The sequence below is a fragment of the Oncorhynchus masou genome, chromosome 6 (assembly GCF_036934945.1).
Source record: "Oncorhynchus masou masou isolate Uvic2021 chromosome 6, UVic_Omas_1.1, whole genome shotgun sequence".
NCBI classification, from domain to species: Eukaryota; Metazoa; Chordata; class Actinopteri; order Salmoniformes; family Salmonidae; genus Oncorhynchus; species Oncorhynchus masou.
In genome coordinates, this window is record NC_088217.1 from 18,506,181 (window position 1) to 18,567,128 (window position 60,948).

The window sequence follows — 60,948 nt, forward strand, 5'->3', positions numbered from 1 at the left end:
CTAATATGGTGACAACAATGTAGACTGTGTGCATGTAGACTGTGTGCATTGGTTTAGCTTGGTCACATACAGCTGATGTGTTGTGCATTAAAGTCCACAAGCAAAGGGAAGAGGTGAGAGGAGGAGAGCCATAGATGTGAGAAGGAACACAACATGGCTGCTATGAAAGTGAACTGTGTTTACAGTTGATCACAGTATTTACAGTGATCAGGGGTGGATTCATTCCACCGATTCTGTTGAAAAACTTTTCTTAAACGGAAGCAAAGAGAACAAAACAGGGATAGACATACCTGAATTTTTCCAATAGAAACTCTTGTTTGCAACGGTATTGAATGTCACTAACTCAGTTGCCGGAGAGGACGGAAACCACTCAGGGATTTTACCATGAGGCCAATGTTTAAAACTGAGGATGGATCAACAACATTGTAGTTACTCTACAGGGAATACAGACCAACTACAGACCAGCTAGAGACCAGCTAGAGACCAGCTACAGACCAGTTACAGATGAGCTAGGCACCAGCTACAGACCAGCTACAGACCAGCTACAGACTAGCTATAGACCAACTAGAGACCAGCTACAGACCAGCTAGAGATGAGCTTGGAACCAGCTACAGACTAGCTACAGCGCACTCAAATCTAATCAAAGTTTATTGGTCAACTACATAGTTTACCAGGTGTTATAGCGGTGCAGCGAAATGCTTATGTTACTAGCTCCTATGTCAAGAATCCAATATATATTTTAAAATGCAGTGTGTATAAACAGTGTAACAGTATTTAAATACACAGTGTGACACCGGAGGTGACCAGTGGTTCAATGTCTCTATAACATGGGACATCAGCAATGGCTGTGTGTGTGTGTGTGTGTGTGTGTGTGTGTGTGTGTGTGTGTGTGTGTGTGTGTGTGTGTGTGTGTGTGTGTGTGTGTGTGTGTGTGTGTGTGTGTGTGTGTGTGTGTGTGTGTGTAGGTGTGTGCGTGCGCGTGTGTGTGTGTGTGTGTGTGTGGTGTGTGTGTGTGTGTGTGTGTGTGTGTGTGTGTGTGTGTGTGTGTGTGTGTGTGTGTGTGTGTGTGTGTGTGTGTGTGTGTGTGTGTGTGTGTGTGTGTCACAGGTCACTAATAGGTATTCTCTGTGTCTTCTTCCACACAGTACATCGCTGTTCATCATTTCCATCACTATAAACACAGTGGATGTCACTTAGCATATCAGCCGGGAGATAAGTACAGCTAACTTCCCAGTAAATCACAACTCCATTTGCCTTCTTTTCTCTTCCCAGAATGCATTAGCTGTCCTTTGGAGCTCAACAAAGCAGACAACATGAGCACACAGGTTGGAGGGAAACAGAGGGACAGTCGATAATTCCAGCCCCCCTGGGGATCTTGAGAAAGTCAAGCAAAACAGACTGAGCTTGGACTAATAAGAAACTCATGGAGCCTATGAGCACGTGCGTGGTCAAACACGCTCAATCGGCTTCTTTCTCTCTGCTTCTCTTTTTTCCACACATATGTATAGGAGCACTTAAATAAGCACACATGTACAGTATAATCATACACAATATACACACACCTACTGTACACATGTGACTGTTATGTAAGACACATTTAGTCACTTCGTTATATCGAATGTCCGTCATTCGCTAAGGGTATGAGACAGACATTAATGACCCATAAACCATAGCATAACATTGAAATCCCCCCACCTTCCGCTCTTTAAATTGTATGCCATCATATACACAGATTATTGTGACACACACACACACACACACACACACACACACACACACACACACACACACACTCACTCACAGCGTATGAGTATGAGTACATGTAGTTCACTCCTCATTGTCATTCAGCAGTGAAGAACAAGCCAATCAGAAGTAAGAAATGAGATGAAAGTAAGATTGACTTGTCAAGCGAGAGAGCGGAGCAGTATCTGCATACCGAATGAGGATATCAGCCTAGCTCCAAATGGAAAAGCTTGTTGCTGTGGTAACACACCTGCAGTGTCGGACTGGAAGAAAGTTCAGTGATGTAAGGGTTTGATGCTTCTGGCAGGGTGTGTGTGTGTGTGTTGGGGGGGTCTATGTGTGTATGCTTGTGTGTATACACCTGTCGCATGCTTGAGCTTCCTTATTCACTTCAGAATTCAGTTGTATCCCTCCATCCTGTGATATAGACAAGGAGCTAAGCATATTTCCCTCTATTGGTCTGCTAGATATACTGTATATAATGTGATAGACCCATAGACTGTAAAAAGAATGGACAGAGCCATCAATGACGCCACTCCATTGTTTCCAATATGAAGTCTCAGTGGCACATTTGATGATCAGGAAGTGTCGTTTTGGAAATATCGAATGCGCAGTTTGAGCTACTCTATGAAGTGACGTTGCAGGCTAGCTCAGTGCTGTCCTTTTCTTTACACAAGGATTGACCACGAAGATTGCTATTTTCCCTTTCACTATAATGGGATATCCTGCTTTCTGGAAAAAACAACCTGCAGTACCCCAGCCTTGAACTTCATGGCTTCAGGCTAGATGAAGAGAATGGGGCAGGCCCTGTACTTGATCACATCTCCTCTCCTCTTCTCTCCTCCTCTTTTCTCCACTCTCTCATTTATTTCAACTAGTCGTGCTTTACTTTTCCCTTAAGAAGGAGCTTGGCGGCGAGAGGCCACATATAGGCTGAGAAATGTTCTGCGCTCTGCCTGTAATGAAACATTTAGATGCATGGAGAGCAACGGCTGTGCATTAATATGAACTTCGGGGCTATAGGCTGGTTTCAACCACGGCAGTGTCTTGATGTCTTAGTGCAGGATCCCATGAACAGCAGCGGTAGTGGTAGTAATAAATCAAATCAATAATCATTTTAGCAGCAGCGTAGGTGTGAGGGGAGCAGCAGTTAGTCATTTAACAGCCTTATGGCCAGGGGACAGAAGCTGTTTAAGAGTAGGTTGGTGCCATCTGGCGGTCGGGAGCATGGAGAACAGTCCATTTCTCAGTGGGCTGGAGTCTTTGACAATTTTTATGGCATTTCTCAAACATGTCTGGCATGTACACTACATAACAAAAAGTATGTGGACACTTGCTCGTCGAACATCTCGTTCCAAAATCAAGGCCATTAATATGGAGTTAGTACCCCCTTTGTTGCTATAACAGCCTCCACGAGATGTTGGAACATTGCTGCGGAGACTTGCTTCCAATCAGCCACAAGAGCATTAGCGAGGTTGGGCACTGATGATGGGCGATTAGGCCTGGCTCGCATTCGGCATTCCAATACATTCCAAAGGTGTTTGATGGGATTGAGGTCAGAGCTCTGTGCAGGCCAGTCAAGTTCTTCCACACCAATCTCAACCAACCATTTCTGTATGGACCTCGATTTGAGCACAGGGGCCTTGTCATGCTGGAACAGGAAAGGCCCATCACCAAACTGTTGACACAAAGTTGGTAGCACAGTATTGTATAGAATGTTATTGTATACTGTAGTTTTAAGATTTCACTTCACTGGACCAAAGGGGCATAGCCCGAACCATGAAAAACAGCCCCAGACCATTATTCCTCCTCCACCAAACTTTACAGTTGGCACTATACATTGGGATAGGTAGCATTCTCCTGGCATCCGTCAAATCCAGATTTGTCCTCCGGACAATGGTGACGCGTGATTCATCACTCCAGAGAACGAGTTTCCACTGCTCCAGAATCCAATGCCGGCGAGCTTTACACCACTCCAGCCGACTCTTGGCATTGCACATGGTGATCTTAGGCTTGTGTGCGGCTACTCGTCCATGGAAACCCATTTCATGAAGCTCCTGATGAACAGTTATTGTGCAGACGTTGCTTCCAGAGGTAGTTTGGAACTCGATAGTTTGGAACTCGTTAGTGAGTGTTGAAACCGAGGTCAAACTTTTTTTACGCACTACGCGCTTCAGCACTCAGAGGTCCCATTCTGTTGTCTTGTGAGGCCTACCACTTCACGGCTAAGCTGTTGTTGCTCCAGGACGTTTCCACTTCACAATAACAACACTTACAGTTTACCGGGGCATCCTTGAACGGAGCCATGTTGGAAGTCACTGAGCTCTTCAGTAGGGCCATTCTACTGCCAATGTTTTTCTGTGGAGACTGCATGGCTGTGTGCTCAATTTTGTACACCTGACAGCCACTGGTGTGTCTGAAATAGTCAAATCCACAAATTTGAAGGGATGTCCACATACCTTTGTGTATGTCCTGGATGGCTGGGAGCTCACCCCTAGTGATGCGCTGGGCTGTCCGCACCACCCTCCGTAGGGCCTTCCAGTTGAGGGCGGTGCAGCTGCCATACCAGACGGTGATACAACTTGTCAGGATGCTCTCCAGCTATAAAAGTTCCTAATGATCTGAGTGGCCATGCCAAATCCTTTCAGCCTCTTGAGGGAGAAGAGGAGGCACTGCCGCAAATAGCTTCTTTTCATATTTAGATATGGAAATATGTCTTAACTGAAAACATTTTTTGATCAATGTATTTAAATACCGCCATACTGGTGTCACATTACTACAAAATGGAAATATATAATTCATTATACATGGCATTAGGGCATAGTATTTATTCATCTTCAGTGGGAAGACGCAGATTTGATGTCACGGGCTAGCTCGAGTCAAAAACATGCATGACACCTGTTCTTTTCATCATGCTCCATTAAAGTCTTGGTTTAAACTCAACACTAAGCCTGGTTGTTTTGCAACACGCATTGCAAGGAACTATTCAAATTCACCAACACACTGTATTTATATGCAGATGCGTACGTCTGTAAATTAAAGAGATTCCTCTTTGATATAACGCCAGACATTTGATTCTCCTATTTTCCAAATGCCAATCTGAATATATTTAAAAAATGAAATAAGAGAGAGAGATTTAGAGCTGTGGCTCCAGGCACAAGTCCTCTTCATTACAACGCTTTATACATTTTAGGCGACAGGGCTTCTTTTGCGAGTGTATTTTTACTGAGCTGTTTATTAAGGTCTGACATGGTGAGAAGAGGAGGAGGAGAGGGGAATAAGGCGTTTCTGCAATGGGGGGGGGGTTAAAGATTCTAAATCAAGGTTTAGCTGAAACCCCAAAGGTGTGTGTATCTATGAGACTTAACAATCAATGATAGACAGATATAAAAATGTGTTAGAGAGAGAGCGAGAGACAGAAAGAAGAGTCGGGGGGAGGAGACAGAGAGAAGGAGACAAAGAGAAGGAGAAATGGATAGATGAGTGGGGGTAAGAGGGAGAATGGAGAAGAGAGAAGCAGAGGGAGGAAGGGAGTGAGAATTGTTGTCTAAGCATAGTTTGCATAGTTTGCCATGACAGTGTTACCTGACTGACATTACAGATGTGATATCAAGTTTCAAGTCTCAAGTTTCAAGTTTTAATTTTGCATGCAGTGAAATTCATTTCTGAAATGCCTTTCTTGCAAGCTCAATCACTCGCAAAAGAGTCAATCCCATAACCATGCTATCACCTTCTAACGCACACACTCCCTTAAACATGCAAACACGCCCATGGCCATGCTAGCACTCTCTATCTATCTCACGTAGGACCCAGGTTCTCTCCAAGCTCTGTGTTGACTGTGAAAACGGCTCTATCACCTGTCTGATTACTTTGTTAATATCCCTGTTCGTGAGCATTTCTCCATTGTCAAGATAATACATACACCTGACAGGTGTGGCATATCAAGAAGCTGATTAAACAGCATGATAATTACACAGGTGCACCTTGTGCTGGGGACAATAAAAGGCCACTGTAAAATGTGCAGTTTTGTCACACAACACAATGCCACAGATGTCTCAAGTTTTGAGGTAGAGTGCAATTGGCATGCTGACTGCAGGAATATCAACCAGAGCTGTTGCCAGATAATTTTTTCATTTCTTCAATGTCATTTTAGAGAATTTAGCAGAACTTCCAACCGGCCTCAACCGCAGACCACGTGTAACCGCGCCACCACAGGACCTCCACATCCAGCTTCTTCACCTGAGGGATCGTCTGAGACCAGCCACCCGGACAGCTGATGAAACTGAGGAGTCTTCTGTCTGTAATAAAGCCCTTTGTGGGGAAAAACTCATTCTGATTGGCTGGGCCTGGCTACCCAGTGGGTGGGCCTATGACCTCTCAGGCCAACCCATGGCTTCGTCCCTGCACAGTCATGTGAAATCCATAGATTAGGGCCTTATGAACTGTAACTCAGTATATTCATTGAAATTGATGCATGCTGTGCTTATATTTTCGTTCAGTATACATAATTCCTGTCAAGCAATCCTTTTTTTAACATTGAAAAAATATTAAATTGTTTGGAACACTTTTGACTATTAGAGTAAATCTGGTAATCATTTTATGATGGAAGACAGCCAAAAGACGCAGATACATACACACACACACATACACACACACGCACACTAGCACGCTTGCTGGTGTCTACCTGGCTAGCCTTTTTTTCTTTCTACTTGAAACCTGTGGTGTCATCTACAATACATGTGAGTACTGGATACATAGATACATTCAAAACATAAGGCCCTTACTCTCTGTCCTCATAGTAACACCAGCAGCATTCCGGCTGATTTAGATGTGTATTCACACACGGAGGAATTTACACTTGTTTCCTATTTTCCCCTATGTGTGATGCTTTGCAAATTAAGCAGAGTGTTTGTGACAGCTTGTGCGACGGCAGCGAATGCATGCGGAGCTTTGGATGGCACATGTTCCCTGAGGAGGTCGGCCCTGGTTTGATATATTTCATAAACCTCAAATCCGACAAGCTGGCAGCAGAAGCTATAGCGCTGCTAACTTCTCCCCTCAGGGAAAGGAGCTGTGAAACAGTTTTTTGATCGATTTTGGTGAAATGTGTGTTTGTGTGTGTGTGTTTGTGTGTTTGCATGTTTGTGTGTGTGCCTGCATGCATGTGGATTCCACATAAAGCTATGTAATGAAATGACTTTATACCACATCTTGCCAACCTCAGATTATAGTCCAATCACCCCTGGACCTTTCTTCAGAAGTATTGATGTATTTTGATGTTGCCTTTTAGAGAAGTGTCTCTTTCAGATGTGCATAATTAAATTCATCTTTAATCTTTGCCAACAGGCTATCTGGTTCTTTAAGACCTGGTTATAGGCATAGAGTTTGCTGTGCTAACCCTACCTCCCTCTACCTCACCTGTCAATGGGGATGCGCATAGGGTTGCCTCTGCTATCAAATCAAATCAAATGTATGTATAAGCACTTTGTGACATTTGTTGATGTAAAAAGCATTTATACAAAAACCCAGCCTAAAGCCCCAAACACAAGCAATGCAGATGTAGAAGCACGGTGGCTAGGAAAAACTCCCTAGAAAGGCAGGAACCTATGAAGAAACCTAGAGAGGAACCAGGCTCTGAGGGATGGCCAGTCGTCTTCTGGCTCTGCTGTCTGCTGTCCAGGTTCCTGAGGGGAAACTTCAATTCCAAATAGAGATGAAAAGCATGGATTAGGTGGTGGTGCTGCTAACACAATCATGGTCTGAAGTGGTTTCATGAATAACCTGTCTTAAGTATGCACTAAAGGGGCAATCAGAAGTTGCTACATCCATTTTTTGATACCCATTGATTCTTCAAGATTTTATGCCTCAGGGGCTTAGTTCAACTGTCGTACCCCATGAGAACTCAAAACGTAAGCTTGTTTTACTTCAATGTTTGTAAACAAAGTAAATGCAAACAAACAGTGTACAGCCTCAAAACATGGTTAAACTATAATTTTGATATCATGGATGGTCAGTCATTTATTCCATAGCTCAGTCTATGAATTTGAGAGTGGTTATGTTTCTCCAGCCCTATTCCTCAGCTTTTTTTAACCAAATGGATAGGGAGAATACCTGCTGTGAATGTGAGAACCAACGACTAGAGAGATATAAACATAACCCAGCATCCCTGATATACCTCATCCTCCTCTAGTAAATTAAAGTGAGTTAAATTGAATTAAACACTTTCTGTCCAATCCAGATTTAGAACAAATTCTCTGACAGAGAACAAAATGGTCTCTTTAATGTTGGCGTACTCCTCAGAAGTCTAATCTCTCCCTCACATGGCCTGTTTGATGTCCAATTAGCCATAATGCAAGCTGCTTGATTATCCTAGTTAAAGCCATTTTCAAGATGCGGGAAACCTCAAAGCTACCTCCATTTACTCCTGAGGTGCTGACTTGCTGCACACTCAACAACTACTGTGATGATTATTATTTGACCATGCTGGTCATTTATGAACATTTGAACATCTTGGCCATGTTCTGTTATAATCTCCACCCAGCACAGCCAGAAGAGGACTGGCCACCCCTCATAGCCTGGTTCCTCTCTAGGTTTCTTCCTAGGTTTTGGCCTTTCTAGGGAGTTTTTCCTAGCCAACGTGCTTCAACACCTGCATTGCTTGCTGTTTGGGGTTTTAGGCTGGGTTTCTGTACAGCACTTTGAGGTATCAGCTGATGTATGAAAGGCTATATAAATACATTTGATTTGATTTGAAGTTTCCTGCCAAATTTTTTTTCAGATAACGCTGTAGAGAGATAAGTGGAGGGAGAAAGCCAAACTCTGCCAAACAATGAAAAAATAATTCAGGACTTAATACGACTTAACGTGATTTAAAATGACTTAAAGCAACTTAAAAATCTAGACTGGAAAAGTATGAGTTAAATGAGTTAATCCTGGTGGTCCCGTCTGTCTACATTAACCAACTCCTCTCTGTGTTAGCTTGTTGACACAAATATGCCTTGACAAAGATAGTTTGACGCTTTGGCTAAACTTCTACACAAGTGTGTCAAACCCCTTGGGATGGTTTTAGATGATACATTTCCCAAACTGTAGTCAGTGACATATATTTATTGAGAGATAACACATCATTTCTTTGTGAGACCTGGTTTCTATATATTTCGCTATTGAAATATCATCTTTTATACATACAACATGATGAAATAAACAATTCCACTGGTATACTATGAAACAAAATGTGGCAGATGAACACGAGGCATCTCCACTCAACGCAGCGCTGTGAAAGATCTGAAGTCAGACATGAATCTCTTCTCATCTCGCTGTGCTATATAGTGTGAGAGGCTTGTGCTGAGGTGGTGAGAACAAGCCCAAACATCTCTTTTTCTAACAAGCCCCTGTGGGACCGGTTGCAGTGCCAGGCTACAAGCAACCAACTGAAAAGTGAGAGCAGCCTGAGCTACTTCTGGCCTATAACAAGGCAAGCGTGAACATTCCAAGTCATAAAATAACGACCTAATATCACACTCCCGGGTGACAAGCTGTTGGATGGCACGCCACAAAGGCTACAAGGAGATGTCAGATTCAGTGATGGCACAATGCAGCAAAACTGTATTGTTGCATGGCCGGCCCGTGTTTCTGGGATCGTCTACAGTACCTGGCGGTTTAAGGGTATGTCAGGCAATTACTGCAGTGCTAGACAGAGCTTGTTATACTCTCCCATTCGCCAGTTGTTGATGTTTGTTCTTATCTGACTTGCATAGTTAAATAAAAAAATAATTTAAAAAATAGTTCATTTCATGCCATATCACAGTTAATAATCTCTCTGCAGACCCCAGGCATTAACTCTAGGATCTCTAACCTTATCTACATCCGGTCTTATCAGAGGTTTGTCCCCACACAACCTGTCTCTGAGGAGATAAGCCTCTCTTAGGCCTGTGTCCAGTTTTTTCTGTTGCCTTATGTAGCTGTATAAAGGAAACTAACCTAATCCTAGATGTCTATTGGGGCTGGTTTAAAGTGTTTTTCAAAAAAAACTTTTTTGTTGATTCTAGCAGCTGGTCTCTTGGAAACAGAATAAGCCTGGTCCTGGACTAAAAAAGCACGATCAATGGAAAATATCTTCATTTGTGTCCGGGAAACGGGCCCTAGGTGACTTGGACGATAGGGTTTAGAGAATGAGGGTCTTTAACTGTGACTGGTGCTCTCTGGATCATTGGTCCTCAAATGCATTTTGATACTGAACAAGTGTTAGCGCTTACTTTTTAAGACAACCCTCATAGCACCATATTCATTAATATGGGTCCTGCATGTATTAACCTCTTCCATATGGTCTGCCTTGTGTGTGTGTGTGTGTGTGTGTGTGTGTGTGTGTGTGTGTGTGTGTGTGTGTGTGTGTGCTATGTGTGTACACTTGCACATGTGTGTGTGTGTGTGTGTGTGTGTGTGTGTGTGTGTGTGCACGCTTGTCCTTTGCTATGTGGCAAGTGTACACTTGCACATGCCTCTGTGTGTGTGTGTGTGGTTGTGTACACACGTGTAGTACAACGTGTGTGTTGGAATGCACCTGGATTATGTTTTCAATAACGGGATTGTTTATGGTGTATGGTAAATTTGTGCATCAGATCTGCGTGTTTGTCCACATGCAGTGATGGACATTGAGATAGTCAGCCAGCCCTTACTGTTTGCATTGGGACAATCCCCCAGTCTCACCCTGACAACTGTTCTGAGATCTGCTCCTGGTGTCTGGTCACCACAAGCACGCCCACGTTTGCTATCAGAGCTCGTGTGGCTTCTGTTTCCTTTACGCCACAGAGCCTTTGGGTTAAAAGGCAGTAGAAAGTGTCAAAACAAATGTTTGTTTAAAAAGTGTCTGTTTAAATAGGAGCGTATCTTGACGAAAAGGGCCTGTATCTTGATAGTAGTCAGAAACATTCATTCTAAAGCCAAATTGACTACAAAGTGTAAATAATATAACTTTGGTTATTAAGGATCCGCCCCTTTATTTAAATTTCCGCCTGAAATACTCAAATCTAACTGCCTGTAGCTCAGGCCCTGAAGCAAGGTTGTGCATATTATTGGTACCATTTGAAAGGAAACAGTTTGAGGGTTGTGGAAATGTGAAAGGAATGTAAGAGAATGTAACACAATAGATCTGGTGAAAGATAATACAAAGACAAAAACAACCATTCTTTTGTATTTTTTTGGCCACTAGATGGGAGCAGTGTATGTGCAAAGTGTTTGACTGATCCAATGAACCTTTGAATTTCTGTTCAAAACGTTGTATCAAGACTGCCCAAATAGTCCTAATTTGTTTATTAATAACTTTTTATGTTCCAAATTGTGCACTTTCTGCAAAAAAAATAGCATGGTATTCTTTCACTGTAATGGACAGTGCAGTTAGATTAACAAGAATTTCAGCTTTCTGCCAATATCAGATATGTCTATGTCCTGGGAAATGTTATTGTTACTGACCAACCTCATGCTAATCGCATTAGCCTATGTTTGCTCAACCGTCCCGTGGAAGGGACACCGATCCCGAAGAAGTTTTAAGTAAGTGTCTTTAAAAAAAGAGATTTGCGAGATTTAGGAAATGTATCAATGATGTTGCTACATCATTGGACATTTGAGGGTTGTGTTTGGATTTCAATCATACCCACATGCCCACTAACATGGTTCAGCTGTCTGGTAACACCTAAAGGACCAAGCTGCACACTATATCAACCTACAGCCAGTCCATTTCCTTCCAGACAACAGAACTACCCAATTGAGTCATTAGCATGCAGCGCCTGGGAACTTGTTTGATTGATATGAGACAATGAATGACAAATAGCTACACAACGTTATCACCAGTTTTATGTTGAAAGAACCAAACTTGTTTTTTATGAATGGCTTGTAGTTTTTCTCCAACACAAACATCCTCACATTTGTGAGCTAACGTGAGCATCACAAACATAACTGTCATTCCAACTTTAACTCAGCTACAGTGAATGAAGAGGAACAAACAAGTCTATTTGCCAGGGTATGATGTAGTGAACACAACACACCCACAAACAAAACCCCCTTTGATGTAAATCACGTGTTTCTTTATGAAGAGGTGGAAAAACGATCTGAAATCAGTATGTTCAGCCCCCCCTTAAAAGGGGTTTAAAAATGTGATGTTTTAAAAGTCTAGCAAAACTGAAACAGAAACTGACTGTAATCTAATTGTTTTGTTCTCTATGTTGTGTTTCCATGGGGATCAATGATACTTGTTTGTTTTTCTTGACATACATGCTATACCATTTTGATGTACACGATGAGTTGTGGAACGAATCAATGTGAAAATCAACAAGTTGTAGTTAACTCATGGACTTGCTGTGAAGTAGATGCATGAATAAATGCAGAAATGTATGGAGTCTCAGTGGGTTCCATATTACCCAACAGACATTATAGATTCAGAATGATTTGAGAGAAATTAAGTACATGTGTTTGCAAAAACATTCTCACCTTCTTCACATTTTAATGGTTCTATATTTTTATTCACTTTTTTATTCTAGTGCTTCTTTTTTAAACCTGTTTGGGCTAGGCATCCCGCTAGCGGGACAACTTCCGGTGAAACTGGAGGGCGCGCAATTTTTTTAATAGGTAATAAACATTTGAGCCTTTTTTTACTAATTTAACCAGATACAGTACTGGATACTGAACAATATGATCCAAGATGACAATGAGGATGTTTATATGAATAGTCAGAGTAAGAAACATGTTACTGCTCTCGTCGGACGGCATGGACCAAAACGTAGCATGGTAAGTATTCATAATTCTTTATTACTCATAAACACTCAAACAAAATAACAAAGTGAAAAACGATCAGTTCTGTAAGGCAAATAAACTATACAGAAAACAACTACCCACAAAACAAAGGTGGGAAAAAGACTGCTTAACCTCTCTGGCCCACCCGACACGCTAGCGTCCCACCTTGCCAACAATAAATGCAAATGCGCTACGCCAAATGCTAATAGCACTCGTTAAAACTCAAACGTTCATTAAAACTCACATGCTGGGTACTCAATTCAAGCTAAACTCGTTGTGAATCTAGCCAACGAGTCAGATTTGTAAAATGCTTTTCGGCGAAAGCATGAGAAGCTATTATCTGATAGCAGGCAACACGCCGAAATACCAGAAGGGGACGTAAACAAAAGAATTAGCGTAGCCGGCGCTACACAAAACGCAGAAATCAAATATAAAACATTCATTACCTTTGACGAGCTTCTTTGTTGGCACTCCTATATGTCCCATAAACATCACAATTGGGTCTTTTTTTCGATTAAATCGGTCCTTGTATACCCAAAATGTCCATTTATGAAGACCGTCAGATCCAGGAAAAACACAGTTTTTAAACGCAACGTTATTTTTTAAAATTAAAAAAGTTGCCTATAAACTTTGACAAAACACTTCAAACCACTTCTGTAATCCAACTTTAGGTATTAGTAAACGTTAATAAACAATCAAATTGATCACGGAGCGATCTCTATTCAATAGGTACAAGTTTGGAAAACGTAGTCAACTTTTCCAGTTACATTTTTCACAGCTGTGGACCTGAAAACCGGATGTGGCTATTACTCAGATGACCAACGATTTAGTTGAATCGAAATCACAACACTGGCGACATCGTGTGGAAGCTGTAGGAACTGTAATCCCATCCTTAAGTATTTTTCCTTCCAATAGACAATACATAGACTGGCGGATTGATTTTTTCTCCGTCGATTTTGTGATCAGGTTTCCTTGCGATTTTGACCACGGAACTCGTTCTGTTATAGTCACAGACACCATTGAACCAGTTCTAGAAACTTCAGAGTGTTTTCTATGCACACATACTAATCATATGCATATACTATATTCCTGGCATGAGTAGCAGGACGTTGAAATGTTGCACGATTTTTAACAGAATGTTGAAAAAAGTAGCCCGATCTCTAAGAGGATTATTTAAGTATGATACCCAATCAGAGACAATCCCTCTGATTGGGAACCACACTCAGCGAAAAACAAAGAAATAGATAACATAGAAATAAAGAAACTAGAATGCCCACCCTAGTCACACCCTAGTCTAACCAAAATAGATAATAAATTCCTCTATGGCCAGGGCGTGACAGTACCCCTCCCCCAAAGGTGCGGACTCCGGCCACAGAACCTGACTCTAAAGGGGAGGGTCCGAGTGGGCATCTCTTCACGGCGGCGGCTCCGGTGCGGGACGTAGACCCCCCTCCGCCCGCAGATCCCTTCGCTTTGGTGGCGGCCCTGGTGCATGGACCTTCACTGGAGGAACCGGGCCGCAGCTCATCGCCGGAAGATCCAGACCACCGATCATCGCCGGAGGCTCTGGACTGGGGAATGTCGCCGCAGGCTCCGGACTGGGGACCGTCGCTAGAGGCTCCGGACTGGGGACCGTCGCTGGAGGCTCTGGACTGGGGACCGTCGCTGGAGGCTCTGGACTGGGGACCGTTGCTGGAACAGGTCTCGCCGGACTGAGGAGACATACTGGCAGCCTAGTGAGTTGAGCTGCCACAACACGTCCTGGCTGGAAACCCACTCTAGCCCGATGAGTGTAGAGAGCTGGCACCAGACGCACTGGGCTATGACGGCGCACTGGAGGCATAATGCGTAGAGCCAGTGCAGAACACACTGGACCGTGGAGGCACACCGGAGGTCTGGAGTGCAGAGCTAGCACAACTCGTCATGGCTGGATACCCCCCGTAGCCCGGCAAGTGCGGAGAGCTGGAACAGGCCGCACTGGGTTGTCCTGGCGAACTGGTAATACCGTGCGTAGAGCTGGCGCAGGATAACCTGGGCCGAAGAGACACACCGGAGGCCAGAAGCGCTGAGCCGGCACAATCCCTCCTGGCTGAATGCCCACTCTAGCACGGCAACTGCGGGGAGCTTGCAGAGAGTGCACCGGGCTGTGGCTGTGCACCGAAGGCATGGTGCACAGAACCGGATAACACGGTGCTTGACCAGTCATTCGCTCCCCACGGTAACCACAGGGAGTTGGCTCAGATCTGAACCCTGACCCTGCCAATCTCCCTGTGTGCCCCCCTAAAAAAAGTTTTTTGGAGCTGCCTCTTGTGCTTGCCTCGTTGAGCCAACTTCTCATAACGTCGCAGTTCCGCTTTAGCTGCCTCCATCTCCTCCTTCGGACAGCGATACTCTCCAGCCTGCGCCCAGGGTCCTTTCTAGTCTAAGATCTCCTCCCAGGTCCATTCCTCCTGACCACACTGCTTGGTCCTTTGGTGGTGGGTAGTTCTGTTACAGCTCTCGTCGGACGGCATGGACCAAAACGCAGCATGTTAAGTGTTCATAATTCTTTATTACTCATAAACACTCAAACAAAATAACAAAGTGAAAAACGAACAGTTCTGTAAGGCAAATAAACAACTTCCCACAAAACACAGGTGGGAAAAAAGGCTGCCTAAGTATGATTCCCAATCAGAGACAATGATAGACAGCTGCCTCTGATTGGGAACCACACTCAGCGAAAAACAAAGAAATAGAAAACATAGAAAGAAAGAAACTAGAATGCCCACCCTAGTCACACCCTAGCCTAACCAAAATAGAGAATAAAAGCCTCTCCATGGCCAGGGCGTGACACAACAATTCACATGACCATAGCTGTTTGATTGTTATCATGTGCACTGGTCAGAGGGTGCTCCCACACCCACAGTGGGTGCTCTGATCAGAGGGTGCTCTCCCATAACTACCCATAACTAACAGAACCAGCACACACACCCGATCACAGCATGAAACTTCCCATAACTACCAGGACCTGCACACACACACCGATCACAGCATGAAACTACCCATAACTACCAGCACCACAAAACCATAAACATAAAAAATGAAAAGCAAATAGTCCCATCCCCTCCCTTGCCCCTGATTTGAGGACCTCAAACATTTACACTGTACATTTGTGTATATAATTATTCCAACACTTATCAATTCCACCCTTCAGACAGACACAGATCAACCCATATTTCCCAAATGTCTGACCAAATGTCCCTAAAAATAAACATTTTACCTAACAGCACAATGATGTTTCCGACTGTGGTTCAACAAATGCCCCAGCAACACAGTATGCAGGTCAAACCGCACCCTGATATTATGGCAGGGTTAGTTCCATTTGCTTTGCCCCTAACAACCTGGTATTTGGTTTGTGTTGGGCGAGGGGTAAGCTGATCCTAGATCTGTGCTTACTGCCTACAAGCAATTTCTACCTGGCACTAGAGAGCCTATATGCTTTTCACAACAACCTAGCATTGTGCATTGGGACTTAAACTCATGATATTCTTTGTTGTTCATTTTACAGACACAAGCAAAGGACATTTCTGAATAGATCAGTGAATGACTACAAATGTATTATTGTTCATTTATTTCTGTGAAAGAGTGAGAGAGCGAATGAGCTTTAAAGTGAGAAAGTTAGATGGGTGAAGATGAGACAGGGACTTTTGTTTAGGGAACATTCTCAATCTTCTACAAAACATCAGTGTGCTCATTCTTTTAAACTGACAAGTCAGTAAAAAGAGCTTTCTCTCTATCCGACGTCTTGATTGAACTAGTTTAATTAGTTGAAATACTGTCTGAAAAGCATATTTCATTACAAGCCCTTTTATTCAACAAGAAAAAAGCATTTTTCCTTAGATGTAAATTATCCATTGCTTCTACTCAACCCTGCTATTTGCTTATCTCGGTAATGCCTTTTCTTTTTCACTCTGATGATTTTTTAGAATTCCAACTTCAGCGTTATCCACATAAAATGATACATTATTTTGCATTCTGTAAAACCTGTATGCTCAAGAAATGAACAGGAAATTAATAAAAATGGCCAATGTGACATTAATAAAAATGGCCAAATATGTGTACAAAAGCTATTTTCTCTGCGTAGTGTTGTCGGGGGTTGTCAGCATGAGCCGTGAATATAAGAGGATGGTCAGAGGTGGGTAGACACATTGGAGGCTTGTTCAGTGCCCATTGGTTTCAATTGGTATAAAATTCATAACAGGAGACATGTATGCGTGATGGCATCCCTGGGGTTCATATTTATATGCCAAAGTTGTTGAACAATCGGTTCATGGTTTGCACTTACAAATTACCCTATGCTGGAGAGGAGACCAGTTTATTACACTCTCTTTTCTTCCATTTGGTGCCTTATGAACACAACCCAGGCTTTTAGTACTTTAATATAGCCCCACAATGCTAACATTAGCATAGATTAACACAAAAAGACAGGCATAAATGTTGTAGACTACAGTAACTATCAAGTAACTGTAAAAAGCTAATGGAAATCTGTGTGCGGTTCATCTTTTCCACTACCTTTTATGCAGCCATCTGCCTTCTCCAATCATTGTCAAGCAATCTTAAGGTTTATCCACCTGCTGGATGTCATTGGGCCCTGGTACGTTAGAAAACCTTGGTGCGACAATAACTTCATAGACACACAGCTAATGGCATCATAAACATATGCACCTTTCATCCCAAGCGGCTTCGTGTTAAACATGACAAGGAATAAGCGTTAAGTTGTGGTTCCCTGTTTTGTAATTTGACATCATCCATCCGCCGTGAGACTTGATGAAGGGTGACTGAGTCCATGCCTCCTACTTTTGTTCTTCTGTGTAAATCAATCCTGAACATACACATGAAGTAGACGTATATTGAGGTACATGCGTACCTCAATGTCGATTGAAAATGTATTTATGTATGAATTCTGATCCACCTCGCACAATATTGACCCTGGGGGTTTCGACCAAGACAGATGGATCTATAGAACATATTCTATTTTTAAAGGTTATGATCTTACAGTTTTTCTCAATCGTGTACAAGCATTTTTTGGATTCTATGTTGAGATGTAGAGAAGGAAGTTGGGTTCCATCTCAAACATTGTGCCCTTCCAGTATAGAGCTTTGCTTTGTTGTGGATTGAGGCCTATCCAGTCATATAAGTTGAGTTCCTCCATTGTATTCACCTTTCCTTATTTCTATCGTGGATTGTGTTTCTGTGCGCCAATGGAAAGTCTACAAAACAATGAGAAAATCAGCCAATGTATTCAATACGTGGAATTGGATTGTGATGATACCGATGAATGAATCTTGCACACAATGTGCTTATTTTTTATTTTTTTAAATAAAAATCAGGAATAATATTTAATTTGATGGGTATGAAATTGTTTAGTTAAATGTGCATAAAAGGAGACTAATTGCTCATAAATATGCACCTCTACATAGTTGTACTTCCAATTTTGATTATCATGATTGAGTGACTGCAATGAAAATGTATTGATCTACTGAGATTTTTAAAAGACAGACTAACTTTCTGTTTTGTGTGCTTGGACTCAACAGAAAAATGTTGTGTTCATCTTTTTTTCAGGCAGTCGTGTTCTTTTCATGGATGTATTTTTACAGTGTAATTGTTGTGTATGTGTTTTGAGAAAGCAATGACATTTACTGTTTTGCAAAATAACAAAGAGTTCTGTGTCTTGTGGACTCTGTCTTGAAAATCGACAACATTGTTCAACAGCAATGTAAAATATGTAATGACTCTGAGATGCAGTGCATAAGAGGTTGGCTACTTCCCAACCCTCCTCTTGAATAGTGGGCAGACTTTTGTTCCATTCCTACCTTAACTCTCCAAATTCACTGAATAAATGTCCTGTTGAGCTGCTGATTGGAAGAACCAAGGGTGTTCAAGCAGGGCTGGGAAAAAAAGCCTGTACACCCTTTAGCTCTATCCTGGAGGAAAGTTGGCAAATTAGCAACTCATGTAGTAGGCTACATCTACCCGTGTTTCAATTCAAACAGACCTATGCATTTGACAAGACAAGAACATAGTATTTCTTCTAAATCACCAGCAACTATCGAGAACTTATCCCAAATGAGATGATGCTCTAGGAAATGATGATGTGTTCATGCTAGGCTCAATGCGATGACAGAGGAATAAACTGTCACCTGATTTTATAATGGCTCACATAGTACAACACTATCCCATAGTGGCCGTTATTTGTAATTACACACCAAATAGAATTGTCACCGGGTTGTAATAGTTACATAACTATCCAGCAGCAGTAGTGATGTAGGGGTGTCTATATGGAATGTGCCTGATCTGCCCTGCATTGCCTCTCTTTCCCACGCCACCCTCCAAGTGAGAGAGAGAGAGAGAGAGAGAGAGAGAGAGAGAGTTACTGATGATTGGTTCATGGTCAGTATGTAATAACACTGGTATGGCCTACGTTACAAAAACACAAACATCAATCTAAATGACAGTGACATATTCAACAATTTCTAACCAGGGAGGGGTGAATAGCATGTTACATTACATTTCAGATGAAGGCCAGTCTGTTCCTCTTTAGGCTGAGCGATAACTGTTATTACAACGAGGAGGATAAGATATACACCATATACAACCTTCCAGACTTTTGTGTTTGTCCATTTTTAACTGAGGTAGAAGGTGTGCTGCATCTAAATTGGGAGAACAATCAGGAATTCACAGACAGAAACACATATAGGCCTACACATATTCATAGACCTGTAAATATTCATAGACCTGTAAATATTCATAGACATAGCTAGAGGAAATACACTGAGTATACAAAACATTAGGAACACCTTCTCTTTCAATGACATAGACTGCCCAGGTGAATCTAGGTGAAAGTTTTGATCCCTCATTGATGTCCTGAAATCTTTCTGGGTGATCAGGACAGGGCAGCCCTTCTCTCAACCATTTCACTGTTCTGTTCTCCTCAGACAGAGAGAGCTGTCTGTATGCTGTGTTTGGATCCAGTGTGAGCTTACAGACATCACACTTTACTTATGCACACTTATGCACTCACATACAAGTGCACACACAAACTGTCAACAAACTGGTCTTGTGTCTAACATGAATCCTGATTGACACAAACCCTTAACATACTTGAGTGGCACTACACTGTTTATCTTCCAGTCCACCAGAGAGCAGCTTCAAACCTAAATCTCCTGGGTAATTCCAGCTCTCTCAGGTGGGAGGGGTTTGACCTCAAAGCTGAGGGTAGAGAAGCAAAACCTTCCTCTGTGACCACTGGCAGCAGCCCCAGAGACCATCCTCTGATCTGGAGTATTTCTTCAGGTCAAACACATCCAGCTCCTCTTCTGAAGTCAGCAAGACAAAGACCAGAGCTGACCACTGAGCAGGGGAAATGTTGGCTTCTGAAATACGTCCTGAACTCAGGTAGCTTTGGATCTCCTTCACTAGAGAATAGTCATTCAGCTCATTCAGACAGTGGAACACATTAATGCATCTCTCTGAGGGGGGCATTTCTCTGATCTTTTCCTTGATGTACTTGACTATCCTCTTATTGCTCAGTGAGAGGTTTCTTGTCTGTGTCAGAAGGCCTCAGAGGAGAGTCTGATTGGACTCTAGTGAGAGGTTTCTTGTCTGTGTCAGAAGGCCTCAGAGGACAGTCTGATTGGACTCCAGTGAGAGGCTTCTTGTCTGTGTCAGAAGGCCACAGAGGAGAGTCTGATTGGACTCCAGTGAAAGGCTTCTTGTCTGTGTCAGAAGGCCACAGAGGAGAGTCTGATTGGACTCTAGTGAGAGGTTTCTTGTCTGTGTCAGAAGGCCTCAGAGGAGAGTCTGATTGGACTCCAGTGAGAGGCTTCTTGTCTGTGTCAGAAGGCCTCAGAGGAGAGTCTGATTGGACTCCAGTGAGAGGCTTCTTGTCTGTGTCAGAAGGCCTCAGAGGAGAGTCTGATTGGACTCCAGTGAGAGGTTTCTTGTCTGTGTCAGAAGGCCTCAGAGGAGAGTCTGATTGGACTCCAGTGAGAGGCTTCTTGTCTGTGTCAGAAGGCCTCAGAGGAGAGTCTGATTGGACTCCAGTGAGAGGCTTCTTGTCTGTGTCAGAAGGCCTCAGAGGAGAGTCTGATTGGACTCCAGTGAGAGGCCCAGAAGGAAGAGGAGGAACAGCTCCAGATATCCATTCTTACTCTGTAAAGCCTTGTCCATTGCATTGATTGATTGATTGATTGAACTTATTTGACAATTTGTCAAATCTAGCTGGTGACGCCTCCAAATACAATATAAGAAAATCATCAAGGATAACACAAGAAAGGTTAACAACTTATTTCCATTGCAGTCCTTTTGAAGATGGAAAGGGTAAGAGGGAATACAACCAGGTGAGGCGGCGATGTAATGACAACAGACAATGACAGACAATTTTTGTTAGTTTCACAGCATCCAATAATTAATACAATTTCTGTTCCTAATAAACTATGAACATGTACATCTTCCTTGTCTCACATACCCTTAATATATAAACATATAAACAATCATATATTAGGGATTGATTGTTTATATATACAGTGCCTTGCGAAAGTATTCGCCCCCTTGAACTTTGCGACCTTTTGCCACATTTCAGGCTTCAAACATAAAGATATAAAACTGTATTTTTTTGTGAAGAATCAACAACAAGTGGGACAAAATCATGAAGTGGAACGACATTTATTGGATATTTCAAACTTTTTTAACAAATCAAAAACTGAGAAATTGGGCGTGCAAAATTATTCAGCCCCTTTACTTTCAGTGCAGAAAACTCTCTCCAGAAGTTCAGTGAGGATCTCTGAATGATCCAATGTTGACCTAAATGACTAATGATGATAAATACAATCCACCTGTGTGTAATCAAGTCTCCGTATAAATGCACCTGCACTGTGATAGTCTCAGAGGTCCGTTAAAAGCGCAGAGAGCATCATGAAGAACAAGGAACACACCAGGCAGGTCCGAGATACTGTTGTGAAGAAGTTTAAAGCCGGATTTGGATACAAAAAGATTTCCCAAGCTTTAAACATCCCAAGGAGCACTGTGCAAGCGATAATATTGAAATGGAAGGAGTATCAGACCACTGCAAATCTACCAAGACCTGGCCGTCCCTCTAAACTTTCAACTCATACAAGGAGAAGACTGATCAGAGATGCAGCCAAGAGGCCCATGATCACCCTGGATGAACTGCAGAGATCTACAGCTGAGGTGGGAGACTCTGTCCATAGGACAACAATCAGTCGTATATTGCACAAATCTGGCCTTTATGGAAGAGTGGCAAGAAGAAAGCCATTTCTTAAAGATATCCATAAAAAGTGTTGTTTAAAGTTTGCCACAAGCCACCTGGGAGACACACCAAACATGTGGAAGAAGGTGCTCTGGTCAGATGAAACCAAAATTGAACTTTTTGGCAACAATGCAAAACGTTATGTTTGCCGTAAAAGCAACACAGCTCATCACCCTGAACACACCATCCCCACTGTCAAACATGGTGGTGGCAGCATCATGGTTTGGGCCTGCTTTTCTTCAGTAGGGACAGGGAAGATGGTTAAAATTGATGGGAAGATGGATGGAGCCAAATACAGGACCATTCTGGAAAAAAACCTGATGGAGTCTGCAAAAGACCTGAGACTGGGACGGAGATTTGTCTTCCAACAAGACAATGATCCAAAACATAAAGCAAAATCTACAATGGAATGGTTCAAAAATAAACATATCCAGGTGTTAGAATGGCCAAGTCAAAGTCCAGACCTGAATCCAATCGAGAATCTGTGGAAAGAGCTGAAAACTGCTGTTCACAAATGCTCTCCATCCAACCTCACTGAGCTCGAGCTGTTTTGCAAGGAGGAATGGGAAAAAATTTCAGTCTCTCGATGTGCAAAACTGATAGAGACATACCCCAAGCGACTTACAGCTGTAATCGCAGCAAAAGGTGGCGCTACAAAGTATTAACTTAAGGGGGCTGAATAATTCTGAACGCCCAATTTTTCAGTTTTTGATTTGTTAAAAACGTTTGAAATATCCAATAAATGTTGTTACACTTCATGATTGTGTCCCACTTGTTGTTGATTCTTCACAAAAAAATACAGTTTTATATCTTTATGTTTGAAGCCTGAAATGTGGCAAAAGGTCGCAAAGTTCAAGGGGGCCGAATACTTTCGCAAGGCACTGTATATATATATATATATAAGGTTTAGGTCAGAAGTTTACATACGCCAAATATATTTCAACTCAGTTTTCACAATTCCTGACATTTAATCCTAGTAAAAATTGTCTTATGTCAGTTAGGATCACCACTTTATTTTAAGGATGTGAAAAATCAGAATAATAGTAAAGAGAATTATTTATTTTACAGTTTACTTACACTCAATTGGTAGCATTGCCTTTCAATTGTTTAACTTGGGTCAAATGTTTTGGGTAGCCTGCCACACGCTTCCCACAATAAGTTGGGTGAATTTTGTCCCATTCCTCCTGACAGAGCTGGTGCAACTGAGTCAGGTTTGTAGGCCTCCTTGTTCGCACATGCTTGTTCAGTTCTGCCCACAATTTTTTTTATAGGATTGAGTTCAGGGCTTTATGATGGTCACTCCAATACCTTGACTTTGTTTTCCATTAGCCATTTTGCCACAACTTTAGGAGTATGCTTGGGGTCATTGTAAATTTGGAAGACCCATTTGCAACAAAGCTTTAAATTCTTGACTAATGTCTTGAGATGTTGCTTCAATATATCTACATAATTTTCCACCCTCATGATTTTCACATGATGTCAAGCAAAGAGGCAATGAGTTTGAAGGTAGGCCTTGAAATACATCCACGGGTACACCTCCAGTTGACTCAAAGGATGTCAATTAGCCTATCAGAAGCTTCTGTAAAGCCATTACATAATTTTCTGGAATTTTCCAAGCTGTTTAAAGGCACAGTCTACTTAGTGTATGTACACTTCTGACCCACTGGAATTGTGATACAGTGAATTATAAGTGAAATAATCTGTCTGTAAACAATTGTTGGAAACATTTCTTGTGTCATGCACAAAGTAGATGTCCTAACCGACTTGCCAAAACTATAGTTTGTTATTAACAAGAAATTTGTGGTTGAAAAATTTGTTTTAATGCCTCCAACCTAAGTGAATGTAAACTTCCGATTTCAACTGTACACACAAGACAATTGCATTATAATAAACAACTGGCACCAAAAAGGCAGACCATATGCTATCCCAGGCATTTCCCCCTCCGCCACCTACTTTAATCTTACCACTCACTTTTGAGACATGCTACTATTCAGCCATTTTTTCAGTGAGAACTTGAAACTACCTATGGAGGTTACACATTTCAAATTCTTTGGAAGATTTTTCCAAAGAATGGCAGCCGAGTATAAAAATGTTTTTTCGCCATACCGTTTTTAAATCTAAAAGGAACAACATCAGTTTCACTCCTAGTGGAATAGTTATTGATATCCCTTACTAAGTTAAAGTAGTTACATAAGTATCTGGGGACCATACAGTGGACCATCGTATGTACAAGACATAATTTTATCTGAGCGACTCTCTCATCCACTAATTGCCATCAAAGGCTTTCAAAGTGTCAATAGTCAAGATGCGTAAGTGCTGGTAGTTGAATAATAATCCTGACTTGTTCTGAGATGTCTGCAATTAATTTATTTTTTATATCTTGGGGGCACTATAGTACCAGGAAGAACATACATAGTTGAAGTGGCACTGAACAAGAGCCCCCGCCAATGTTCCCATTGCATTCCTATCCAGGAATTTGGAGGTTCTAGCCAGGAACCTCATTTTATGGTTCACTTTGGCGATATTTTGTGCCATGCCAGATGGTTATCTAGTACACATCCAAGATACTTTACAGAGTATTTTGTTGCGACTACTATGCCACCTACTACCACCTTAAAATCTGGGGATTTCCTCAGTTACACTTCGGACCCAAACGAGATGGACTCTGTTTTTCCAAGGTGAAGTGACAGCTTATTGTCATATAGCCATTTACTGACATTCAGAAGTTCAGCACTGAGAGCTTTCTCAACCACATTTTTGTCTTTGTGGGAAACCAACCGTGCAGAATCATCTGCATATAGGAAAAGGTAATTTATATACAATAGAAATATAATATACAATAGAAAATATACAACAGATATAAAAGTATACCCAGCACACTCCCTTGGGGTACCCTGCAGTTCAAGATTTGGGGTTTAGACAGGGTCCCATTCACATCCACTATCTGTTTTCTTCCTTGTGGGTAAGAGCTAACCCATTTTACTGCTAAGTTATTAAAGCCCATGGCTCTTAGTTTGATTAACAGAATCTCATGATCCACTGTATCAAACACCTTTTGGAGATATAACATAACCATACTACAACATTTCCCTCCTTCTACTTCCTTCATTATGTGGTCATTCAGATATAGTAGGCAAGTGTCAGTGGAATGGGATTTCCTAAAGCCAGATTGGAGCACATAGAATAGGTAATGCAAGGAAATCAATCTGCTTGAACATAATATTTTCCATGACCTTCGGTAAAGCACACAGGATTGAGACAGGCGGATAGTTTCCATGACCTTCGGTAAAGCACACAGGATTGAGACAGGCGGATAGTTTCCATGACCTTCGGTAAAGCACACAGGATTGAGACAGGCGGATAGTTTCCATGACCTTCGGTAAAGCACACAGGATTGAGACAGGCGGATAGTTTCCATGACCTTCGGTAAAACACACAGGATTGAGACAGGCGGATAGTTTCCATGACCTTCGGTAAAGCACACAGGATTGAGACAGGCGGATAGTTTCCATGACCTTCGGTAAAACACACAGGATTGAGACAGGCGGATAGTTTCCATGACCTTCGGTAAAGCACACAGGATTGAGACAGGCGGATAGTTTCCATGACCTTCGGTAAAGCACACAGGATTGAGACAGGCGGATAGTTTCCATGATCTAACTTATTCCGTTTTTGTATAAGGGAATGAACATTGCAAGTTTTAGTTCACTGGCAAAACACCCTAGTTCAATAGACAGATTCACAATGTGAATTACACAGGGGGTGAATGGTCAAGTTCTTTCAGCCTCTAGCAGTTTACACAGTTTACTCTAGCACAGTTTACACAGTTTACTCTAGCACAGTTTACACAGTTTACTCTAGCACAGTTTACACAGTTTACTCTAGCACAGTTTACACAGTTTACTCTAGCACAGTTTACACAGTTTACTCTAGCACAGTTTACACAGTTTACTCTAGCACAGTTTACACAGTTTACTCTAGCACAGTTTTTCAAATAAAAAATAATCTACTTGAATCCCCTGCTTTGAGTAAAACTGCTGGACATGACTCTCCCCATAACAACCTGATTGACCAGGTAACTTGCTAACTAATGTATTAGCTATATTTGTAAAGTAGTCATTCAGACTATCTGCAACCATGGTCTTGTCTGATGTAACCTTTCCTCCCATGTCCAAGCCAAGATTGAGAGTCTTTAATCTGTTACTATAACCTAACAGCTTCAGACACTTCCATAATTTACTCGGATTGTTCATTTTCAACTATTCTGAAAGAACAGTGTCAGCTTCACTGTAGAGGTGATCGTGGTCCAGCCTCACATTGTGGTCCAGCCTCACACTTTAGACCCACATTGTTGTTGGTGAACGATAGGAACATATATAAAGCTGCAAAAAACTCCTGGATGCTCAGATGAATTAAGCAGTACACCTTCTCTTGGTACAGACCACACTCCTCTCTGAAGATATTGATGAACACTCCTGAGTACACTGACACTTTCTGATATCAATGCCACACTCTTTCGTGTTCTTCCTATTAGAATATCAGATTGCCCTTCTCCAGCTGTTGAAAAAACAGTTTCTCAATTGTCATGATTCTCTCTTTATTCCAGTGGAGATCTGTCTCATTTTTCCCATGATACTTCACATTATTAATTTGGACAGAAATACCAGGATGTATGTGTACATCTCATTCAGAGTCTTGGGAATATCTCCTCTCCTATCTGAATTTTAAATGTCTTCAAGAACTGTAGCTGATATCTAACAGAAGACTGGGTGTCTGGCGCATGATATGGAGACTCCTTGATGTCTTTACGTGTGAGATGATTCTGCTGGTAAGGTTCTCATCACTGAATCTGTACCTGAAGTACACCTTCTGTGGGTCATTGAATCCTCGTACCTCTGTCACCTGGTGAATACACTCAGGAGGAACCTGATTGGCTGCTGCAAGTCGTGAAGTTATTCACAGGAGAGCAGAGGGGAGAAGATTCCCATTGATGACGTTTGTCAAAAGCATATTCACTGAGGTTTAATCTGTGACGTCACACCATTTTTCGTTGTTTTTGAAGTCAGAGGAGGTCGACACTCATCCAGACCATCAAAGACAAACATACTTGGAGATTCCTGATTCTTTGGTTTCTGAAAAAAAGTTATGAAGAAGTTCCATCAAGCTGTGTTTGTTCCCCTTCATCAAATTCAGCTGCCGAAATGGAAGTGGAAATATGAACTGAAGTTCCTTCAGCCCAGTCCAGAATGAACTTCTGCACAGAGACTGTTTTTTCAATGCCAGCGACTCCCATTGTCGGCATATTTCTGATAGATTTGTCTTGTCCAGGTAAGGGTTTAAAGATGTCATTGCATTTGACTGGTATCTCTTATGTTGCTTTTCTGCTGGATGCTGTCTCAATCTGTCTCACCTCATTTTCATTATTGCCCTCTGAACTTCCACCCTCTGTGATGTAGAGCTCTGTGTAGGTCTTATTGAGAAGTGTTGGGTTTCCTTGTTTAGCTATTCCTTCAATAACACTTTAAAACTAAGATTTTAGCTTCCATTGACTCCTCATGACAAGCGTATATATAACACAAACCAATGCAGAGGACATAAATGTTACCAGAGCGTTTATTTACTATATTCAGGATCTCAAATTATTTTTAGAGAACAGCCAACACTACACAGAGATATATACTTTGTTTGGCTAACATATTATGAATTTAGCATTAAACCTGCAGACAGCATGCTAATTGAAACGTAATTGCATGATATGATTGTAACTACTCCCCCTCAGATGATAACGCAGGTGAAGAATAAATTACTCCTCAGTTTCTTCAGCTGTCCGGGTGGCTGGTCTCAGACAATCCCGCGGGTACAGAGGCCGGATGTGGAGATTCTGGGCTGGTGTGGTTACATGTGGTCTGCGGTTGTAAGGCCGGTTGGACGTACTGCCAAATTCTCGAAAGCGTAATTGGACTGAGAAATTCTCTGGCAACAGCTCTGGTGGACATTCCTGCAGTCAGCATGCCAATTGCACTCTCCCTCAAAACTTGAGAGATCTGTGGCATTATGTTGTGTGACAAAACTGCACATTTTACAGTGGCCTTTTATTGTCCCCTGCACAAAGTGCACCTGTGTAATGATAATTATGTTTAATCAGCTTCTTGATATGCCACACCTGTCAGGTTTATGGATTATCTTGGCAAAGGAGAAATGCTCACTAACAGAGATGTAAACAAGTTTGTGCACCAAATTTGAGAGAAATAAGCTTTTTGTGTTCATACTCTTGTTCAGTTTACTAAGAACATGAAGTCCATTGTGTCATTTTTACGATAGAAAATGACATTAGGCCTTCCCAATAGACCTGCATGAAAATGCAATCAAACAATACAGTTCTAAAAATGTAACATGTTTTGGTTTATATCTGTGGTTGTTCATCTTGTCTCAATCACCCACTAGAGTTTATAGTTTACCCATCTTTTTTTATACCACTACATCCCTGTTTGCAACCCGAACTACAACCAAGAAATGTCTATGTAACTAACATGAGGTTTAAAAATGGTTGACCATTCTTGATATACACGGGAAACTGTTGAGCGTGAAGAAGTGTTGCAGTTCATGACACAAACCAGGAAGAGTAGCTGCTGCCTTGCCAGCAGCTAATGGGGATCCATAAAAATACAACATACAAAGGCACTTAAATATTTTGTCTTGTCCGTTCACCCTCTGAATGGCACACGTAAACAATCCATGTCTCAATTGTCAAAAAATCCTTATTTAACCTGTCTCCTCCCCTTCATCTACACTGATTGAAGTTGATTTAACAAGTGATCATAGCTTTTACCTGGATTCACCTGGTCAGTCTAAAGAGCATGGAAAGAGCAGCTGTTCTTAATGTTTTATACATATGTGGGCAGCAGTTATATTCAGTGTCAAATAAATGCATGTACTTACAAGTTATATGAAGGCTATATCATTTTTTAAATCTTATTTACCTTAATGAATTTTACTCAGCTCTGTTTCACTGACAGTGTAGAAGTAGCAACATGACCTGTCCAGTAGATGGCAAGGTGTAGGCGTATTCCATAGACCTGGATCAGCGGAGAACGACTGGCCCCTCTCATTGAGGATTTCAAGTTCACGGTCATCCGGGTGCTGCAGGCAATGTTTTCTGAAAGGAGGATCCCTGATTATAGTCAATGGGAGTATGGTGATCTTCATGGTCAATATTCATGTATAAATAAAAATAACCAATACTTATATTTCACCTGATCTTTGTGGATTGCAAACAAGGGGATCCCACAAACCAGGTTTTACTTTTTGTAAAACTGGACCCAGACAATACATTTTATTTACTATAACCATAAATGTCACTATAATTTAAGCATCAGACAATACATTTTATTTACTATAACCATACATTTCACTATAGTTTAAGCATCAGACAATACATTTCACTATTAGTTGGGTCCTTACCTTGTGGTCTGAAATCCCAAGCAGAACATGATGTCAAATCACTGAATTATCTTAATTTCTGTTCTGGGAGAGATCCTTAGAATAGGTGTTGTTTGAACCTTCACAGTGACGAGTAGCTCTGTTGCAATCTAGGTTGGGTGTACAGTTGATCTTGGGATGCAATAATGTGTGGTCAACATCTAATGTCATCTCATTAACAGGTGAGTGGTGAGGTTTTAGGTACGTAATAAAAGTCTAGTTTAATCATTAACAGAACAATGTCTTCTGAACATCTAGTTTTGATACATAGTATCCCATATTCACATTCACTCTTTTGATTTACACTTACAAGACCTCAGATAAAATCACATGTAACACACACATAAGGTACATAGTTTACATGTGCATGTGAGAGCCAGAACTGTGGTAGAAGTAGTCTCATTCGGCTTGTGTGTGTGTCCCATCATACGGAACAGAAGAGTAAATAGCAAGCATCCTAAATATGGATGTGGTACATTTGTTGACCTTGAACACTTGGGATAAATCTTGTTTATTAGTATTTAAAATGAATGAACCTGTTGAGGGAATTATTCAAGTACAGACGCAATTACTCGTAAAGTGAGAATGTGGACACGCATTCTGTCCCTTTATCAGAACAGCCCTTGTTAGAGCGCAAATAGTCCAACCTTTGTAAAGTCATTATTAAGGAGAGGGATCGTCAGTAATGATAGAAATGTAGCATTTAGATTAAACATGGTTCTATGCACCAAAAGAAAAGAGACTTTGTCTCAGGACCAAGCAAAGGCTCACTCAGTCTAAATATTACACACTGCTCAAAAAATAAAGGGAACACTAAAATAACACATCCTAGATCTGAATGAATGAAATATTCTTATTAAATACTTTTTTCTTTACATAGTTGATTGTGCTGACAACAAAATCACACAAAAATTGTCAATGGATATCAAACTTATCAACCCATGGAGGTCTGGATTTGGAGTAATACTCAAAATTAAAGTGGAAAACCACACTACAGGCTGATCCAACTTTGATGTAATGTCCTTAAAACAAGTCTGGGCTGAACAAGTCTGGCAGAACAACCCCCACCTGTGGACGTCGGGCCCTCATACCATACCTCACACCGTTTGATCAGACACATGCACATTTGTGGCCTGCTGGAGGTCATTTTGCAGGGCTCTGGCAGTACTCCTCCTTGCACAAAGGTCTGGAGGTAGCGGTCCTGCTGCTGGGTTGTTGCCCTCCTCCACGTCTCCTGATGTACTGGCCTGTCTCCTGGTAGCGCCTCCATGCTCTGGACACTACGCTGACAGACACAGCAAATCTTCTTGCCACAGCTCGCATTGATGTTCCATCCTGGATGAGCTGCACTACCTGAGCCACTTGTGTGGGTTGTAGACTCCGTCTCATGCTACCACTAGAGTGAACACACAGCCAGCATTCAAAAGTGACCAAAACATCAGCTGGGAAGCATGGGAACTGAGAAGTGGTCTGTGGTCACCACCTGCAGAACCACTCCTTTATTGGGGGTGTCTTGCTAATTACCTATAATTTCCACCTGTTGTCTATTCCATTTGCACAACAGCATGTGAAATGTATTGTCAATCAGTGTTGCTTCCTAAGTGGACAGTTTGATTTCACAGACGTGTGATTGACTTGGAGTTACATTGTGTTGTTTAAGTGTTCCCTTTATTTTTTTGAGCAGTGTATTTCTATCTGGAAAAATTGGGTAACTTTGCACCTTTCTGAAGCATCCAGGTATGATATGTCTGTTGAAGCCATGATGGGCATAGAGACTCCGGGCTGGCAAGCCTGGCTGTTTGAGGCATTCTCTCAAGTGACAGGAGGCATTTATGCCATGGATTGCAGGCGCTGATGGGTAGGTAGGCAAGGCGGGCATGGTGATATCTCCGCCCATTTGGGCCTGTAACGAGCTTGTCTAACAGCAGTCAGTGAGAAAAAAATTCTAACCGTAAACAGCCAGCCAGGGATAAGAAGTGCAAATGAGAGCGTGGGAGGAGAAAATGTGTCATGTGTACTGCTCTTAAGGCAGAAATATATTTCTGTTTTAATGGGGCACCACAGCAGTAGCAGGCACTCTTTAGCAGCAGCCTGTTGTGTTTGATACCAAATTGGAGGAAATAAAGAGATTTGCTGGTCCAAACTCTCCCCACCACCTTCCGTCTCCATCACTCCTTCGCTTCCCCTCCAAACATCCTAGATGTGAATTACACCATGCATAGATTACGCATGAGGTCTGACGGAAGTACATTGGTTTCAAATGGGATGTGGTGCACACTAAGACTTTGCATATCCCGATCATTGCAAGTAGCCAACAACTTTCCTCAAAAATATTTGCAGTCTTCAAAATCTGTGCTAGAAAGGATAAAAGAAGCCAGTACAACAGTTGAAAGGAAAATAATTGTGTGCCAATCTCTTCCTTTTATTTGGGATTGAGATATAGTCTGAATCTATACAACCGATAGAATGAGACAAAGTAAACTTCAGACAAATCTTTTTAGATCCGAAAAACCGATTTGAGTGAAATATCCCTTTAATCCTGTCCTCATAAACAAGAAACTGAGCATACAAAAAAAGTTGGTACAAACTTTATATTCACATGATCAACAAATTGCATTTCTTAGAGGGGGAAGAGTATAAACAGAACATTTTGATGGTGTGTCAAATGGTGCAATTGCATCCCCTTGAAACTACTCAGCTAAACACGCATGAAAGAGAAATCACTTCAGTGTTATTGTATTGAAATCTTCAACATCACCTTCCCATCAAGGTGTACATTTGTTTGGGAGAATTGTGTATCTATAAACAGGACAATTACAACCATTTTTAAAATTCTTACAGATATAGCCTGAGGGACATTCTGGTGGTCTTTGCCATCTTTGGTTAGAAAGTTTACATAATCCCCTCTTCTGTGTTATCTAATAAAGGTTAGCATTATTATTTTACCAAAAAAAAAACTACTTAAATCATTGCATTTCAAAATACAGATCACATTAACATGTACAGGACTGTGCAATTTTTTTTTCTGTTCCAATCCAATGCTAGTGTCCCTCCAACTCTGTGATTACAATCACAGAATAAAAGAGTTCCACTACCAATGCATCATTTATAGACCTAATCAACTAATGCATTACACAACACTTTATGTACTGTAATGTGTACTGGTCAATACCAGACCTGGTTTCAAATACTTTAGCTAGGCTTGATTGAGCTTGCCTGGCACAATGGAACTAATAGAATAGTGGCAAAACTGCAAATCCTGTCCATTTAGCATAGGCAGGCTAAAGTAAATGATAACAGTACTTAAAGATTTGAAAAAAGTATTTGAGCCCATGTCGGATCACCAAAGGTCCTTGGTTTGATGTAGCAGCAACTTCACACTGGCTAACAGTTACTATTTCTTCCATGATTAGACGGATCAGATCATACTGATTAATTATCGTAAATACAAAGGTATCCCATTAAATATAGAGATTCAAACCTCATAATCCGTTTTATGTTGATATTTTAGGCTAAGTGATTTGTGTAATAAAGATTTTAGTTTAACGTTAAATAAAGCTATTTCAATTCATTAGTGTTTTAAAGCAAAATTAAATATTGCATAGTTCGTTAGAAAATAGAGTTTAAAATAAGTTTGTGATATAAATTGGTATAAAATATACAGCAGTAGCTTCCCATATTACAGTAGTAGATATGTTAACAAGAATGACCGTGTTTAAAGCAAAATCTAAAATTGCACAAAAAATACATTAAAATATGTTTGATATAAAATAGTTAAAAGACATGGTGACATTGTAGTGGCTTCCCATGCACAGTGGCTTCCCATGCACAGTGGCTATGTAAAAATTGAGTTTTGTTCCTTGACCACATAACCTCATTATTGGTTCTTTAGAAAAAAATTGTTTAAAAATAATGTTACACCATAATACCATGGTTTGACCATTACTTCAGCTGAGGGGAGGCAAAGAAGCCTTCTTGGTGACTTGAGCTAGTGGATGCCTTGCTCTTGCTTCCAAATCTGTAAATGTAAATAAGAATAAAAAACATTCAACTCCATCACTCTGATAGAACCACAGATTAAGCAAATTAAGAACAGATATAATCCAAGCTAACGAGAATATTAAAAATACATTCAGGCAGATTTATTATCACCCAATAAAACACATTTCGGGCTGACTCCATTTACTTGACTGGTCGATTGTTTGGTCAATAGGCTGTTGGTCGACCGAGATTTCCTTAGTTGAGCAGTAGCAAAAAAAATAATCATGGTGTACAAAACACCTGCCGGATTCGCGCCTGTCTGAGTGGACTAATCCATTGTGGAGGCCGTGTGGATGACACAGTCCATCACTATGACATGTGCCGTTGAAAATGTATATGGTCATATTACATAAGAACAACAGTGCAACAAATGGGCTTTCTATTTTTCTTGTTCTGAAACATCAGTGCATTTTCCTAGACCATGTTGTTATGTGCATAATAGCAAAGTTAACCAGCATATCTGTGTTGATAACAATGTGGCTGGGGGCAGCAGCGGAGTTAGAAGATGAGAAAACAGACCGTCTTAATTGTCTAAGAAAAGTGAAGAGAGAGGAAACCAACTTAATTCGATCTATAATCAATAGCCTAACTTACATGTGCCTGGTTTAATAGATCATCAATATCTCTACAGAAATAAGACAAACAGGCAACAAAAGCAGGATCTGAATGTTTGTTTAATCGCCTAGTGATTCCGTGAGCGCCAAGCCTCACACAACATGTTAGATAAACAAGTTCCCAAATTAAACTGGTTTTGATCTTTGCTATGCTGTAATGGCTTAAATTATATATTTTTCAATTAAAAAACCAGTCTCTCTGGTATCATTTAGAATTGATTTAGTGCCGTTTACGCTGTTCCAAATTCCTTCTTATAGTTATTATTATGATCATCATTATAATAATAAGTAATGTCATTATCATTAGTAGGCTTAGTATAGCAGCCTTGTATAACCACCATCGAGCTGTAGGCCCAAGAGCCCATCCTGTGGAGTCTTAATACCATAACTTACTGAGGCCTATATTTCAATACTTATATAGGCTACTGTATCAATCAATAATTTATTTGTTCATGTCATCACACAGCATACGAGACATTCATGATTTGAAATGCAATCAAGCATTTTAGTTCAAAAAAGCGACCCAAGAATACTTAGCGTAAACAATAAATAAATAAATAAAGTTCAATTTCGGAAATTGCATTCATTGTTACAAATGGTCAGAAAAATATATTGTAATCTATACAGAACCTGTTCGGCACAAATAATAAGCACTCAGCGTTTGCTACTTAACTTATTTTTCTTGACCTCCAGTATTTCCCACAACTAGTCAAATTCATTCCACACATCTGACTTCCCATTTACCTCCCGAGGAAGCAGTAAACATTGCCCAGTTTAATTTTTTTTTGTCACGTCCTCTGCATCCATTTTGCTGTCACATGTGCTACGTGTTCAGAGTTTGTTATAGGCAATTTATTGATGCGATTATGATATAGTTCAGGCCCTATTGGTCACGTGCATGCGATTCATACGTGTCACGTAAAGAGAGTGTTGAGGGAATAGGGGATGATTTTCCTAAACAAAGAGGGATTTCGGAAACAGAACTTTTCTATCAGAAATGGCTGTAATTATGTTGCAGCTTCAGCAACACAGACAAAGCGATAAACGCTGTTGATGTTCTGTGGTGGTCGCTGCAGCAGGGTACGAGAGAGAGAGACAACAGGTGTTAGTCACACAGTCACTCACTGTCATTTATTTTTTAACACAGAGCTGCAAGTCTGAGTCCAGCCCGGCACAATCAAATCAATTGTGGTCAGACTGCCTCTAGTCATGCGTGTTGACTATTGGGACTAGAAGTGCAGTGTGACTATAAGTGCACAGTTTCATCAAACAGTCCACTTAAACCATCAGACAAGCTCAGTGCATATAGTTGATTTGTTTATATATGGAAAAATACACGTTTTCAAATTTCGACCAGACGACTCTCGATCGACCAAGATTTTTGTTGTTGTCGGGGACAGCCCTAAAACACATTAGACCCATTTGAGATGTGCCCTATGGTTAGAGTGTGGTTCTTACATGGTGGTGCTGGAGAAAGTCTGTTTCATGCGCTGGGACAGGGAAGAGGGTGTTTTAGTCATCTGGTGTTCTGGAATGGTCACTGGTCCCAGCATGCTCACTGTGTGGCCAGAGAATTAACATATTTAGGAGAATATTATTATTTCAGACTGGCCAATATTGTGAAATCATTTTGGAAAATTGCCCACCCCGTATTTCCACATCACATTCAATCATTACACACACACACACCTACCAGTGTGAAACTGTACTGTAGCTACAAAGTGAAACTAAGAGCATGCCATTTACTTCATTCAGTGCCTTTCTAAACTATTAACATAGCAATGGTAAAGGATAATGTATGTTTGGTATTTTAGACCTTCCTTGACACTACTGTATGTCTATAGGCCAGGAGAGACGGGTTCTCAAAGCTGCTTACCTTTGTGGTCTGGAGTGTTGTAGCAGTTAGCATCGTCTTTGACCACATCGTCTGGATGGGTGTGCTGCTCCACTGTGAACTGGCTCCAGTACTCATAAGGAAGGTCCAACAAGCACTCCATCACCTGTGTACATCAATAGGAATCTCTTAAAACCATTTTTAACACTTAAGAATAGCCTTGTGTAGAAAGAACAGTACTTTTCTGTGTGGAGAGAATCATTGTTATTGGGTATTCAAAAGGGTACTGTAATATAATAACAATATCTGTTCAACTAGACAGCCGATAAATAAGTGTCCACATAATTTAGAAATAAATTAAATTCAGCTTATTTTACATGTGTATGTCTAAATATATATTTATATAGATCTCTACATACCCGTGGTTGTCTGTTGGTGTCGTGCAGGATGGTCATGGGGTCTGGGACACTCTTGCCAGATTGGTGATGTCCATCTTGGTGTCTAGTACACACTGGGCCACCCTGATAGAACATCGTCAACCATTTCAGAGGGATTCAAGTCAGGTTCAAGCTCCTCCAGTTCCTTGTGAAATCAGGACTTGCTTTGAAACTTGTCTTTTATTATGGGGGGCAGTTACTACAGAATTTAAATAATGTTAACAGTTACATTTACCAACATTCACCACTACAGTTTACAAACACGTGCAGGCAGGGGCTCCACTTTTGATTGATTTTGCAAGTTACAGATTGTGCCTTAAATGGTGGTTTGATGGAGTAACCATGAGGTGGATTGAAGCTCTGCCATACCTCTGCAGGTGGATGGACAGATAGGCCAGAGTGTCTCTGTTAGGATGGGGCAGTTCACTGATGGTCTGGTAGATCATCAACAGGCTATTGCCATTGTCCTGGATTTCTGTGTTCAAGACAAGAGGAGTAACATAAGAGCTCCATAGACTACTTACAAGGTGAAGAAACCAATGCGTCAGCCAACAGCTGAAGATGGACCTGCAGCCTCCATGAAGTCGCGGTTGAGGCGGAAGGTGAGGAGAGGCTCCGGGAGGTTTCTCAGGAAGTTCTTGATGAGGCCCGTGACACAGTGGATGTCCTCCACCTTGGCCAGGACAGGCACTGTCCTCCCCTGCAGGAAGCTCTTCTTCAGCTCCTTCACTGTGCTCCCTTCGCCCAACACACGGTAAAGACCCATCTGATAGGGAGGGAGGGAGAAAGAAAGAATGGGATGGAATATTAACTGGCAGTCAGGATAGGAATGATGACATCAGTTGAATGGAAATTATGAAGGTAAAAACAAAACATTTGTAAAAAGTGCTGATATGCATAAAAAAGGTAAAGTGAATTTTGTATGTGCTAAAGTGGCAACATTTAAGAGCTGAAATGGCTGCTCACCTCGTGTAAACCCCTGTGCTCGATCTCCTTGACACAGTGGACCACCAGGGCAGGGATCATGGGAGAGGAGGAGGGATCGTAGGCTGCAAGGGTGCTTGGCTGCAACACAAGATAAACACTCATGACATGGGACATTTGGAGAAGGCATTCAAAACACATATGGTGTGATACAAACCAGTCATAATCCAGCTAACCATACCCAGGACCCTGAAGCATAAATACAAAATTATTATTAGTTATTGCTGTATAAGCATTGCAAATATGAAGTGTGGTCAATCTAAGAATATTTAACTAACTCCCCAAGTGTAATACCTCTCTGGTCCTGATGGGGGTGCTGCCTGTTGAGATAGGGTTACACGGCAGGGTGCAGCGGTCACGGCATTCTGGGTGAGCCACCAGCCTGCAGTCCTGGCACCTCAGGTAGAGCTTCCCAAACTTGGTCTTCCTTCCACACGGCACACAGAACTCTGACCTGATCACCTGTGTGAGGAGAGGGGACGGAACAGACGGACGCTGGTGACACAGGTTTGTAGGCCAAACCTTTCGGACGTTAAAGACGTTTTCATGAGACACCGATTTTCACGGTCTGACAAACATCGCTCTGTCACCTGATGTGGGAGTGCGACATATGCAGATGTGGTGGATTGAGACGCACCCAATGGAAAAAAACATACGTCTATCTTAAACGGATGGATTTTGATGGAATCGTTTTATTATTATGCTAATTAGATTCCCACAGAACAACAAGTGTATTACAGACAAAAGTGTGTTACAAACAAAAGTAATAACAGAATGTGTACCGTTTTGGCAAGGAACTCGTGCTTTCGGGCCCCCACTTTGGCTCTGGGTGTTTTGGTTGGGGACGGAGCCTTACTGCATGGGGTGCTGGGTGCCTCACTAGCTGCCTCTGATTGGTCAATAGAAGTAGTGTCCCAGCCCTGAGCAGCTGGAAAAACAAGAGAATGTCAAGTTTTTACCCCTCAAACTGGAAGAACTACTTAATTTTCTTCAAATTTTAATACATTGTGCACATCTGAACATGGCTGTCTAGAATAAGGTACTACAGGCTTGTTAGTGCCGTCTCACCGGTCCTCTTCCTGCTGCCTGTCCAGTAGCCAGGCACTGTCTCCATGGTGGACAAGGCCTCTACTGGACATCCATTGACAGGCACTGTGATGGTGGTCTTGGTCACTATGGACTCGTTCACCTGTAATAATACATATATAAAACTTGAGTCACATGAAATAATGCTGAAAAAGGAGAAAGCAAAACAGAAGCATATTTTTTTAAACAATTTGAAACAACTGATAGAGGTCCACAGAGCAATGTTTTGTTTACTTGCAAACGTCCGAGTGATGCGCGCTCATGCTAACATCAAAAACGGACCTTGACAAACTTAGCAGTGAGTGATGACCATGAAAACCCACAATGGCTATAGCTAATGTATGTTCAACAAGTATATTACTCTTCTGGCTTTATCTAGCTCTATTTGTGATATTGTACCTTGTCTCGCTTGGGTTGCTAGGTAATCAATCCTCTGACATCTGCAATGTTGGACATGATAACCATCTGACTACTTTGTTAACTTAAATGTGCTGCATCTGAATTTGGATGTTGTCAAATTCACTTCAATGTAAACAAGCCTCTTTCTGTTGCCAAACGGATCACGCAACTTCTCACGGGCGGGAAATGGGTCTTTTGACTGAAATTCAACACATTGAATAGCAGTGTGCTGAGTGCTATCCAAATCAAGTGAGACTTCGGTTTGTAATTCAGTTTTTCTGTAGCATTAGCTACATTGAGGAGTTGCCTGGATACCCATCCACACCGCTCCAGCCAAACCGACAGTTCTTCTCTACGATTAGTTGGAATTTGCCTGCTGAAAACCCTGCATCCCACTGCTGGCTTGCTTCTGAAGCTAAGCAGGGATGGTCCTGGTCGATACCTGGATGGGAGATCAGGTGCGGCTGGAAGTGGTGTTGGAGGGCCAGTAGAAGGCACTCTTTCCCCTGGTCTAAAAAAACATCCCAACACCCCATGGCAGTGATTGGGGACATTGCCCTGTGTAGGTTGCTGTCTTTCGGATGGGACGTTAAACAGGTGTCCTGACTCTCTGTGATCACTAAAATCCTATGGCACTTATCGTAAGAGTAGGGGTGTTAACCCCGGTGTCCTGGCTAAATTCCCAATCTGGTCTTCATACCGTCATGGCCACCTAATCACCCCCAGATTACAATTGGCTCATTCATCCCCCCCTCCTATCCCCTGTAACTATTCCTTAGGTCGTTGTTGTAAATGAGAATGTTCAGTCAACTTACCTGGTTAAATAAAAATAAATAAAACATGTCTAGAATGCAAACACATTCTGACCGTCTGATTGGTCCCAGAAACCAATTATTTGGGTTGGAGCCAGCCTACATGATGTTATCAACTTCGATTGGTTAGATAAGATCCAATCACTTATTCATTTATTTTGTTCAATACCCCTCATTTTGAAGTCAAACAAACAACTAAGATTGCAGTTTCAGTCTGAATGAATGTAGCGATCAATAGAAACAACGGAATTAAATTCAGGGCAAATGGTCAGGCAATGCATTGTGTAGTACCCTCTCGGAAGTGCGGCCAGTGGAGCGGAGTTTCTTCACCACCTGCTGTGGAGGCTCAGCAAGGGTTCTGGAGGAACGCTGTGGAAACAAATAGGAATTACTGAGCTAACAGTACTTCCAAATGTAGCACTACATTCCCGCACTACATTCCCACACTAACCTTGACGAGACACTTTAGATATAAAATGATAACAAAAAAATGTACCTACATTTCCATTGATGATCTGTGTCAAGCTCTAAACTAAACAGTAACTATCCACTCACCCTTTTCTGCAGTGTTCTAAGTCGCACTGTCCTCATCACAGAAGAGTCCCAATCCTACAGGAAATATAGAGCGATGACAACCCAATAGTTCATGTTTATATAGGTACTATTAGTGTGGCTATATCTGTTTGTCACTTTTTCTATTTTGGCATATCGTTTATGTATTTTTGTGATGTGTCACTATGATGTCCAAGACAAATGTCCCCTTGGGGACAAGGTGAAATGTAAAATGCAATACTAAGCAGAGAATCATCTGTTTTGTCATAGCTAATGTCTGACAGCAAGGGAGCAGATTCATCTATGGTGGTTAACCTGAAAGACATGACGGTAGGCTTGGTTACGATCCCTTTCTGAACCTGAACAATCTGGGTCATATTCACTAAACACAAAACTGAATCAAAAGTTCCGAAACAGGATAGGCATATCGAATTACATCTTCAAGGAAACATATATATTTGTTTTGCATTTCAAAACTATTTCCGTTGGGTGCTCCAAAGAACGCAGGCCAGGCATGGCTGATAAGGGCCTAGTAAAGGGGTGTACAGTGCCTGTGGAAGGTGTTGAGGTTGGGGTTGTTCTTGGCAGCCTGTGCGGCCTGGGAGTGGGTGTTGAGGAAGGCGAGGGCAGAGCGTTGCTCCTCACTCAGGTGGAGGCTGCTGCTGGAGCTCTCCGCCACGAGCATATTCCGGATCAGCTGGATCTGACGCTCCTAGACACAGAGATCAGGAAATTACCCCACAATATCATAGCCACCCAAACAGTGTGATTCTGTGAATTTCTTACCAACTCATAACTAGTAACTAATTCATCTAACCATAGATTTCTTCAAACTTTGTCCTCTTTTTGACAGTAAACATCACAAATAAGCAGCATTACGCAATAGAAGCCACCACAACATGTACAATTCTGACATAGAATTACCTGCGACCTGTACTGAAAGGTTGCAAGTTCGAATCACCGAGCTGACAAGGTACAAATCTGTCGTTCTGCCCCTGAACAGGCAGTTAACCCAATGTTCCGAGGCCGTCATTGAAAATAAGAATTTGTTCTTAACTGACTTGCCTCGTTAAATAAAGGTAAAAAATAAACTTAAAAAAAAAAACTGTAGCAGGGGGGTGGAGGTAGTTTACCAACCAGTTTCAGGTATTCTGCCTCTGCCCGCCTGGCGCCGTCTGATCTCTACGTCCACCTGGTCGCGGGCGTGCTTCAGCTTTATCTCCAGAGCCCCCATCTCAGTCTGTTTTGGTCAGCACCTCCTTGCAGGCTCCCAGTTCCTCCTCCCACTGCAGCCACTTCCTCCTGCAGTCCTCGAGGTTCAGAGACATTTGGATGAACTCTGTACAAATAAATAAAGCCAAGGGGATGGTTATTGGTTGAAGATCTGCTTTTATCTCATTCAGACCAGTTTACTCTTTTCAAGTCAATCTCCCCTATGGTTTTTCTGGTGAGGGGTGAACGGGGAGGGGGCATTGATGCCAACATTCTTTCAGGTAGGTGGCAACAGAGATGGGCAAGGGTTTCACCTTGTCTAAGTGAACGAGCAATCGGTCATTTTGTTATCCATTTTAGATGATTTAGTGTTTTTTCAAACCTACCTCCACCCCCCTTTCAGTTTTGGGGTCATTAAGTGTCTTGTACAAGGGCACCTGGAAAACTTACTCCAGTTGCTAGTTAATCGTTCAATATCATTACACATGGTTTTTCAACGAGTTTCTGGTCTGCTGAAAACCTGCCATCCCTGATATGCAATGGCATGGGCACTGATTCAACAACCCACCAAAAGCATGCTACACTGGTCACTTACGTGGTTCGAGGCCCTCATTGCGAATATCGGAGCATGCACAAAGATTCTGGAAATGGTTGTGCAGGTTCAGCACGGTCGAGTCCATGTCCTGATAATGCACGTGACAGAAACCCAGCAGGGAACTTCAAATATATTCTAGCAAAGACAGTACAGTATGTTTTAGAAACTCTGTTTCTAGTATAGCCTTTTCTCTCCGACTTTATTTATTTGGTAGGTAGTTATAACGTTAGCAAGATTATAAATAATAGATAGCTAGCCTAGCTGCCAAAGTTAGCTAAACAGATTGAAACGGACTCACCTCCACTTTTTAGCAAGCAAGCAGGGTATTACCTACTATAGCTAGCTAACCTTTGCTAACTGTAATTTTTTTTTAAATACAAATATATTGAAAACAAACATGAGCAGATACTTACGGACTTTGGTCCTTCCTGGAACAGTATCCCACGGCGGATGTTTCCAGCTGCTATCAAGGGCAACATCGATTGTAAATCGTGACAATAAGTGGGCTACGTTGTCTCTAGCAACGCAAGCTACCACACCTGTCTGGTCCAACTTTTCCAAGCGTTTCAAAAACCAGGCGCCGAGAAAGAAGGTGTTTCTTCGGGTGGGTTTTCTGACTATGCAGATGGCAGCTATTTGGGCATTATCGCCACCATGAGAATTGGAGTGTAACTACGCTCACAACGAGAGGCTAAATACATTCGAATAGGGTAGATTTTCCCAAACTCGCTCCTGGGGCCCCTGGGAGCACATATTGTTTTTTGCTCTAGCACTACACAGCTGATTCAAATCATCAAAGTTTGATGATGAGTTGGTTACTTGAATTAGCTGTGTAGTGCTAGAGCAAAAAAACGGAATGTGCACCCAGGGAGGTCCCCAGGACTGAGTTCGGGAAACCCTGGAATAGGGATAATACATCTGCCTTGTAAAAACCAGTGTTGGTAGAAATGTTCCATGTTACATTCTTCAAGGCTCTGGGGTGAAAGACACCAAAGAGATATAGGGTGGAATGTCTGTGAATGATCAGGTCTTTACTCAGACACTGCTGCCTGTTCTGCTTTAGTTTGTCTGTAACACATGGGACATACCCCACAGCATCATTAATCAAACCATGCTGGCGTATCTGGGCCCTGCATCAGCTTTACTGTGCCATATAATGAGGAGGACAGAAACTCACTCACTTGCGGACACACGCTAACATACAAACACATTTGGATCAAAATTGTATGTGTTTGTAAAAAATAGGACGACATGCAAATAGGCAAACACACACCTGTACACACACACCACGAGCATTAACTCTGCTATGCTAGTCGCTCACTCATAATTGTCTTCTTTGTGTTTCACATTGCTCTTCCACTACTGTAGATCCATTAGTCTTGATTTGAGATCATTGGACTTGTCAGTCAATAATACTGACTCTATATCTATTATTTATACAACAGCTAGAGGTCCTTTCCGTGGCTCGGCAAATATTCCACTAATCAAGCATCAATTAACTGCCGGGAACGCTCTCTTTCCTCTCAAATCAGTCTACTTTGTCTTGGACTGACTAGAAAAGTTAGTGAGTTTCCTCTCTAGGAAGCTTGGCATCCGTCTTACAAAGACTGACTTTGCATTACCAAACAACCTAGAGAAGGCATTTTGGGAAATAAGCCAACACCTATCATGTCAGTGAAGAGTTTTACCAACAGATATCTATTAAAACACACCACTCCTTCTGCCCTACATCACTTAAATCTGTACGCATTCTTTGTACACACAATATTCCATCCACTGTAGCACTTAAACACAGACCAATCCTGCAACTCTAATGCATACTATCCACACATATGATGCTGCTAGGGCTTCCCGCCACCTACAAGCATGTGTTCACACATGAGTTAAACTGATTAGAGTGAAACATGAAACTACCTGTAACACAGTGTGGCTGGATCAAGTATTTTACAGTAAAGAGGGTACAGGAGAAAAAGCCTTCATCTCCCCTGTCAGGGTCACTATCAGACTCAGGAATAAAACGATGAGGGTAACAGACAAACAGTTAACTTCTGTAGATATATTCCATGTTGAATTTGCATTCCAATATTACACTTTATATACATCGCAGAAGACTGAAATAATGTATAACAAAACTGTTTGACACAGAATCTGATATTTAAAAAAAGAATAATGTTTTTAATTGTGAAAGTGCTTATCTTGAGCTGGATCCTGCCAGAACAGGGTCGGCACATCTGTTTTTTTACGGAACCTATCTGTATCCGATACCTCATGCCAGCATTAGGGCCGCTACCTCCGCTTTTGTGCAAGGAGGAGCAGGTGGGGCACTGCCAGAGCCCTGCAAAATGACCTCCAGCAGGCCACAAATGTGCATGTGTCTGCTCAAACGGTCAGAAACAGACACCATGAGGGTGGTATGAGGGCCCGACGTCCACAGGTGGGGGTTGTGCTTACAGCCCAACACCGTGCAGGAAGTTTGGCATTTGCCAGAGAACACCAAGATTGGCAAATTCGCCACTGGCGCCCTGTGCTCTTCACAGATGAAAGCAGGTTCACACTGAGCACGTGACAGACGTGACAGAGTCTGGAGACGCCGTGGAGAACGTTCTGCACAGCCCTCCATGTGCTCGCCAGAGGTAGCCTGACTGCCATTAGGAACCGAGATGAGATCCTCAGACCCCTTGTGAGACCATATGCTGGTGCGGTTGGCCCTGGGTTCCTCCTAATGCAAGACAATGCTAGACCTCATGTGGCTGGAGTGTGTCAGCAGTTCCTGCAAGAGGAAGGCATTGATGCTATGGACTGGCCTGCCCGTTCCCCAGACCTGAATCCAATTGAGTACATCTGGGACATCATGTCTCGCTCCATCCACCAGACTGTCCACCACAGACTGTCCAGGAGTTGGCAGATGCTTTAGTCCAGGTCTGGGAGGAGATCCCTCAGGAGACCATCCGCCACCTCATCAGGAACCTGCCCAGGCGTTGTAGGGAAGTCATACAGGCACGTGGAGGCCACACACACTACTGACCCTCATTTTGACTTGTTTTAAGGACATTACATCAAAGTTGGATCAGCCTGTAGTGTGGTTTTCCACTTTAATTTTGAGTGTGACTCCAAATCCAGACCTCCATGGGTTGATAAATTTGATTTGCATTGATAATTTTTGTGTGATTTTGTTGTCAGCACATTCAACTATGTAAAGAAAAAAGTATTTAATAAGAATTTTTCATTCATTCAGATCTAGGATGTGTTATTTTAGTGTTCGCTTTATTTTTTTGAGCAGTGTATATGCATGGCTTTATTTCTCAAGCGTTTCGGGACCTCAGAGCTCCCGAGTTCAACCACTTCTGACGCTCACTTTTTGTTCTGGCACCTCCCGATTTACAAGTCTCTACAGGATCGCTGAGCTAACGTGCAGCTAATGTGATTAGTATGAGGTTCTAAGTAACAAGAACATTTCCCAGGACATAGACATATCTGATATGGGCAGAAAGCTTACATTTGTGTTAATCTAACTGCACTGTCCAATTTACAGCAGCTATTGCAGTGAAAGAATACCAAGCTATTGTTTGATGAGAGTGCACAGTTATGAACTTGAAAATGTATCAATAAACCAATTTGGCACATTTGGGCAGACTTGATCCAACATTCTGAACAGAAATGCAATGGTTCATTGGATCAGTCTTAAACGGTGTAAGTGTACTGCTGCCATCTAGTGGCCAAAATCTAAATGGCGCCTAAACTGGAATAATACATTGTGGCCTTTCTCTTGCATTTCAAAGATGATGGAGGGGGAAAATGATGCATCTTTTTTTCTTTGTATTATCTTTTACCAAATCTAATGTGTTATATTATCCTACATTAATTTTACATTTCCACAAACTTCAAAGTGTTTCCTTTCAAATGGTATCAATAATTTGCATATCCTTGCTTCAGGTCCTGAGCTACAGGCAGTTAGATTTGGATATGTCATTTTAGACGAAAATTGACTAAAAGGGGCCAGATACTTAAGAGGTTTTTAAGCACTGAAAATATTAATAACATTCCACCATGAGGGCTCCAGAAGGCGATTTGGTAATTTTACTGCAGGAAAGGGCAATGTGTTCTGCCGTTCGTTAACAAAACATCAAGTCTATTGTTTAACGCAAAACAAAAACTGTGTTGTGTTCAAGGCGCGTAATAACGTTTTTGATGTGCATCCGGTATGAGCAAAGATGGTTGACTGCAGGAAACCCCTTTTGTGTTGTTCCTTAAAATAGGGATCTAGCTTTTCTGTATTTAGTGGGTCACTGGAAAAGACCCAAAAGCTTTAGATGGGTCCCATTGATACGTTTGGGATCCAAGGGTGTGGAGAGTTTCAGGTCATTACTATTACTGAATCCCCACAGACAGGCAGCGTTGTGCTGAGCACAACAGCTTTCCTGTGGCTCCAACACAACAACGGTAATGGATCTGCAACTAGACTCGAGGGGACCACTTTGTCGACACACATCCACTTAAGAGGAAGCAATACTCTCAACATTCTGTGTGTGTGAGTGGGTGAGGTTCCCTGGCAATCACGTCATAGGAACTTTAGCTGTGTGTATTATAGAGGCCTCGATTTTATTAATGTGATGTGATGTGCATGCATGTGTGTGTACATACAGTAACATGGTAGAGTGGTATCACACAAATTAGATTACACAGTGAATCCCTTATTCACAAAGTGGTTCCTGGCAGAGGATTCCTTTTTCCATATCCCAAGAACCAAAACATCAACAACAACTCAACAAACAGGCACACGGCCAGGCCCGCTCATTGGGCAGGATTAGGCGTCCGCCTATGGCGGCAGATTGATGAGGGCGGCATTTTCTGAGCTAAACTGACCAAGATGCACCTCCAACAACAACACATGAAACCTCACATTATCCGGCCCCAAAACAATGTTAATGTCTTTCAACCAGTAGCATATGGGCTTTTTAGGTGAACATTGATACCGTCCTGTGATAAGCAGTGCCCACTTTGTCAAAGGCAGCGCAGCAAAATATTTTGATTGTCCATTCCCGGCATGCCTCTCCGGGGTTCTGTTGGAGAGACGCATTGCTGCGGCGCTCCACCAATGTAAAACATAAATCATGTAGTAGCATGGGCACAACTTTGGTTTTAGAAGTGGGGGGGGACAAAATTCTAATTATTGAACTGTTTTTATCCAGTGGGATAAACACTCCAAACAGCCTACCTGATCGCTCTGAGGCATCCACATGGTCCTAAAGCACACTGTTGCCTAGTTTTGTATCACATTCCAATGGTAAAACTGTGGGGAACAAAAATGCAATTTCAGAATGTGGGTGAGACACAGTGAAAGTTGCACCCCTGTGTAGCAGATATAGGATATGGTAGAAAGAGCACGTTGCCTTTTCTGTAGCCTACAAGCTGGTGATAAAATATATGACAATTTAATGACAAGGATGCTTTTTTACATCATGCAGGTTTCTTCAATCATATAGCCTAACCTAAGACACTTTTTACATCATGCAGGTTTCTCCAATCACACAGCATAACCTAAAAAAAAATGTACTGTCATGTTAACAAACAACATCCTAAAAATACGTATTTTCAACATCCGGAAAATAAGTATTTTCAACTTTCAATAGAACCGAAAATAAACCTTATTTCAACGTCAGGAAAATATGTATTTTTCCATGTCCGGAAAATATGCCTTTTCAATGTCCTGGAAAATATGTATTTTAAACGTATGGAAAATACATATTTTCACCTTTCATTCAGACCTAAATTGAACCTAACTTCTATGTCTGGAAAATACATATGATAGATGTCTTTTCAATGTGATTTTGCTTACTGGCACTATACTAGTTTTGGGGTGTGGCATTTTTTGGTCTTGCCTAGGGCACAGAACAGCAAGGACCGGCCCTGCAAACAGGGGTGGCATATCTCATGAAACAAATACATTGCCTTAGCCAGCGAAAAATAGCAGAAATCCCAGATTTCCCACCCTTGAAAAACCACTATGACAACAAAGTTGTTTTATTCAACATAACTTACTGCACCATACTGCTTAATGAGAAACAAAGGCATTCAAAGTCAGACAGTAGACCCACACAAATGCTGTGCTTTTTACAATTTAGAATTTTTTCAGTTGTGCTTGAAAGAAATGAGCCCTGTAGGGTTTGTGGACAAAAGGATAAGGTCAAAATAGCACTCAAGGGCATAACTGACTGTGATAACATGGGGATTCACAAAGAGTTTGCATTAGTTTAGCTTTGTCTTTTGTTATTATTCTCTCCTTGAAGAAGTGATGCAAAGCATGGTATATGTAGGGCATACTAGTCCCCTACATCGATAAATGAAAAAATTGTTATATATCAGATAAACACTGCATTCAGACTTCAGAATCCCTGCATCTCGTCATCAATAATCAACCAATCATGTCAGTCTGTTTGGATGTTTCCTGTCTGATATCCAATCAGAGCCTCAGGAGCTCATTGTGGCGATGGGGATGACGATGACAAGGACTATGGTAACGGCTGTGAAGATGAGCGCCCCCAGCTTGCAGGCTTTGGCTCTGCGCTGGTCAGCCTCTTTGCGCCTCAATAGTGTGTCGTAACCTGGCGTGTAGATGTCCTCCATCCAAAACTCCAGATTATTGGGGTTTAGAGACTCCTGGGCCTACGAGACAAAACATAAGGCCGCCACCACTCTATCATGCCAGATGTTAGACAGTCAGATAGATAACTGTTCGAGTTTCTCGTTAAAAGTCTTATTCACTGGGAGTTCCATTTGGATCCCAGTGAATATACATTTTCTGAATATATTTTCTAAAGATTCAATGACTAATCCTGGTTTATATCATTTTAGGAGAAAGCTCTGTGAAACTTTACCGAATGCTTTATGATGCAGACCCTGACTGAATAACATCTCTTTTCAGTCTGTTGAATAAACAGCATATTAATACATTTAAGCTTATAATAAGACATTTTAAGTGCTCATAATAACAACAAAATATTTCCTCTTGGAAAGCAGAGGTCTCAAACCTGGGGCTGATGGGCCAGATATGGCAGGCAAGTTGATTAAATGTGGTCTGTGGTTTAATTAAAGGAAAGTGTTACCAAAAGGCCAATAAGGTCCTAATGTACCTGCAGTTCCAGAGGGGACATCCTGGCCTCTCTGTCCTCCACGGTCCAGACCGGGGCTCCTCCTCTCCCCCCAGCCAATCTGGGGTCACAGGGCAGCCCAGAGGACAACCCAGGATTGGTCAACCCGCCACCCTTCTGACGCAAGAGAGAGGAACTGAATACTGGCTCCACCAGGTGGGAGTGTTTTTGAGGGAGCTTATGACTCTGGGCGGAGTTCTTTGATTGGTCCATCTGCATGGAGCAAACGTAAAGGCAGAAACAAAAGTTGTCATATTGGAATAAACGTGATCAAACTGGATACACACAAGCAGACCTTCTCTTGCCTTCTTATCCTAAGTGGAAAATGACTGATTACAGTCTTAGAAAAAGTGCTATTTAGAACCTAAAAGAGTTCTTCAGCTGTCACCATAGGATAACTATTTGAAGAACCCTTATTGATTCCAACTAGAACCCTTTTGGTTCCAGTTAAAACCCTTTTTGGCTCCATGTAGAACACTTTGAACAGAGGATTCTACATGGAACTCAAAAGGATTCTACTTGGAACCAAAAATGGTTCTCTTATGGGGACAGCTGAACCCTTTTTTCGAAGAGTGTACGATGAAAGACGGTCCTGCATTGAAAGTAAAAGAGCCATGGGTTATACTAATCGACTATGTATTCAACTGACTATCTAAACCGCAGTCTGACCAATAGGCCAGCTAATTGCATGTCTGACTCAAGTTCTGCTTTAGGTTTGAGTATTAGTCTTTCCCATCTCTGCCTAAAATCCCACAATCCGTAGAGCTTACATTTCCTTATTCTGACACACACAGGTCCAAACTGGCCTTGTGAAACCCGACCAGTGTTATAAAGTAGTTTTTTGGGGGTATCTTTACTTTACTATTTATATTTTTTGGCAACTTTTACTTTTACTCCACTACATTATAATATATGTACTTTTTACTCCATACATTTTCCTTGACACCCAAAAGTACTTGTTTCATATCGAATGCTCAAGCAGGACAACAATATAGTCCAATTCATACACCTATAAATATAATGCATTGTCACCCCTACTGCCTCTTATCCGGCGGGCTCACTAATACTGTGTTTGTAAATGATGTCTGAGTGTTGGAGTGTGCCCATTGCTATCAAAAAAAAACAAGAATTGTGCCATCTGGTTTGCTTAATATACAGAATTTTTGGTATAGCATTTATCTTAACGTTTTACTTTTTAAAGTCAATTTAAAACCATATACTTTTAGACTTTTACTGAAGTAGTATTTTACTGGGTGACTCACTTTTACTTGAGTAAAAGTAGAGATCCCTTAATAGAAAAGGACTCAAATATGACAATTGAGTACTTTTTCCACAACTGAACACGACCGATCTTACAATAGCTCACACTCTGTATAACTTAATGTGAAATGAAACGTGAGAAGTAGCAGCCAGTCTCCTTTACCAGGCTCGGACCAAACACCAACACACGAAAATACAGAGCAGATAACAGGTTAAACACTGAGACGGCTTCACAGCCCACACAGTTAAACTCCCGACTTAACAAAATGATCACACTCAATAACACACACATACTCACTTACTCCCAACCGAATCCAAACATTTCGAAACAAATTGATGCATGCATACCAACACACACACACAAACACACACTGACATACACTGTTGCACTGGCTTAGGTCGTACATCACCTGCCGTTTTTTCCCGGGCTGGGCCTTCCCATCTTTACTTTTTGAGAACGACACCGTCCAATCCCGCGCAGACAAGTTGGAGACGACGCTCGGCCGTTTGGAGTCTACGCCATTTTTCTCCTCAGGCTTGGAGGAGGCCAGCCGAGAGAGCACCCCCTTCTTCCCCCCTTCGGTCTCGCTCAGACCTCCGTTTGTCTCTGTCTTCCCTTGGCTGCTACCCCACTGGATGAAGTCCAGGCTGCCAAACGAATGCCCAGACACAGACAAGGGCTGGGGTTCCGAGGAGCCACCAGACCCAGGAGTGAGCGAATGGCTCAGGCTACCCAGGGAAGACCCACCACCGCTGGGCGGTCCCAGCCACCTACCTCCACTTCCTCCTCCCCCTCTAATGGCCTGCTCTTGTATCTTCTCATCCAGTCGCTGGAGGAAGGAAAGAACTTGGGAGATTTCGGCCTTGACCTCGGACAGCGACTCCAGGCGTCTCTCGATCTGGCCCATTCTCAGGAGGAGTTTACATACGCTGGCCTTGAGGCCGCCATCGTCGCTGCCATCCAGGGAGTGAAAGAGCTTCTGGAGCTGGCCCAGGCGGCCACGCCGTGCCTCTGGGGTGTCCTGGGCTGCCGAGGGGCCCACGTCGTGGGGGTGGAGGACCCCCGTGGAGCCGCACATGCTCATGTCATCCAGGAAGCGGAAGATGGCGCTGATGTCATCCTCACCCATCATGTCGGGGTCATCCATCGAGGTCATGAAGGACAGCCGGTCGGCGTGCACCAGGCTCCGCAGGCGCCGGGGGTCCGACATGGTGTCGGTCTGGGTGCCCCTGCTGCAGGCCGTCAACCCCCCTCCTCCAAGTGCGGGAATGGTGTTCCCCTCCCATCCCTTTGGAGGGGACAACCCACCAACAACGTTGTTTGTGGTGGGGCTGGGAGTGAGTCTAACCTGAAGAGAGCCCTCAGAGCCATCCAAACCCATCCCCGCTAAGCCCACCTCCCTGTCATCCAGACTCAGGCTCTTGTCGGCCCATCCCGGCCTCTGGGCCCTGGGGGGTTGGAGGTGGAGGGAGGACCATTCTTGTATAGTATCCCCTGGGCCAAAGTATGTGGAGTCCTGGAGGTCGTCCAAGCTTTCATGCTTGGCCCGGCGGTCCGGCGAAGACCGACCAACAGTGGGGGAAGGATACGGGTTGGATAGCAGTTCAAAGCTGCGGTTGGAAAACAGTTCCTGCCTCCCTCTTCGTCCTACTCCTCCTCTTGGAGTCTGAGACTCAGTACTGATGGTCACCTGGGGAACCAGTTGCGACTGGTTGTGGAAGTTCTTCTTGAAGATGTCTCTCTTCTTCACGCAGGAATGCCGCTCCGATCCCGGCTGTGATCCCGGCTCCGATCCAGGCTCCGATCCGGGATCTCTGGGTGCCGAGTCTCCACTCAGGGAATCTTTGGAGGACTCGCTGTCCGTCTCCAGGGGGAGGTAGATGCTCTGCATGCCTGGGATGCTGCCGCTGCCAGCGAACAGTGGGGTGTTGTGGCGCCAGTCGAAAGACACAGCCCTGGCACGGCTCGGAGGGGATGAGGAGACAAGAGAGAGGGGATCGGGAGGGAGACTGGCGCGCTTGCGGAACGAGTAATTTGATTTGGGCCAGAGCAAGCTTGGGTCGATGGGGCCTGAGATGGTCTGAGAGTCTGAAAGTGTGCGCACCCTATCACATCTGGAGAATCTCACTTCGTCAGTGATGGGCAAAGAGCTTTGCAAAGAGGGCTCTGGGGATTGGTCAATGTGAGGGGCGGGCTTGGCTTTTATTGGCTGAGCAGCCTGGGCCTCATCGGGAGCCCCACCCGTCATTTGAATGAGGTTGAATATAGTGACGATATCAGCTGCCACGCCTATCGGGGATGTCCCCAGTCCCTTGGGGGTGACCCTGTCTCTGAAGAGGGTGGCGGGGAAACATGGGTCGCGGCAGGCTGCGGAGAACAGCAGGCTCCTAAGCTCTGTGAGGTGCTGCAGGTCGAAGCGGGTGCTGACCATTCGACACAGGTCCTGAAAGGAGAGCCAGTGGCGCATAGCGGCCAGCTCCTCCAGAATACCCAGCAGGACCAGGGGGTACTCCTGTTGCAGGCTGGCCATGAGCCAATATCACCTTCATATCAACAATAAAATCAACAGGAGATGTGAGAACAATCAAAGTGGTTGGAAATAACACCTAGGATAAATACCACTAATTTATTACCACTAATTTATTACCACTTGAATACCACTAAGCCAGAGTAAAACCTCTGGAGTTTAAATTGTGTGCTAGCCTAAATAACATATTAGTAGAATATTATTTATCATATATCAAAATAACAATAGATCACAATCTATAGCTAATTAATGAAGCATGCACCCTCTTGCAATTTTATTTAATTCAAACGAAAAATATGTGGACCCTGGTGTTTTACTTCAGTGATGTAAAAATATCTATCTCACCGAGAGTCACACTTTACAGCAAGTGACCTTAATTTGAGCCTTAAAATAACTGACCAGATGATATGACGAGGAAATGCTGCATAGCCTATCATATACTGTACACCGGTTAACTCGAAATGAACCAGAAAACAAATCTAGGCTATATGAAAAGCCAAACTTAAATAGCAGCGTTTTAAAATACATCTTAAACAAATAAAATAGCACATATGACATACATTAATCTGATAATGTAGTTGTTTTTAAGTCATCTCAGAAGCACTAAAAGTTTAACAATTGGGAGAGCAGAATCACACAGTCATGGAGTCAATCCAGTCGGTGTCAATTAATAATCCATCCCATGAGAACATGAAATCATCTTCACTTGTGCTTGTTGAAAAGGTTGAAAAGCCTTTAAAGTAGGCTAGCCTATTTAGAAACAATATTTTATCAACAGTCAGGATCTAAATAACAGTCACACAAAGTCAGAGACTTAGCTAGCCTACCTGTTATCTCTGCACAGAGAAGAGTTGAATTTCAACAGCAGCACCTCCGTTAGAATAACAGCACTGGCTTTGAGAATCGCAAAACAACCTCAGGTATCATATTGTCTGCAGATTAATAAAAGGACGATATTCCTTTGGAAAGAAAGATCCAATCCACTGCACAGTTAATTCTCATCTGCCTGGATGAGCTCTTTTAAAATGGGTGGCTACAGACCAGGCTGAGAGTAGAAAATTAGAAACCAGGTCATCCTCTCACTAGTCCCTAAATCCCCAAAGGAGCCTCAAAAAAGCATCCATTCAACTAAGTATAATCTCCCCGAATAGAATAGCTTTATGACACCTGAAATGTCAACACAAACTAGAGGCTACATGTAGGCTAATCATATTAATCATACACTAGCCTAAAATAAAGGTTGGCACAATATATCTCTGTGTGTGATGGAGTGTGGGAGTGTTTCTTTTAGGCTGTCAGATGACAAAAGTGTGTTTGAGTGTGTAAAGGAGAAAACAGATTAAAAATGTATGATTTCATAATTCAGACTCCTCAACAACATCTAGCTTGACAGTAAACCACAAGGCGTGGACGACCTGATCAGACACACACACACCGGACAGTTCTCCTGGATCTGTCATCATTAGCAAACATTAGCATCCATAAAGGCCAATACTTAAAACCCCATTAGACTGAGAGGAGAGGAAAGCTTTCAGCTTCTACATCTCTGTCAGTTTCACCTGTCAGCCATATAGGAATAAATCTATTATATACCGATGATGGAATCCCTTTCGATCCATAAAATGAGTCGTTGGTATAGGAAAGCGCTTTTATATAAGATTTTATTCTACAGTACATCAATTATGATGCATTTGCCTAGAAATAACATGATAGTAGCAGGTAATTTCTGGCAATTGCTTGTACAATGTTTGAAAACAATTATAACATACTGTGTAATTACCTTAATAGTTAACAACAATCTCTTCATCAAACTGTGTAATTACCTTAATAGTTAATTATCGTCTCTTCATCATACTGTGTAATTTACTTAATAGTTAATAATCGTTTTTCATCACACTGTGTAATTAACTTAATATTTAATAATCCTCTCTTCATCATACTGTGTAATTAATTTAATAGATAATAATCCTCTCTTAATCATACTGTGAAATTAACTTAATAGTTAATAATCCTCTCTTCATCTCTTTGGGACATGAGGCCAGAATGAGCTCCGTCCAACAGATCTCTCTCCAACAGATATCTTACCATGGTATTATTGAGTAATTTCATATATATCTCTAACCACTTCTACAAGGTATTGTAATGGGTGACTTTAATTTACAGTTCTCTCACCATTGAGTTTTCTAGTAGGTTTACATGTCGATACTCCGATCAGGTCAGCTACCAACTGCTTTATTAGACATCAGTCCTAGTGAGTTAAACCTTGTGAGCCAACATGGCAATTCATCTACCAGAATCAGCTAAGTGCCTTTACAGTTTGTCCTTGCAAGGATGGTGTGGTGGTGCATAGCGGGCAATACAGAGTTAGAGGTAGAAAAATGTGCCACTCCACAAAATCTCTCTCTATCTCAATCTCTCTCAGAACCAGGAAGTCCCCCTAGTATGTGACCCAAATGCAGGAATGGGGGGCCAGGAAGAGGGGGATGTTGACATGATGACAACTTTGGATGAAATGTAGGCTGAGGACTTTGGAGATTCTTCTGGGGTGGTTGAGGCTCATTTACAGTGGGCGTGGGGTCCCAGGTAGTGAGAGAGCAGGGTTTGGGATACATGTTTCCCAGTTTCAAATACACCAGGTTAAGCAGCTTTCTGATGGGCTTTCAGTCTTTTCTGATTAAATGCTATCACTAATGTGGCCTCTGTAGTGGGTGGAAGAAGTGGGGCCTGACAGGGTAATTTTGTGTTCAGAGTCTGCCACTCTCCTGGTTGTACTGAGCGAAGTCGAGGGCACATCCAAATATTTGTAAATCGAGCTACTGATGGCACTTTATGGGGTGGGGCAGAAAGGGTGTGAAAGGTAAGTTTTCTGTGAGTCCCAGCCCATGTAGGGGTTAGGGGGAAATGAAGCAGCAGATAAGGAAGATAAGGCAGCTCTGAAGAGGGAGAAGGTAGATGTGGTGGTGCCGTTAGGAAGGATGGAATGGAGGCGCATCATAGCAGAGGGGATGACTCAGAAGTGGCAACGTGAGTGGGAGAGTAAGGAGATCGGAAGATTGTTTTTCTCTATCCAGAACTCTGTGAGGAAAGTCAGTAGGTACTTGGGGAGAGAAAGGAGATCGGAGGATTGTTTTTCTCTATCCAGAACTCTGTGAGGAAGGTCAGTAGGGAGCTGGGGAGAGAAAGGAGATCGGAGGATTGTTTTTCTCTATCCAGAACTCTGTGAGGAAGGTCAGTAGGGAGCTGGGGAGAGAAAGGAGATCGGAGGATTGTTTTTCCCTATCCAGAACTCTGTGAGGAAGGTCAGTAGGGAGCTGGGGAGAGAAAGGAGATCGGAGGATTGTTTTTCTCTATCCAGAACTCTGTGAGGAAGGTCAGTAGGGAGCTGGGGAGAGAAAGGAGATCGGAGGATTGTTTTTCTCTATCCAGAACTCTGTGAGGAAGGTCAGTAGGGAGCTGGGGAGAGAAAGGAGATCGGAGGATTGTTTTTCTCCATCCAGAACTCTGTGAGGAAGGTCAGTAGGTACCTGGGGAGAGAAAGGAGATCGGAGGATTGTTTTTCTCTATCCAGAACTCTGTGAAGAAGGTCAGTAGGGAGCTGGGGAGAGAAAGGAGATTGGAGAATTGTTTTTCTCTATCCAGAACTATGTCAGGAAGGTCAGTAGGTGCCTGGGGAGAGAAAGGAGATCGGAGGATTGTTTTTCTCTCTCCAGAACTCTGTGAGGAAGGTCAGTAGGTACCTGGGGAGAGAAAGGAGATCGGAGGATTGTTTTTCTCTATCCAGAACTCTGTGAGGAAGGTCAGTAGGTACCTGGGGAGAGAAAGGAGATCGGAGGATTGTTTTTCTCTATCCAGAACTCTGTGAGGAAGGTCAGTAGGTACCTGGGGAGAGAAAGGAGATCGGAGGATTGTTTTTCTCTATCCAGAACTCTGTGAGGAAGGTCAGTCGGTACCTGGGGAGAGTAAGGAGATCGGAGGATTGTTTTTCTCTATCCAGAACTCTGTGAGGAATGTCAGTAGGTACCTGGGGAGAGAAAGGAGATCGGAGGATTGTTTTTCTCTATCCAGAACTCTGTGAGGAAGGTCAGTAGGTACCTGGGGAGAGAAAGGAGATCGGAGGATTGTTTTTCTCTATCCAGAACTCTGTGAGGAAGGTCAGTAGGTACCTGGGGAGAGAAAGGAGATCGGAGGATTGTTTTTCTCTATCCAGAACTCTGTGAGGAAGGTCAGTCGGTACCTGGGGAGAGTAAGGAGATCGGAGGATTGTTTTTCTCTATCCAGAACTCTGTGAGGAAGGTCAGTAGGTCCCTGGGGAGAGAAAGGAGATCGGAGGATTGTTTTTCTCTATCCAGAACTCTGTGAGGAAGGTCAGTAGGTACCTGGGGAGAGTAAGGAGATCAGAGGATTGTTTTTCTCTATCCAGAACTCTGTGACGAAGGTCAGTAGGTACCTGGGGAGAGTAAGGAGATCGGAGGATTGTTTTTCTCTATCCAGAACTATGTGAGGAAGGTCAGTAGGTACCTGGGGAGAGTAAGGAGATCGGAGGATTGTTTTTCTCTATCCAGAACTCTGTGAGGAAGGTCAGTAGGTACCTGGGGAGAGTAAGGAGATCGGAGGATTGTTTTTCTCTATCCAGAACTCTGTGAGGAAGGTCAGTAGGTACCTGGGGAGAGAAAGGAGATCGGAGGATTGTTTTTCTCTATCCAGAACTCTGTGAGGAAGGTCAGTAGGTACCTGGGGAGAGTAAGGAGATCGGAGGATTGTTTTTCTCTATCCAGAACTCTGTGAGGAAGGTCAGTAGGTCCCTGGGGAGAGAAAGGAGATCGGAGGATTGTTTTTCTCTATCCAGAACTCTGTGACGAAGGTCAGTAGGTACCTGGGGAGAGAAAGGAGATCGGAGGATTGTTTTTCTCTATCCAGAACTATGTGAGGAAGGTCAGTAGGTCCCTGGGGAGAGAAAGGAGATCGGAGGATTGTTTTTCTCTATCCAGAACTCTGTGAAGAAGGTCAGTAGGGAGCTGGGGAGAGAAAAGAGATCGGAGGATTGTTTTTCTCTATCCAGAACTCTGTGAGGAAGGTCGGTAGGTACCTGGGGAGAGTAAGGAGATCGGAGGATTGTTTTTCTCTATCCAGAACTCTGTGAGGAAGGTCGGTAGGTACCTGGGGAGAGTAAGGAGATCGGAGGATTGTTTTTCTCTATCCAGAACTCTGTGAGGAAGGTCAGTAGGTCCCTGGGGAGAGAAAGGAGATGGGGTTCCTGTTAACACGGCTGAGGTTAGGTCATTGTGGATTGGGAGGTGGGTTAGCTTTAGTAGGGAAACATACAGATGGGAAGGGTGAGAACTGTTGGGAGGTGGAATCTGTACAGCATGTCCTGCTATAATGCAGGTGGTATAAAGAGAATAGGAGGGAATTGTACTGTGAGCTGGCTACAATTTCACTAGAAACTCTCTTGGGTTCAATATGACCGGCAGTGCGAAATAGCTTGACAGCTTTTGGCTTTTCTCTATACCACTGGCCTGCACTTACTGGTGCGAGGATGGAATATGAGATATATAAATGTATAATACCTACGCCAACCTGTAAAAGGCAGCAATGCATCGGAAAGTTACAAGAAGAAGAAGACAAGAAGTACCTCCTACAAACTTTCTCGAGTCTCTGAGTTTTCTGTCTGTGTGAACAACAACAGTCCAAATGGCACAACAGAGAGTTCTGCTGGACCAGGACCAGTCCTGTTGTTCTGTCTGTCTGGATCAACCGAATGATCCGGTTACTATTCACTGTGGACACAGTTACTGTAGGAGCTGTATTCAAGGCTGCTGGGTTCAGGATGATGACAATTGCAGACAGTCCCCATTGCACACAGACCTTCACTCCAAGGCCTGCTCTGAGGAAAAATAACATTTTGGCTGAGGTGGTGGAAAAACTGAAGAGACAGGACTCCAGGCTGCTCCTGCTCTGTACGATGCTGGACCTGGAGACGTGGCATGTGATTTCTACACTGGGACCAGAAAGCAGAAAGCCCTCATGTCCTGTCTAGTATGTCTGATGACTGCTGTGAGACTCACCTCTAGCCTCACTATGATAATTCTGGACTAAAGAAAGACAATCTGGTCAAAGCCACTGCACATCTACAGGAGAAGATCTTCTTTCGTCAAAACAAACTGCTGCATATTTATTGCCGTACCGATCAGCAGTGGGTTTGTTATATTTCTACAATGGATGAACATAAAGGCCATGATGCAGCGTCAGCTGCAGCAGAGAGGACTAAGAAAAGGGTAAGGTGACTTTGATCATGGCACAGTCAAAGATTGCCACCTTTCCGACCAAACAGTTTGGCAAATTTCTGTAAGGCAGAAAACTGTAAGTGCTGTTATTCTGAAGTGGAAACTTCTAGGAACAACAAAGGCTCATCCGGAAAGTGGTAGGCCACACAATCTCACAGAACAGGACCGCTGAGTGCTGAAGCGCGTAGCGTGTAAATATTGTATGTCCTCGGTTGCAACACTCACTACCACAAGAACTGTTCGTTAGGAGCTTCATGGAATGGGTTTCCATGGCGGAGCAGCCGCACACAAGCCTAAGATCACCATGCGCAATGCCAAACGTTGGCTGTAGTGGTGTAAAGCTCGCCGCCATTGGACTCTGGAGCAGTGGAAACGTGTTCTCTGGAGTGATGAATCACGCTTCATCTTCTGGCAGTCCAATAGACTAATCTGGGTTTGCCAGATGCTAGGAGAACTCTACCTGCCCCAATCCATAGTGCCAACTATAAAGTTTGGTGGAGGAATAATGGTCTGGGGCTGTTTTTCATGGTTCGGGCTAGGCCCCTTAGTTCCAGTGGATGGATATCTTAACGCTACAGCATAAAATGACATTCTAGACAATTCTGTGCTTCCAACTTTGTGGCCACATTTTGGGGAAGGCCCTTGGCTGTTTCAGCATGACAATGCTCCCGTGCACAAAGCGGTCCATACAGAAATGGTTTGTCGAGATTGGTGTGGAAGAACTTGAATGGCCTTCAAAGATCTCTGACCTCAATCACACCGAACACCTTTAGGATGAATTGGAACACCGACTGCGAGCCAGGCCTAATCACCCAACATCAGTGCCTGACCTCACTAATTGTCATCTTAGTTATTTTGTTATGTCTTTGTTTTAGTATGGTCAGGGCGTGAGTTTGGTGGATTGTGCTTATTTTCCGTGTCTGTGTTCCACATGGAACTGTTTCGGTTTGGTTATTTCATGTGTCGTTTATTGTTTTGTTTCAGTGTTCGATTGTTTTAATAAAGACCATGAACATGTACCACGCTGCGGATTGGTCCTCCGATCCTTACTACTCCTCCTCGTCGGAGGAGGAGAAAGACAGCAGTTACTCTAATGCTCTTGTGGCTGAATGAAACCAAGTCCCCGCAGCATTGTTCCAACATCTAGTGGAAAGCCTTCCCAGAAGAGTGGAAGCTGTTGTAGCAGCTAAGGAGAGACCAACTCCATATGAATGCCCATGATTTTAAAATACGATGTTTGACAAGCAGGTGTCCACATACTCAAATCAAATCAAATCAAATTTTATTTGTCACATACACATGGTTAGCAGATGTTAATGCGAGTGTAGCGAAATGCTTGTGCTTCTAGTTCCGACAATGCAGTAATAACCAACAAGTAATCTTACTAACAATTACAAAACTACTGTCTTATACACACAAGTGTAGGGGGATAAAGAATATGTACATAAAGATATATGAATGAGTGATGGTACAGAGCGGCATAGGCAAGATACAGTAGATGGTATTGAGTACAATATATACATATGAGATGAGTATGTAAACAAAGTGGCATAGTTAAAGTGGCTAGTGATACATGTATTACATAAAGATGCAGTTGATGATATAGAGTACAGTATATACGTATACATATGAGATGAATAATGTAGGGTATGTAAACATTATATTAGGTAGCAGTGTTTAAAATGGCTAGTGATATATTTTACATCATTTCCCATCCATTCCCATTATTAAAGTGGCTGGAGTTGAGTCAGTGTGTTGGCAGCAGCCACTCAATGTTAGTGGTGGCTGTTTAACAGTCTGATGGCCTTGAGATAGAAGCTGTTTTTCAGTCTCTCGGTCCCAGCTTTG

The 60,948-nt window shown here is 42.6% G+C and overlaps 1 protein-coding gene and 1 pseudogene across 1 annotated transcript; both read right to left on the reverse strand.

The window, feature by feature from the left end:
* Window positions 1-31,695: 31,695 nt before the first annotated feature.
* LOC135541446 (rac GTPase-activating protein 1-like) lies at window positions 31,696-42,452 on the reverse strand (annotated as a pseudogene).
* A 5,435-nt stretch (window positions 42,453-47,887) lies between these two features.
* LOC135541016 (major intrinsically disordered Notch2-binding receptor 1-like) lies at window positions 47,888-52,819 on the reverse strand. The gene is made up of 3 exons (XM_064967157.1): window positions 50,699-52,819; window positions 49,011-49,241; window positions 47,888-48,543 (listed from the first exon to the last, which is right to left on the reverse strand). Exons 1-3 carry the CDS (start codon window positions 52,817-52,819, stop codon window positions 48,349-48,351), a joined length of 2,547 nt encoding a protein of 848 aa, XP_064823229.1. The 3' UTR covers window positions 47,888-48,348.
* Between the last annotated feature and the right edge of the window lie 8,129 nt (window positions 52,820-60,948).

Bases quoted from the DNA above. Each gene is read 5' to 3' on its own strand.
- LOC135541016 (XM_064967157.1), bottom strand. From the start codon at position 52,819: ATGGCCAGCCTGCAACAGGAGTACCCCCTGGTCCTGCTGGGTATTCTG. The intron at 49,242-50,698 runs GTGATGTACGAC...TGCTCCATGCAG, and splicing joins AGCCCGGGAAAAAACGGCAG to ATGGACCAATCAAAGAACTC. The intron at 48,544-49,010 runs GTACATTAGGAC...TTTGTCTCGTAG, and splicing joins TGTCCCCTCTGGAACTGCAG to GCCCAGGAGTCTCTAAACCC.